Genomic DNA, 59,512 nt, shown 5'->3' with positions numbered 1-59,512 from the left:
TTGGTAATAAATTGATTTTGTTCTCTACTCTTGTCTTCTTTAAATAATCCATCGAAGCATACATAAAAAAAAGGTTCTCGTATATTTCAAATTCCTAAACAAATTTTAACCGTTATATATCACCCATTTACCAGATTTTGAAATCAAAGTGAGCTCATTTTGAAAGCATTAGTTTTTTCCATTCATCTGTTTTCTTGGAAAAGCCAGGAATTTGATAATTTTCTTTGTTTTGATATTTTATTGTATTTAAATATATTTTCATGTATTCCTATAAAAAGGTTTTCAAATTATTTGCAATCAACTTTTATATAATTTTTTTAAAAGGGTTTTCATGGAAATTAAATTTATTTCAGAGTTTTCTTAACCTTAATGTTTGTAACATATTTAAAAAAAAGACCCAATGCTATATATGATTCAAATTAAACTGGAGGTTAACAGATTAATATCTAACTGAAATTTAAAATATAACTTCAGAGAAAACCTTTAATTTGAATGAAACTTGAATTTAGGCATGAGCTAATCGTACTAATATTATCAGTTAAGTAATATCTATAATGAAAATCTTCTAGATTATATAACAGCCAACTTTAAAAATCATTAGTTTGAATAACAAAAATATAATGTAAAATTTATTTTTTACAAAACCTAAGAAGTTAAAATATTTCGGTTTTATGATAATGACAAAATCTCATTCAAATGTTCAGAGTTACTTTGAGAATTAGCTGCTTTTAAAATGAAAATTTTGGCATAAAAAAATAAAGAAAATCAATTAAATTTCTAATAAAATTCTTTATCTTCTTTTGAGATACAATTCTTTACAGATACTTTATTTTATGATGGCTTAATTTCCTTTCTTTATTTCATAAATGCAAGCAGTAACACTCAAATATTAGATTTTTAAGCTCCTAAGTTACTATCCATTAATTTAAAGAAAGACATTATGAATAGTTATAATAACTGGAAATGGTACTTATTGATTAAAAAATAGCTAGAGGAAATAATTTAATGAGTTCCAAGGTATTCTTTTGCTCATAAATGTATATCTTTAAACAATAAAACATTTTTTCGAGCACAATCAATAATATTAAAATAAAGTTATAGTTTTGAAAAATAAAAATTTAATTTCTTTAGCATTTAATTCTATGCGAAATTTAAAATCTTAAAGATTTGGTCTTTTTGCCATTTAAAATAGATTTTCATTACTTTAAGAGCTGTAAACATTTTTATTTCTTCATTTTAGAAAAAGTGAAGTTTTACTCCATCTCTATAAAAGGCCAGACGAAGAAGGGAGAGGATATAAGCTTGAATAGCGAAATGAAATTATATATTGTTATTAATTTTTTTCTTGCATATGAAATGTACAAAAAGAAAGTATTGTGCTAAAATCAAAAGATTCGCACTCGGTAATTTAATTAATTTCCTCCTTTAAAACCAATCTATACATTTTTCAGTTGGTTTATCCTAAAGTGACAGTTCAAAAACAGAATGAGTTAGAGAAATGAAATTTTATGCGATTTGTAGACAAAAATTATATATCTGTATCAAAATATTGTTATTAATTTTTTTCTTCCATATGAAATGTACAAAAAGAAAGTATTGTGTTAAAATCAAAAGATTCGCCCTCGGTAATTTAATTAATCTCCTCCTTTAAGACCACTCTATACATTTTTCAGTTGGTTTATCCTAAAGTGACAGTTCAAAAACAGAATGAGTTAGAGAAATGAAATTTTATGCGATTTGTAGACAAAAATTATATATCTGTATCAAAATATTGTTATTAATTTTTTTCTTCCATATGAAATGTACAAAAAGAAAGTATTGTGTTAAAATCAAAAGATTCGCCCTCGGTAATTTAATTAATCTCCTCCTTTAAGACCACTCTATACATTTTTCAGTTAGTTTATCCTAAAGTGACAGTTCAAAAACAGAATGAGTTAGAGAAATGAAATTTTTTGCCATTTGTAGACAAAAATTATATATCTGTATCAAAATTTGGATAAATTCCTCAAAGGGTTGACTGCCTGACTCTCTGTCTGTAAGTGAAAATATGAATGCGACAACGGAAGAATGCCACATGCTAAATGAATGAATTTCAATGTATTATCTTTATACCAAAATTCTAGATTTGCTTCAAATTTTGAACTTGTAGGCTGCGGTGGCCTAGTGGTAAGGTCTCGGCTTCGGAATCGGAGGGTTTCAAGTTCGTGACCCGATTCCACCGAAGAACCGTTGTGTAAGGGGGTCTGTTGCACGTTAAATCCGTGATGACCAAACGTCCTTCTGCTGGTGTGGTGTGGTGTGGTGTGGAGAGGGGGTGCCAGCTCAGGTGTCGTCCTCGTCATCTGACCGCGGTTCAAAATTACGAGGTCCGTCCCCAAATAGCCCTAGTGCTGCTTTAAACGGGACGTTAATATAACCAAACCAAACCAAACCAAAATCAAATTTTGAACTCAGGAGAACTTGTATAGACTTCGAAAATCAAATTGATCACGGACTTTTATAGACCTTGAACAAATAGATTTTTTTCAATATATATATATTGATTTTCTTGGCTATTCCACGAAACTAAACACAAAAATTGCCACATTATGTAAATAGAAATCCTAAAAGAGAATTCAGACTGACATTAACCCATTAGCTGCTTTACCTATCTGACTTTAACCCGTTAGCTTTCCTTATCCCCATTTTGGAATTTTACGCCTGGAATATATTTGATTTCTTTCTATATATATCAATGAATGCTGAATGGAGCAGAAAGTGTGTATTATGTGCTTCGTTTCTTTGTAAGAAGCGAACAAATTTAAAATTCATATGTAAGTGAACAGAGCAGATTTGTCATATTTGAAGCTCTATATTTTTGTGTTTATGTTATAATAATTATAATTTAAAAGTTATGGTAATGATCTGTTATTTATTCGGCCTATTTTTATTGATCATTTTATAACCATACCCTTTTTTAAAAATATCAAATACTTTCAAAACAAAACTTAATTGGAATATAATTATACTGTTACACGTCTTTTTGTGCATATATATAATTTAATCGCCCAAAAACACAAACAAAAGATTTTTTGTTAATGGGTTAAATAGCAATATGAAGAACTTATAAAAATATTTTTCTGAATTTAAATAAAAATGCAAAGAAAATGATCAAGATAAAAGTAAGCATGAAATATTAATAAAAATAAATTGCGCAATTTTGTGTGCATGCATATTACTTAATGGGCCAAAAACTTCAAATAAATTGGCACATAATGGGTTAATAGTTATTCTCATGCTCACAAAGTTAACTCTTTACTCTCGGAAAAGTAATCCGATGCATAATTATTCATCTAATACAAGGGCTTGTTTATTGCTCCGAAAAATAAATGTATATAATTAAGTTAAATTTCCCTGAAAAATTCATCTGCATTTTTTTTAACCTTTATGCAGGCGTTTATAACAACCAAAATTGAAAAATATATAAATAAAATATCAAAATGATGCACCGTCTTTAATGGTGAGCAAGAGGCACTATCACACTGCAAAGGGTTAATATGGAGAACTTTACGTAAAAGTTTTCGATCGTATTTACTACGCTCAGTAAGAATTTTTAAAATGTTGTCTTTTTATTTATAAGATTTTGATATTTTATTTATAAGATTTTGAATCCATGCAGATGATTATTTCAAAATGTTTTTATTCACGATGATTACTTTTGAAATGCTCCATGGAATATAGCACTTTCTCATGTTGAAAAGAAACATCGCCGATTTGGCGTTTAAAACAAATTTCCATTAATGCAGCATGAATTATTGACTCGTTCGATTAGGAAAACATTTCGTGAAGGAAAAGTCAATTTCGGTTGAAAGAATTCCACGCAGAGAAAAATTAAGATTGCTGTTTACATGGCAGAAAGGAATGACTTTCTTCCTCCCAAAAGATCGATAAATCAGTAAATGCAGCTCACAATACTTTTAATGTTTACTGTATATTCTTTTGATAAACAACAATAGATATTTTAAGACAGCATTTGTAGCTAGGCTATAATGTTATTTTTCGGTCAATATTTTATGAGCTAAGTTTTTCTATAAGATAATTACAATATAAATCCTGGAGTCTTTTGTTTTCAAAGATAATGACTCATAGAATTCAGTCTATTCATTCAATAATAGCAGAACTTAAGTTTTCAATAACACATTACTCTTGAAAATATTCTAACTTCAGGATTTTTTTTATATAATTACCTAGGAACATTTTTGTACATTAGTTATTATTAAAAAAATGGGCTGGAACATTTTGTAATAAAATGAACTGCTATTTATATACAAAGCAATAATGAAATAGAATAATTCTATTCTGTGATAATATAACAGTACCATTAACCAATACGGATAAGCTAAACAATTAAAAAGAAGATAAAGTAGAAATAGACAGTATTTACGTAAAAATAGCAATATCAGCATAAATCTCGGAAAAAGCAAATGGAATATTTGCATTTCGAAGTATATAAAAAGAAAATTTAATCGAGATTTTGATGAATCTACGGGTTTCTGAGAACTCTGAGTCCGGAATACATTTTAAAATGAATTATGTCTGTCTGGTTGTCTTTGAATACGATAACTAAATATATATATATATATATTCTGAGGGCCACGGTGGCCTAGTGGTAAGGTCTCGGCTCGGGAGGCGTAGGGTTTCAGGTTCGAGACCCGATTCCACCGAAGAACTGTCTTATAAGAGGGTCTGTTGCACGTTAAATCCGTCACGACCAAACGTCCTCCCGCTGGTGCGGGGATGTGGTGAGAGGGAGGTGCTAGCTCAGGTGTTGTCCTCGTCATCTGACCGCGGTTCAAAATTACGAGATCCGTCCCAAAATAGCCCTAGTGTTGCTTTACAACGGGATGTTAATATAACTAAACTAAACTAAACAAAAAATACTCTGAAATTTAGCATAACTCCAAATTTGTAGAGTTTTATGAAATTTTTAAATATATTCATTCTGATGAAGTTTATGTGTACGGCTGTACAAATACAAGGTAATGCCATAATTACGAAAACGAAAAGAGCTAGACAGATAAAATTTAGTTCTTAGGTTTAGCCTCTGATTTTTAGATCTGTATCAAATTTTGAATAGAATGACTCAAAGGGCTGACCATCTTTCTGTCTGCCCATTTGCACGCATGTAATTGCGATAACTCAAAGACTAATGACTTAAATTTGGTTATATGATCTGGTGATTATCGATTTGTAATTCTGAGTAAATTTTGGTTTGAATCCAGAAAAATCTGCAATCTCGGTTTGGTCTAGAAAAAGACATCCAAAATGCATATTCAGTTTTCTGGTACTTGTGTATTAACTGCCTCCCGACAATTAATTGCCAAAAAAATTCGCCAAAGATCGCATATTAACCGTATCTTTTATAACTATTGCATGCCATTGATTATAAAGATATGGTTAATAATACACAAGCACCGGTTTTTTTTTTTACTATAATACGAATCGCACAATATTCATGTGTGAGACAAAAACAATAAAAATCCTGGCCCTCATTGCACCCATGCCTTTGTCTAAGGTCAAAAATTTTATTTGGAGCTGGAAAAGAGATAACACATTTATTAGAATGCATGCGAGAAAATTTCAGGAAGACCACTCATTCTGGCTTCCTTTTATTTTGTGCCGTTAATCAGGGTGATTGGATATGTTTTTCAGCTTAACGTTTCTTAAAAAAATTATAACTGTCAATTTGTGACATTTTTTGAATCTAGAAATACAAGGGTTCATTCATTTGTTCCATTATATATTTCCAAAATAATTCATATATTAGCAGTTCAATCTATATACTTATAATAAAGCTCAAAGTGTGTGTGTGTGTGTGTGTTTGTGTGTGTGTTGGCGCTCTACAGGCCAGGTCATTTGACATATAGCTACCAAATTTGGTACATGTATACCTTAGAGGTCGGGAATGTGCACCTGGGGTTACTTTTTTTGAAATTTTAATTAGAATTTTAATTATTAATTAAAAACTAACTTTCCCGCCAAAAAAAATCTTCCATTTTCCCCACCGCCAAATGAGTAAGGCTTCAGTTTTTTTTTTCTCCCAACAACAATGAGGCTAGGGTTAATATTTTTCGGCGGATTATTTCAAACGATTCTGTTTATTTTCTTAATGTTTTATGCATTTAAAATTAAACACTGTTAATTAATCCATGTTTCAGATTCATTCTGAAGTACTTTTGAATTAAAATAACACAGAATAAAAGAAATTAAAAATGTATAATCTGCATAGCGTTACCCCAACTGGCGTAGAAAAATTCACGCATTTGCGTTACCTAACTGGCGAAAAAAATTCACGCATGCGCATTGTTCTGATTGTTGTCATGACAACCACTTCAACGGATGATTTAAATTATTTTTAGGTTAGTTGCATGCTCTTGTAAGTAAATTGTATTTATGTTAGTTATATATTTTTTGTATATGCTTATAGTTTTAAGTACATCGTTTTTTAAGAGTTTTTTTTAACCTGTTTTCAATGATTTAAATTATTTTTAGGTTAGTTGCATGCTTTTGTAATTAAATTGTATTTATGTTAGTTATATATTTTTTTGTATATGCTTATAGTTTTAAGTACATCGTTTTTTAAGTAGTTTTTTAAACCTGTTTTAGACCGATTATTTTAAACGATTCATTTTATTTTCTTAGTGTTTGATGCATTTAAAATTAAACATTGTTCATTAATCGATCTGTTCATGATGAATCTGAGAAATTTTGTTGACAAATTCTTGAGATATTACATAAATTAAGAAAGATATTCTTTAGTGCCCATAAAGTTTAAACGCTCAGTGACTCTATTATCAGTAATCATATTATTAAAAAAAGGCTTTGTTTCAGTAAAAAATATTATTGTATTAATTGCAGATTAATCATTTACACTTTAATTTAAAGAATAAATTCTACGAGGGGTAACAGAAAATGAGAGAGATACATATCACGTTATGACTGAAGGCCTTTATAATATTATGAGTGAATTATATGACTATCAAAATTTGAAGTTTTAAAATATTTTGCTGAAGAATCTATTAAAGTTGGAATTGCATAAAATATTTAATTATTAAAATTTTAACGAACATTAAGATTGGCGAACCGGCTAGTAGATAAATAAAAAAAGTGAAATCTTCTTTTTGTTCAGATTGACCTCGAAAAATTTTACGGGAGAATTGCAGCTTTTAATTCAAAAAAGATTTTAGATTTACTGATGTAGCATATCCTTATATCAATGCGTCTACAATGTAAAACAAAAACGCCATTATAGTATCCTTGGGTAATTTAGAGGAAAATATACATATTGCCTCAATTTCGTGATGACTTGATGGAGTAATGAACATAGGTAATGTATTCACTAAAAGATTTTAAAGAAAAATAATCACATTACCCTTGTAAATATACGAATTAATCATAAGAAAAGCACTCTAATTCTTATAGCTTACATGATATGCATTTTATTGAAGAATGATTGAATTTCATCTGAAATGAAGGTTTAGATGTTAATGTTATGGGTCAATACAAAATCAATTTTGGTGCAATTGTTTAACTTAGAGCGAAAAATAATTGCGTTATGTTTCTTCATGTTAAATCAATAGCTGTCTGTCTTTCTCTATTGCACTTTGATATGACAAACCAAAATTTCCCAAATTCATATCCTTTTAGCATTGATTTGTTTGTATAGCAATAATATGATATGCAATACTGATTAAAAAATGTTGCTTGCTTTATAATCTCAATCAACAAACGAGATGTTTTCTGCCTAATATAATTATTGAGTCTCTATATTGGCAATTCTTTTAAATTCATAATTTAATTTTCTTATCAAAATATACTAGTCAAGACTTGATGCATTCCTGCACAATTCACTCCTAGCTTCAAATTTGAAGCTGATATGGTAAGAAATTTTTGTATCAAAACATCACGACATATGAAATGATTTGATACTGTACTATTTTTAACATTCCTATTTTTATATTTCTATTATGTTGAAGTTACACTGATATATAACCTGTTCTATAAATAATATTGAAGACACAAGCGTCCTAAGTTACAAACTGTATAAACCCTTCAGTTTAATGGTATACACCAGTTGGTGTTGTGTGGAAGTTTGGAGAGGGGGGGGGTGTCAACTCAGGTGTCATCCTGAACATCTGACAGCTTTTCAAAAGTACGAGCTCCGTCGCATAGCAGCCCCAGTGTTGCTTTAAAACGGGACGTTAATATAACTAAACTAAGCGGTATGCAATTAATTAATTCTTTTAGTATAAAAAGGGTCATTTAAAATTTCTTCTCAGCCCTATTCCTTTTTCCATAACATTTGCTTCAAAATGGATCTGAAATTTAGTAAAAATAATTCATAATCAATTTTTTAAAAATTTTTTAACTCATTTATTTCTAATCCCATTTCAGCTATTTTATTTATATGTAATTTTGCGAGCCTGAACAGTGTACATACATTTCGACGGTTGTTGTAGCAAATATCAAAAATGCTTTTCAGTTTTTATATGAGTACATTTCCATTGAAGTATAAAATGGTTTTATGATGTTTTTTTTTTGGGCTGGAACTGAGAGGAAGTGATTGCAATTTTCTGTTTTTTTTCCGAGTATATATATATTTTCCAGCCGTCTTTGGCGACAAGCTTGTTCACCCAGTTTATTGAATTTTTTAGAAAATTATTAATATGGTGTGCATTTTTTTTAAAAAAAAGTCATCGTGTTATTTGATAAGATGGGAAAGCATTAATTTATTTGAATCAGTCTATTACAAATCTTTGCACTTTCAAATTAAAATACATATATACTTCAAAACAAAAACGGAAATAAAAATACAACCTGAGTTGTGTTAATCTCTGGAGAAAGCAGTTATTTTTTAAATCTTAATTTTAACACAAGCAAAAGCACGACAATGAATATTTTAATGGATGAGTTTGAAATTCATCACAATATTAAAAATATTGTTACAGATTGTGTATCAAAATAAATTTTTAAAAATTATTGAAAACAAAGAAAGGAATTGCATGGAAAGGATATTGATATGATTAAAAATGTAATTTCTTGAGTTTTAAGATAATGCAAAAATCATTTTGTGAGATAATACTTTTGAAAGGTATGAAACATAAATTTCCATTGGGTAATCATAATGATTAAATATTTGGTGGTGGTAAACACATCCATTTCCAAGGTTTCTTATTTTACTATTCTAACCATCTTTCTAATTAGATGACTTCTGCTCTGAGATAGGGTCAGCTAATTAAAAAGATGGTTCGGTACAATTAGATAGCAGATATTTATCGCAGATAAGTATGTTGCAGTCTACGTGTTAAGCCTATTTTCACACGATTAAAACTGCTGTTTGATTTTTTGCATTTTGATTTTTTTTAAAACATTTTCTTTCCTCTCAGTGAAATAAGTTTTCAGCAATCTATCTTCTAAGCATTTCTTATAATATTTTGCAGCTTCATTAATTAAGAAAAGCGTTGAATTAAGCATAGCTGTGAAAACGTTCAGTGAAACAGTCTGACACGTTCATGTAAGGATATATATAATGATATTTTAAACTCTCAATTTAAACCAAATTAATTTCCAAAACTTTATCTTAATTTCGCCCATAGTAAAATATTCTCTTATTTTCTGATCTCATTCCACGTATGAAGGTGTGTAAAAATTACTGCGCAATCAAATCTACGTATCAAATGAAAGTGAAACTTCCGTTGCCCTTCTCAAAGGTCAACACATGCATTCAGTCTACACGTGGCCGGAAATCCCATGTTATATAAGACAAGTAATCATTTGTTTCGGCCCTTTTGCCGAAGGCGTAGTTATTTACTTCTGCTTTTGTTTCGCGCTCTCGTGGACGTGCCTTGTCCGCGTCTCTGCTTGTAAATAATTATGCTTTCACGAAATGGATATTAAAATTAATTTAAAAACATAACATGTCTCTTCAACGTCTTCGAACCTGCATTCTGCATCAACCAAAATAATGGTACATTTACATTCAACCTGTTGCCCTTGAACAATAAATAATAATAACGATCCTTGCACCTTGTAAGTTAATAGTTACTGTTCAATGCCGAAACTCTCTGCGCTTTTGCACATACGTCAGGTGGAGTTTATTTCGTCAAAAGGGGGGGGGAGGGGAACGGATAGAAAACATTGAAGGAGATGTTTACATTTAGCAATAAGGTAAACACAGATTATTCGTGGAATTAAAAGGCGTAATAACCGTTCATCTTTCTGCGTATCTTCCCTTATCGAAGTACTAGTCTCAGGATCCTAAAACGAACAGTACATATATAGATTATGAGCACGGAAAGAAATACAGGGCGGCCAAAAAATAGCTTACCCTACTTGGATGCATCTATAACTTAATGAACTAACTCAAACCAAATTTCCTACACAGACTTTGGAAGGCATGAAAGCTGAATACAGAAAAAAAGCAACAAAAGTTATCGTAACAAAAACATATGACAATAAACGCATAAGTCATTTTGTAGTTACTCTATACAATGTATAAGTTACAAGATAATAAATATACAAAACAGAGCAAATGGCTTCACTGGAATTATGGTATTTAAGGCATACCACCATGCTCTAAAAAATGAAATTTCATTAATATAAGGTTCTAACTTAGGTTTAATTTAATTTATTTAAATGATAATCTGTAATCAATGAATACAATCAGTAATTTCCTTATTTTGAATTTAATTTAATTACTTTGTAATTAATTTCCTTTCAATATTTTGTAATTAATTTAATTACTTTGTAATTAATTTTCTTTTAATATTTTGTAATTAATTTAATTACTTTGTAATTAATTTCCTTTCAATATTTTGTAATTTAATTACTTTGTAATTAATTTCCTTTCAATATTTTGTAATTAATTTAATAAATTTTATTATTTGGTAATTGGTTTAAGTAATTTAGTAGGCTTTGTATTAAGTGCAATTAAATACTTATTTATGGGTTTACAATAGGGAATAGAGAAGTTTTTTGTTTGCTTGTATTTTTGGAAAAAAGGGAACATTTTATTATCATTTTTATTTGAATATCTATATTGTATATATTCTCATTTATATTATTATATAATGAAAAAAATCTTCTTTCTTGTTTAGAGAGAATTAATTGTGAGGTGAATTGATTATTAAGTATAATGTTAAATATAAAATTATTAAATTTTAAATTTAATTTAATTTAATTTTATACTTATTATTAAGTAAAAAAATACCGAAGACGCAGATTTTAGCAAAAGGAACAAAAAAAAACCCCACTTTAATTCAGATTTTGAAATCAATGAAATTTGTGCCTTTATTTCAGATCGGAAACGATCGATCTGTTTGATCTAAAAGCTTTATTTAATATTTGTATTTTTTTTTAAAAAAAGCTACTCTTTTCATCAAACACAAAAATACAATTAAAGTTCCTTTTCTAACTGGTAAACAAGTTGAGAAGTAAACTGTCGAAACTTCTTGGAAGTATAGAATTCTTTAGATAACATTTTTGAAAAGAAGGAAATGTTGTTTCAACCAAGTTTTTAATTTTGCTGCTCTTTAAAGATTTCTAATTTCGCACCTATATACCTTTTCGTAAGGATCAATTGATCGCTAGTAGCATTTAAAGGCTTTTTTTTTAGTGAAAAGTCAAATACTGGAAATAAGAAATGTTCAACGAAAAGAATTTCTGTATACTTAATGAAGTCATTTCTACCTTTTTTTCTCGTAGACTTAGCATAGAAACAGTATGTAATGAAAAATATCTGTTTAATCTTAAATCGTTCTTTTTCGTTTTTTTTTTTTTTTTTTTTTTTTTTTTGTGGAATGGAAAGATTAAATAGAGTTACTAGAATTTAAATCATTTTGCTTGTATACATGGAGTTAGACTCCTGACGATTTAATTGGCAAGTGTGCACTTTCTGCCTTCGACTTTTTTGCCTACTTGCACTACATGGGGCGTTTTTTACGTCATATAGCAAAGAAAAGCGACTTCTCATTTTGAGCTACTTCTCTTTAGTAAGTAATTTAGTCAGATCTCTATAAAGTTCAATTAGATATTTATTTATAGGTTACTGATAGGGAATTGAAAAGTTTTTTGTTTGTTTGTGTCTCTGTTATGTTTGAATATATACACATCATATATATTACCATCTATAATATTATGCAATGAAAAGTCATTTTATGTTAGAGATTTAAATGTGAAGTAAATTGATGAAAAAACTTATAAAATATAAAATTTTATAATGCAAATATTAGCAAAAGACAAAAAAATATATTTCAATTCACAATAAATATATAGATCTACTTAATTACATTAAATATACAGTTTGGTTTAATTTAGTTTAGTTATGTTAACGTCCCGTTTTAAAGCAACACTAGGGCCCTTTTGGGACGGACCTCGTAATTTTGAACCCCGGTCAGATGACGATGACGACACATGAGCTGGTACCCCCCTCTCCACACCACGCCACACCAGCGGGAGGACGTTTGACCCGAACGGTTTTAGCATTTACCAGACACGCTTACACGATGGCTCTTCGGTGGAATCGGGTTACGAACCTGAAACCCTCCGGTTCAGTGGCCGAGACCTTACCAGCAGGCCACCACGGCCCAATATATAATTTGGCTCAAAATTTAAAGCATATGTACAGTTTTGGTACCAATATTGTATACCAAATTCTATTTTTCTAGTTTCTTGCGCTTTTAAATTATCAGTTCATAGAAAGGAATAAAGACAGTAAAAAATAAGCTGAGTGGCATCCAACTCGTTGACGGATTTATTCTAAGCATTCAATTATTTATGCATTCGATTTATTTATACACTCGGTTCTAAAGATAAAGTCGTCTTGCTTATTATTAGTCGCCAAATTTCATCATATTTATTTCAATTTTGAGTTATTGTTTTTGCTGGGGCAGGTATACCGATTTTCGAAGTGCCTATTTGACTCAGAATATGATAGAAATCTACGATTTTGGTGTTAAAACCATTTCAAAATTTCATTTGTCCGGGACAGTTTGTTTATTAGTTATTTATAATCAGATAGGTAGAAATACAGGAATGCATTCTTGGAGACGGAGAAGTTTAAAACCAAGAAGTTTATCGAAATCTCAAAGTCCTATTTTTTAACAATTACAATATGTTCTTTTGTATATTTCATATACCAAAAATTAAATATTCAGAAATCCTTATCCTTCCAAAATGCCACTTATAGTTGATTGAATAAAGTTCTCAGAAAGTTTATTTAAGTTATTTCTCAACACTTAATTTTTATTGTTTGAATCATTAAAATAATATTTGATACCGACTCATTGTTTACTGAAATTTTTGTTTTTTAATAACTTATGGTTGCATTTAAGGAAAAGGAAAATATATTGTGATAAACTACTTCTTTCATATTTAACACAACGATTGATACAAATAATTAAGTAAAATTTTAATTCGAAAACTCAAAATTGGACTTGAAATAATTTATTTCAGTATTTGAAATGTTAACATTACGAGAACATTTGATGTTTCCTGTTTTCGCGAAAGCAATCACAGGATTTCAATTTCTAGCGCGTCGTGTTTTAAGTAATTGAAATTTCATTTACCATTATTTCAAAGGGAAGTTTAGCTAGAAAAGGGATTTCTACATAATTATGACAAATCAGTTAATGAAGGAAGGAAGACAACTTTTGATCATATTTCTGAGTTTATCTTTTTTTCTTTTGTTATTTTCGTCGTAGAATGTAATTATTTTTGTTTAATAATGTTGTCATTTGAATGAAGTTAATTTCAATCAAATTCCGATTAAAAAACAACAAACTTTTCGTTTTCGTTCACATTATGAACTTTTAGGTAGATAGACAGATTCCTATAGGAAGGCTACCTATAGGAATATCTACCAATCGTTCGCATGACAAGACTTAGGGAAAACTTCTTCATTTCTTCACCGATCATGGTTCCTAGAACTAAAAATGATCCTTCGTTCAAAAGTTTATATATATAAAGTATAACGCTTTACCAATATAACTAGAGTAATTTTGTTTGATTTTAACTGGCTTGAAATATATTGTTAGAAATGTGAAAATCTCGGATGAATTCATAAATGGCCCATCCAGCTAAAAGAGGGTGGAAATGGTAGAAGGTTGAGATTTTCATGTCGCTATAACTTTCTTAATGTTGAAGTTAGAAAACTAAATCTAAGTAGCCAAATTAGCTTCTTATTAAGGCGAACAACTTTTGTTTTTAAAGTTTTCTATAACTGCAATATCTTAGAAGGTAGGGTCTGAAAAGTGATTTCCACGCCCTAATTTTGACTGTTTGAACATCATCAATTTTTGTTACCAGATAGTAACTTAGATATAAAGGAATCTCCTTTTGCCTTTCAGCTTGCCGAGAGGAATTTTTAATACCTGATACTCAAATTTGTCTAATTTTTCAATACTGTTTATCCCTGAAACTCTTTGTTGGAAATTTCATTCGTAGTTTAATTTTTTTTCTTCAAAAATATTGTTACAAATCTGTAATTTTGCTATCCGGCACGGCGTGGTGAGCTTGGCGACCGTTTGGCGAGTTGGCGATGAATTTGGCGAGTTTTTCGACTGAATGGATAACACCAGAAAGTTCGAGAAGTTTCACGATCCATCCAGTAATAACAGAGATACACCCAGGTACGCCCTGATTGGTCTGAAGTTTCTAGTCCCGCCTCCCGGAGCTATAAAAGACAGACCTCTGAAGCTGGAGAAGAAGTGTTGTGTATCGTAAAAAGTTGTGTCTGTGTGAGAGGAGTCGGAGTCGCCGACAAATAAGAGGTCTTGGAGGATTAGACAGCAAGCAAGCTGCTAAACTTACAATTAAATGCGCTGAGTAATTACAATTGAGTGGCGGTATTTGTTGTAGAAGAAAAAATTTTGTAACAATATGCAGTATTTTTCAGAAATAGATATTCAAATTTTGGTATAGAGATAGACAGCAGTAAGAGTGCACGCTTTCGTACAGGAATGTAGAGTTAGATATGTATGCATGATTAAGTAGAAGGGCTCTCGCTTGCAAAATTATCCGACTACTACAGTCGGACATAGCCGAACAAGTTCACTCACAGAAGTAACACGAATAGGTATACGTTTCATAAATAATTGATATGCATTTGAACTACAATGGATACATGTTTAGGTTGGGAAGTTCTGTGATGGTACGAATCAAGCATAAACTTTATATTTATCTTCCATTAACATTTTTTCATTTTGGGTTTGGGTGGGAAATCATGAAAATCACAGTGACATGGATATTGTATTAAGAAAATTATTTATTAACCGTAGGAAATGTCAATAAAGTACCAAGCATTTTTGAAAGCGTAACACTTAATCCAATGGCATTCTGTCCTATATTTTGATACATATTCCCAACTTTCAGCATTCTTTACTTTTCACATTCCTAGCCCTTCTACATAATCTTTGCGACCATACTCAACCTGTGTGAAAATATATTCTCTAGCTATGGTTGGGAGAAAATCCTGAAAATACTTATGAAAGGCACTTCTGTTGGTAGTGACATTGATATTGTGTTATGAAATTTTTTTATTAACCTTCGGAAATGCCAATAAAATACTAGGCGTTTTTTTAAATGCTCAACAGTCAGTCCAGTGGTAATGTATCCTGTATTCTGACATACGGTCGCAAGTTTCAGTATCCTATCCTTTCGCCTTCCTGACTTATTTTACCCTTCTACATGACCTTTGCGACCATGCTTAATTTGTATGAAAAGCCGACCTTCTTAATCTGTATGCCTATATCTTCTCAAGCTATGGTTGGGAGATGATCATGAAAATATTAATGAAATGCACTCCTGTTGGTAGTGGCATGAATTTTGTATTATGAAAATTATTTATTAATCTTCGGAAATGTCAATAAAATACCAGAGTTTCTTAGAAAGCTTAACAGCCAATCCAATGATACTGTCTGTCCTGTATTTTAACACATGTTCGCAACTTTGAGCATCCTTTCCTTTTTACCTTCCTGGCTTATTTTACCCTTTTACATTTCTTTGCGGCCATAAATAATCTGTGTGAAAATATCTTTTCTAGCTATGCCCAAACTCCAAACAAAATTTGAACGATCAATTCAGAATGACTTTACTTAGATAAGAAGCACTCTGTTTTCTAGATAAATTGCTGCTTCTAAAATAACTGGTTCGTATACAGGGTGGTTATAATTAAACTTCCCCTATAAACAGCATCCTACAACGCAAACGGACGAAACGGTTGCAACGAAGTTTAGTATATAGGCTATACACTATATGCGCTCACGGAATTTCGGAAAAAAAATTTAGTTCCAAAATGTCCACCAGAGGGCGCCTTCCCTGGAAAAGCATTAATTTTAACACAATAAACGACCAAAACGAAATGTAGAAACAATATTAATATTCATCGACTTGTTTCTGATCACCTTGTCATCGAACCATATTAAATCAAGGTAAGGAAAAAATAAAGTATGCTGTTTGAGGGGGGAAAAAACATAGTTCAGTTTGCAGAAACAAGGACAGATTAGGATGCAATCACACATGAGGGGCAGTTGTAAATCGTGTCCAGGATGATGTAGGGAAATGACCACTCTCATTCACCAGTAAAGTTTCAAGTCGATGGACATTTGGTACGGCATTCCACCCCAACACCGTGCACGAAGCACATCGTTGGCCATCAAGTCGATGGACAGTGTGTTCAACAGCAGATCGTAACTGACCCGTTGTAATGCTTCGCACATGAAGCGTTATGGAGTTCTTTACGTCATTCAACGTCGCAACAAGATACCATTATTATTACAGCCGGAAATATCGACATAAAACATAACAACGAATCCAAACGTTTCTTATCCTAACCTGTTTTGCTTAAAGCTTTCTCTTCTTCGTAAGCATTGGAGTCTCGACATTCTTTTTCTAGAATTGACAGCTTTTCCTGATTTTTGCATTTTATTACTCATAATTCTTGTTATGAATTATGAGTAATATATATGAGTATTATGATAATATATATGAGATTGTTAATATTCTTTCTGTATTCCGTTTTGGACGTTTCTTCTGTCAAATTTAATGTTTTTCCGGAAAAAGCACCCTCTGGTGGACATTTTGGAACTAAATGTTTTTTTTCGGAATTCCGAGAGCGCATCTCTTATATAGCCTATATACTAAATTTCGCTGCAATCCGTTCATCCGTTTGCGTTGTAGGATGCTGTTTATAGGGGAAGTTTAATTTTTAACCACCCTGTATTTCATTTTATTGCACCAAACATAGTTGAGCTTATGATTACTTTCTCAAACAGCGTTGCTCATAAAAGTGCCTTTTCTTCATTCTGAGTGTATTTGCATATTTGAATATTGGTTCAGAACATTAATTGTAAAATTGAAGAAAGTTTTCTCGTAGTAGTAGGACTTGAAAACAATGTTATTATGATGTGTAAGACAGATCTATCTTTATCTCAATCAATAATCTTTAAAATTTTTAAAAAAATAAATCCGAATAAAATTAACTGTTTTATAAAACGCACTGTAGGATCTTTATAATCTAAAACTTCAAGCGCTGGAAAATTGAAAATTAAATTTACTGATTAAAATTGCTATGAATTAACAAATAACAGCAAAGCCTGAATTATCAGAATCAAGAATGCTTTTTTTAAGCTAAATAATGACAGAGGGTAATTTTTCATAAAAAATTATTTATATTCATAGAAATTTATTTAATCAATATTTTTAATGCTTCATGAAACGTTTCAAAACCTAGCCCCTGAAATTTAATTCTATAAAAATTGGTTTTATGACTTTGAGTATAATAAAGCGAATATTCAAATAAATGAGCAGGAACCCTTAAGGCTGTAGCTAGTATAATTCTATATTTATTACTTGCACTTAAATTTTGGTAGGATATAATTCAAGAGTAAACAAATTTACTCCATTTCGATTTTAAAGAATCATGAATTATTGTTCAGGTCTTTTAGCTAGAAGGAACAATGGATTAATTACTATACTCTAGAGTCAGTAAGATCAGATTAACCTAAACAACTGTTTGAAATACAATTTGGAAATACATGGCTCTTAGACCTCCGGTTAAAGATAAATGTGTTACTGTTGAGGGAAAATTTAGTTCATTCACAATCTAATAATGCTAAAGGAAAATTTGGATCAAATAAATCTTGTCGAATGCGTTTCCTATATTTCTTCTTTAAAAAGCACTTCCGAATCGACAACAAGAAAAAAACAAATAATTTACCTTATTTTTGTCTAATTTCATTATGATGGTTTTAATTGGTCAAGGATTTATGATAAAGAGTGAACATAGCCTCTTATGTTGATGAAAGGGACTTGGAGAAACAAAATAGCACCTGTTCAAGAAGTCTGATTTAACTCAGAATCATCCGGTAAGCTTCTGACTTAACTCAGAATCATTCGGTAAGCTTCTGACTTAACTCAGAATCATGCACAGAATTATAACTCAGAATCATGCTAAGAAGAAATCTGACTTAACTCAGAATCATGCTAAGAAGAAATCTGACTTAACTCAGAATCATGCTAAGAAGAAATCTGACTTAACTCAGAATTATGTGGAAAAAACTTCTTTCCCAGAAAACATTCAGTGGAAACTGATCAACATTTGTGTTTCAATTTAAGGAACCAGTAACCAGTCCAACTGCAGATTGCAATTTTATTTATTTTCATTTTTTTTTAAATTTATTTTTGCAAAAGTTCTTATCGGCATACCAATTTTTGAATAGCGCCTTTTAAGAGCCCAGACAAACTCATAATCTTCTTGGGCCGTGGTGGCCTGGTGGTATGGTCTCGGCTTTGGAACCGGAAGGTTTCAGGTTCGAGACCCTATTCCCCCGAAAAACATTCGTGTAAGGGGGTCTGTTGTACGCCAAATCCTTCAGGCCAAATGTCCTCCCGCTGGTGTGGTGTGGAGAGGGGGCTCCAGCTCAGGTGTCGTCCTCGTCATCTGACAGGGGTTCAAAATTACGAGGTCCTTCCCAAAATACCCCTAGTGTTGCCTTACAACGGGAAATTAATATAACTAAACTAAACTAAACATAATCTTTTTGTAATTCATTTTCTCACACATTGCCATACCTTAACTCTGTTGGTCCCTAATCATTTCTGTTTCAACCAACCAATTAAAGAATAAATTACTCATGCAATAAAGCGAAGTTTTTCCATATATGTAAATAACGTCTTTTGTTTTCAAGTTATTAAATAAGGCTTATTAATTATTTATAATTTTCATATTGTTTCTACATATTTATAACTAGCAGAAAAGCGTAAAAGGTAGTGCTTTTAATGAATATGCTGAGAAAGGTCCTCACAAGATACTCTCCAACGGAAAATATGATTAAACGCTTAAGCATTGTTATATCGGAAACAAGAAAACCTACCACATCCTTATCTAATTCTCTAAGGGAGCTTTGCTATCGTATTATTTATCAATTCTATATAATAATTTATGGATCGCAAAAGAAAACAAGATAGTACCATGTAAGGGATATATTAATAAAAATCAAAGAAAACTTTATCATAAGCAATTCTCCAGTGGAAAATATGATTTCGCACAGTCGCATAGTTATATCTTGGACGTCTAGAAAATATACCATATTTTTATCTGATTCACTTCTCTTAAGAAAGCAACGCTATCGCATTTCGGCAAAGTAACAGCTAATTTTGGGAAAATCTTGAAGACGAGTTAGTTAATGTGATGAGTAGGAAACCTTTTGTTCACAGTTGCAAGCCTTGTGTTTTCTCCCAGGGGTGCCAAATGTCCAACTCCACTAACATTTAATGAGCTCTTTTCGCGTAATGGTCTGCTGTCCCTTCTGGGTATTCACTGCAGACCGCCTTTATTAATCGCATTAGTTGCCCCCCCCCCGTTTCTTTTTCTTTTCTACAAAAGGCAAAGAAAAATGTCTGTTGTTTCCCCCAGTAATCTCGGCTCTTCATTGCTTATTTGTAAGAACCGTTCTTTATTCTGTCTTAATACGTGTGGGTTTCCTTGCTGAAACAGAGTTATGTCTGTCTTTGTTTTGACGTTTGGGGCATTTAATGGATGAATGTCTCTTGTTTCATCTGATTGTACTCGGCCTTCCTAATTCATTTTTGCCTTCTTACACTTTGGTCAACGCGTATTTTTGTTGTAGCTGATAAAAAATTTATATCTGTACGTAGAAAAAATAATTTGTTTTGCCTTGCATAAATTTGGCATCATGAAGAAAAAGACCAAATTTAAACATCCTGTAATTCTTAATCCCAAACTATTTTTTCATGTCATCTAAATCATTCAAAAACTATGCATAATGTTGGACAATTTAATATAGATATTTCATTTTAATTTGAGTTAAATAATACTTCTATTTTATATTGCTTTTTAGGATGGGTTGTAAGTGTTGGCTTCGGTTGAGTTATTACATTAAATGGACCTTCACTTAAATTAACTTTAAAACTAACTTAAATTAAAACTTTAACATTTACAAAAAGATTTGACTGGTCAACCAAAAGTGATGGTAAATAATAATAATTATCGTAAAAGGATGTAATTGTGAAGAGACTAGTAGCAAAATGGGTACAAATTTAACAAAAGCTGGTCTCTCTAATTTTTTAAAATTGCATGAAGATATTCAGTAACTAGAAAATCAGTCTGAAAAAAGGAGAAAGTGCAAAAGCACGTAATGATAGAATAACTGAAAAACTGTGCTTTAGTAACATGGGAATATCTTAGTATTTATAAAAAGAAATGGCGCAATGCGGTGTGAAGTTGAGAGAAAAGACTGTTCTTTACAGGTTCCAGGTATCCAGTCTGAGTTCTACATTTCTTTCTCTTGATATATTTTGAGGAAACTGTAACCTTGAAAGAAGTCCTGTCCTGATTAACAATACTGTTTCTATCAAAATAATTGATTCACGAAGACAGAGTATCAGCCCTGCGAATTTTGGCGATATTCTTTAATAGAATTTTACTGCTGTTTAAGAAATTTAAACATGAGAAACTCCTTCATATCTTCTAGATTAAAGGGCTCTTTTGAGTCTTAGGGAGCTAAGAAGTTATTCAGAAATGTTATTAAAATCAGTCTACCTGAATCATACCGCAAGAAAACTCTTTTAAGGAGTTCCTTTGATATTTTGCAAAATAGGGAGAACTTATTAGAAATGAACTGATTTTCAATTTGTAACTTAAATGAACCTAACTTGATTTTATAAAAAGAATCAATCAGTGCTTCAAAGGACATGAGTCTACTGTTTCACGTTTCCCCAGTTTTGGTTCATGTTCCTACAATTGAATATGCCGTCGGCGACGAAGTTATTATAAACGACTGTGTAACTTATCTTCCATGTCAACAGTCTTTCGCGTCACTAAGTCCAATGACAAATTCCTAACCACTTGGTGTGAAGATATTGCACAGAACGAAACATCTTTCACTCGAATAATCAACTTAATGAACTTCTGAATTAATAGAATCTTCATAACAAAGTAAACAAGAAATTAACTAGCAGTTCTAGCGACATTCTCTGAAAATAATTTATTTATTCTCCGCGTTAATTTACAATCGTATTTATCTTTGCTTCGACTATTTATTTTCCCTCCCATGATTTGCTTCGATACATTCACCATCCTTTTAGTTAAAAAAATTATGATAACCAAGCTCTTATTGTTCCAGAATTTCTCTAATTCTCAAACAGTCATAGAATTGTCATAGTTCACATGCAAAGAATATATACAAATTTGTTGCCAAAGTTACGGAAAACGTCTGAAAAAGGTACACTCCAAATGATAGTTCATGCCTCATTGCTTTCTGGGGATAATTACTGATTACATTGTACCAAGATGGCAACATAATGCTTTTTTAAATAAGTCTGCTTATTAGAGTGTTAATTAAAAGTGAAATAAATCATACAGACATGTTACTTTTGTGAAATTTCCTATTATGGCAATTAACTCTTAAGTTAGGTTCTGAGCTGTGCACTTTGATAACCTCAAGGTAACTTTTTTTTAATACATTTGCTACACGAAATGTATATTAAGCTACTACAGTAAAAATGCTTCCAAACCTTCGGAAATGTTATGGAAGGGAAGCAGCATTTCAGGCTTCAGTGTTTTATAACTATAATTTTGGATCTTTTTTTTTTCTCACTAAATCACTTAAATAAATATCAAAACTTCTGATATTATACAATTCTAGAACATAATTAATACTAATTAAAGGTTTTCGTGAGAAGAATGATTCAGTTAGAATTCTAATCTTCACTATATATCCTGAAGTATTACTTAAAAATCAATACTACATAGTAATATTATGATTTTATCACTCTAAATATCATTGTTTTATTGTACGACATGTATGTTAACATAATTCTATTCATTTTAATATTTTCGACTTTCACTTGAATTACAATATTTTTTTTTCTTGGAATTCTCGATCTCAAGCAAAATCTCTATTATCTACAACTACAAGCCCATGCATTCAACTTCACTGTGCATTATGTTAATCCGGAAATATATTAGATGAAGCGTTGCAATATCTTCTTTTACCATATGGGCACAGTTTCCAATTATTCTATTGTTACTTATTGTTGTAGACTTTTTCTTGTCTTCTTCTGGCATTTTCAGCAGTGATTGAATATCTTCATGCCAATTCAAATATTTAGAGATGTCACCTTTCACCAATTTGCAACCATTTTTATTTTGTTTGTCACCTTTCACCAATTTGCAACCATTTTTATCTTGTTTATATACTTTTATTCTTACTTTTTTTTATATTGCATGAATATTTTTGCTCGAATAGTAAAATATTGTTTATTACAAAAAAGCTATAAGTTTTGTAAATTTGTTAAAGGAAAAAAAGACCACAAAAAATTCAATACATTAATACCATACCTATAATAATTGGGAAATATCCAGGTTCAGCGTTTTAACATATGGCATCAACAGATGAATTCTGTATTAGATTCCCCTTATTTGTAGAATATAAGATTTACATTCTAAACACACATGCTCGATGTCTATATGAAAAATGAAGGAAAGTGATTCGTAACATCTCAAGAAAGCTGTACTTTCTGTTTATTTAATTATAAAGTTTAAAAAGTTTTATAAAACTGAAAACTCTAAAACATTAAATGAAATATATGTGGTACTATGACTCATTATACATTTCCCAATATATTATCAGAGAGAATATTCAGATAACTAAGAATCAGATAACTATATCATTTTTGGCAAATATTGAAGAGATTGTTAAAAATTACAAGATGTGCATGTACATATTAACTTTTTACTTTAAAATGATTTCGGTATAAATTTTTTTTCAATAATATATACATTTTTATACCATAAAATAAAAGCCCCTTTAACTAAAATGATAAATTTATTCTGTTTTATTTTTACATCTTTTTTATAATAGTTCTCCAATCTGTTAGAAATGTTGCATTTTTTCATCTGTATCGGATATAATTATCTGCCGAGCTACCAAATAGCCCTATTTTCATTTTCCCGCCGAGTTTAATAAAAATTTATTTGACAAAGACAAGCTATGACACTAATTGAGTTTGGTTTCTGATACCAAAATGCTTTTTTTTTAGTTTTTAACTAAATCTAAATAACAATTTATGTAAAATCTTAGTTATTTTAACAGAATGTATATAAAATAATCTGCCTTAAAGAATTTGGGAAATTTACGTACCTATATTTCATATGTATTATTTTAATATTAAAATAGGCATCAAAAAAATTTTTTAATAAAAAATATAAATAGTAATGATTTATTTTTCTTCTGTGAGAAATTAATTACTTCTTTCAGCAATTTTTACCTTTTGGGTGTGTTATAGTTTTGCATTCTAATATTCCAAAGAATGGGTAACAAGCAATAAATAGTATTTTATTGAAAATGAAAAATCTAATACTTCGAATATATTTTTTCGCCAGTAATTAATTTGCCAGCAATCATAGCTTTCAGAATCCTCTTTCTTGGCGCCAGATGTACAAATCCAGGAGATACATTTTATGGAAAGAAGAAAAATGTTTGATTTCTTAATTCTCAAGTACAGAAAGTCAAGCGTTTAGTAAATTATTTACTAGGATCTCAATATCTATTACAAACTTTAGAGTAAATTCAATAAATAAATAAATATATTATATTAGATGTAAGAAGGATGGTTTTTATCTTTAAAAAATGACAACTGAAATAATAAACTTAATTTATAAAAAATATTTTGGTTTAAATTTGTTTTCGATATTTTTCTACAAAATAATTACCAGGGAGGATATGCTTTAAAAATGAACTATCTATAAGAGATTTTAACATTTGACACAAATATCAAATCTCCTCGTATTTTTTGGTATATTTCAAAGCTACATCTTTCATATTAAACCAGAATATGAAAGATGTAATAAATAATAATAGATAGATAATATGTAATATAATGTTGATAAAATAGAAATTTCATCAAAAGAGAAGGAAAACTAAATTAAGGATGTTCTTAGAGAGTAATTTAGATAGCTAATTGCAATAAAATGTTTTTAATGGATAATATTAAAAAAAAAATTCAGATAAAAATAATCTTACAATTCGATAAAGAATTCATTTTACTGGAATATTCATTGAAATTATATAAATATTTTAATTTTTATAAAAAAATCCTTGTAATTAAAACATAATTAAGGAATTATATAAAAAGAACTAGTAAATACTGTATTAAAATTTGCTTTCACCGCAGACTTTTTTTTCCCTTATCTCAATTTCTCAAGTTGACCTTGAAAATAGTAAGGTTTTGTCACTTAAAAGTTTGGAAGAAAAATTGGAGCGATGTTCAAATTGCATTTTTTTTTCTTTTGTCATTTCATGAGATCCCCTTCATTTTCAGTGAAAATGTTAGTTTGAATCCCCTATGTAATTACGTTTTATTCATGTTTAATCGTGAAATGGATTATATTAGTGGATATTATTTTCTAACAGTAGTAACAAAAAACATTGAAGAGTTTTATCATGATTTAGCTATCATATGGAAAAATATATTTTATTGTTCTGGATTTGCCAAAACATGCTTAGCTTCAATCACATGGTATTATAATTTTGTTTAATACAAAATATCTTCTAATAAGATGAAATTCTAACGATTAATGATGGTGTGCGAAATAATGCAAAATCAATGCTAATAATAAATTATAGTGTGTGTGTTGTGTTAATAAATATTTTCTGAATCATAGAAAAACTAATGCGAGAAATTCTAATGAATTCGTTATTTGTATATAACTAGCCACAAATTAGCATAATACAATAAGAAAGAAATTGTTGTAACCAACATGCATAGATTCAATATTTTCTGATTTAGAAAAATATAAATTTGAATACACACTGCTTAGTTTATTGTTTAACAAATAGTAACAAATTGAATTCCTATTTCAAAAACATAAACTAAAGCAATGATAGGTTTTACTAAGTTTAAAGAAACTATTACTACTTTTTTTTAAATTTAAAGCTGCTACAAACTACATATTTTCATATAAATACTGCTTAAGTAAAATTTAATATTTAATTTTGTTAATATTTTGAATTAAAATAGAATAATATATGACGCATAATCCAATATTTTCGTTTAAATAAGAGAAGTAAAATTTGAAGGAGTAACTTTTAGCATTTTAAATGTAAATGAAATTATATAAGCCACAGAAATCAATATTTTTATATATATCAAAGTAATAATAAATGTTTCTTCAAACAGCTTTCTCTAAAATACATTCAGAATTACAAAAATTTAAGACTAAGACATATAATAGCCAAAAGCTGTATTATCTTATTTTTTAATGAAGATTAGCGAGGAACGTATATGATAAAATAAATTTTTTTGCGTATTTAAATTATAAATTCATTCATATTTAATTCAAATTCAAAATTAATTTAATTCAAAATTTTAAAAAAATTGAGAGGTTTTCATAAGTCGCGGAAAAGGTCCCTTATTATAATCTTCAATATGAATGACGACTGATGTTTAGAATAGAATAATTAGAATTTGAATTATATTAATAAATAAAGACAATAAAGAAAAAATTAGAATTTTAATTATAACTATGATATATTTTGTGAATCTCTTGTATTTTTTCGTATAGACTTACGACAAAAAATCTTTAAAAGCTTTTACTTCTAATAGAATTCAGCGAAATACAGAATGAATTGTGTAATCTTTACTGTACTAATTATGAAAATTCTGATTTATAATATATATACATATAATTTTGAAAATATTAACTTTTGAAATAATTTTTCGAAATGCAAAACTTTCTCTTTCAATCTTTTACGTCTTTGGCACAATATCGATTCTGTGATCCTTATGGTATATTAAGATAAATGAGAAAAATGTTTCATGTAAAACTACTTTGTTTTATTTATAAATAGGGAGAAGCATTTTCTTCATTTAGAATATATCTTTCAATAAATAAATAAGCGTTTCAAAGTATTTCGAAATAAATAGATTTCATATACCATTCAAGCCTTACTTTTAGCTGCCATATTTACTCAGACCAATACGAAGCGAAAACATTTCTGCTATTCATAAATATAATAGTAATAAATACACTTATAAGCCACAACTACAAAGAATTATTGCAGAAAATAAACAGAACCAATATAAAAATAATAATGTTATTTAAAAATAAACTATAAAGTAATATTTGTTTCCTGACTTAATGTTAAATGTTTCCTAAACAGTAGAATTCGAAAATGAGTGCAAAAATAATCATTTGTTGAAAGTAATTTTTTCAAGACGAGAACAACTGAAATATATATATTTAACCATAAAAAAAATAAGTAATCTTAAAATTAATGGTAATTCATTTCGACAATAATCTACCATATATATCTACCAATTATACCAATAAAACTGCTGACAATACCTAAATCTTGTAATTCTACTTAAAATATAACTAAAATTATAAGAAAATGTTGGAAATTATGTCTGAATTTTTAAATTAGAAACAAACATGAAAGTCATTTATAAACATATTGTCAATACCAATATCTCCATACGAAACGGTTATCTTACACATAAGCTGACTGGACTCAACTATAAAAATGCAGAGAAATTTTGCAGTTCAGGAAACATAATTATTCCACATATAATAAACAACGTGCATTTGAATTTTTTACATAAAAAAGGAAACATTATTTTGTTAACAACTTTCCATTCCATAATAACGTGTATTACTATTTCATATATAAATACTTCCATAAAAATTTTGTCTATTTAACATGGTGACAATAAGCGGATTTTCTTCTTTTTGTCTTGCTAAATGTTTGTTTCATCAGTAATATAAAAAGTTCTTCTTTGACTTTGACAATGCCACTTCTATGCGGCTGGTAAACAAAGTTTTCGCTTTCAAGCTCTTATCTCAAATAAAGAGAATATAGTGCACTGGAAAGTGTCCAAGTCTCTCTCTCGCTGTCTCTTTTTGAAAAGTCCTTTTGTCACTTTGTATTTGAAGATGCATGTAGAATAAAGTATGAAAAATGTTTATGAGCCAAACATTTTATTCTGAAGTGGAATATGGTTCCAAAAGCTGCGCTTGAGTCAGTACTCCAGGATGAGTCAGATAGTACTTGGGACTGTGACCAGCCTAGAAAAAAAATCATAGAATTAATATTAAAAAAATTGAAAAAAATTATAAAATCTGATAAAATGTGCACTACAAAAGATAAAATAATCGCTCTTTGGCTACTGTGACCAACCACTAAGGCACACAGAAAAATCTGAATGACAGGACCCCATCGCGATAGTATTGGCGGGAACTAAGGTTGGGTTCTAAGGGCTATCACCAGCCACAGTATAATCCCTCCCGTGGGAGGCACGTCCCGTCATTGGTAAGGAGTAACCAATCCCATACCATTTATGTACCCACCTGGTTGGCAAGAATCAATTACCATACCGGAAATTTTTCAACCTCAGGTCTGTGGTGCCCCCCTTGTGGGAGAAAAAGATAAGATAACCAAATATAGTATGATATGATAGCAATGATAGTATAGAAGCGATAGTATGTAGCAAACATATGTTGCATTTGTTTAAAATTACAATTTTGCTGCTAAATATAATGATTCTGGAAATCAAAAAACTAAACGATTTATAATGATAATGAAATTACGAACGTATTTCATTAAATAATTTTTAAAATATTTTATAATAACTGAATAAAAGTTGAATTCTTAGATTTATTCCTAAATCTTCGTTGTAAATTTTATTTTTTAAAAATAAAATGTAATTACAAATTTAAGAAATTAATTTTAAATTACTAAAATAAACAGATAGAAAATTAACTGATAGATACTAGAGTTTGTATAGTTCTCTCTAATGTGGTCGTTAATACACAAATTCTGCAGTTTTATTTTGTTTCCCATTTTCGGACCCCTTCATAGCTAAAAGAATCTGAAAACCTGTTTACAAATAATTTCAGTTCTTTTAATTTATTGTCTTTAAGGATTAAAACAGGCAGAAGGTACTTTTTCCATGTTTTTAATTCAAGCTCAAAGCTTTGAATGCTTTGAGTCCAATGCTTTGATTCAATACGCTTTAGAACAACATCGTCCATGTTATCTTAACATTACTTCATTTTATAATATAACATGATCTAGTGTCCCTTTTGTTAATAGTCACACTCTTCTCATAGCAATATTGTATTGCCGTTATTTGCTGCTAATATCAATAGTTTAGGCCATGATTCTAAACATAATCAAAATTGTTGACTTTGTATAACGTATCCTAAGGTTAAGGTGTTCCTAAGGCTAGAAAGATGTCAACATTGACGAGCAAAGACTCATTATCTCAAAGGGTGTGAAATCTCAAACATGAAAGCCAGACAGCAGAAGACTTGGAACACAACCTTTAGATTGATCGAAAGTTATGTTCTGAGTCTTCTGCTCTCTGATTAAGTTTCTGTTAATTCTAAGATTAGATAGGAATCTTATAATCTTTTTTCATGATTTTTAAGGTATTTCCTGAATATTATGATAATATATTCTGGATTAATAATTTTAGCCAAACTTGAGATAGTCATGTCATAGTCGATAAAATACTTAATGGATATTATTTTATATTTCGTTTAACATTAATTTACTATTCGGATGACTTATTATAGAATTAAAAGATTCATTTGGTGTTTGCTTTGAGTTCTAAGTAATCTTATTAAAATTATTGAAGTGCATTTTTATTTCTTTCGGGCATTGTAAATTTTTTGCAATTTGTTAAGTAACGTTTTTTAGTATTTCCAAGAATATTAATCAGCAGGGTGATAAGCCTATAATTGCTAGGGAATATCTTTTCCAGTATACGCTGACTTCACATATAAGATACGTAACTATGCTCGGAATGTAATTCTTAAAAAACACTCTAATATATATATATTGCATACAAAAGTGATAAAAATGCGAATCATACAAAAAAAAAAGTGTTGCGATCATCAAACATTTCGAAATCCAGATTTTTAGGAATTTCGATGCTTGAGGCTTCTCCGAGACGAGAAATGTAATTTCCGAAATGTTGTCTATCTGTCAGTCTGTTTGGCTGTGTGTAAAATGATTTACACACGCAATGAGTTAGAACGATGAAATTTAGTATCATACGTCAAAACTATGGATTTCTGTAAAGGTTTGGATGAAATATATTGAAATTTTGGCAATCTGTCTGGCTGTGTGTAAAATGATTTACACACGCAATGAGTTAGAACGATGAAAGTTAGTATCATACGTCAAACCTATGGATTTCTGTAAAGGTTTGGATGAAATATATTGAAATTTTGGCAATCTGTCTGGCTGTGTGTAAAATGATTTACACACGCAATGAGTTAGAACGATGAAATTTAGTATCATACGTCAAAACTATGGATTTCTGTAAAGGTTTGGATGAAATATATTGAAATTTTGGCAATCTGTCTGGCTGTGTGTAAAATGATTTACACACGCAATGAGTTAGAACGATGAAATTTAGTATCATACGTCAAAACTATGGATTTCTGTAAAGGTTTGGATGAAATATATTGAAATTTTGGCAATCTGTCTGGCTGTGTGTAAAATGATTTACACACGCAATGAGTTAGAACGATGAAATTCAGTGTCATACGTCAAAACTATGGATTTCTGTAAAGGTTTGGATGAAATATATTGAAATTTTGACAATCTGTCTGGCTGTGTGTAAAATGATTTACACACGCAATGAGTTAGAACGATGAAATTCAGTGTCATATGTCAAAACTATGGATTTCTGTAAAGGTTTGGATGAAATATATTGAAATTTTGGCAATCTGTCTGGCTGTGTGTAAAATGATTTACACACGCAATGAGTTAGAACGATGAAATTCAGTGTCATACGTCAAAATTATGGATTTCTGTAAAGGTTTGGATGAAATGTATTGAAATTTTGGCAATCTGATGGCTGTGTGTAAATGATTTACACACGCAATGAGTTAGAACGATGAAATTCAGTGTCATACGTCAAAACTATGGATTTCTGTAAAGGTTTGGATGAAATATATTGAAATTTTGGCAATCTGTCTGGCTGTGTGTAAAATGATTTACACACGCAATGAGTTAGAACGATGAAATTCAGTGTCATACGTCAAAACTATGGATTTCTGTAAAAGTTTGGATGAAATCTATTAAGAGGAAATCTGTTCTTCAATGTGCATGTGCACCCAATAACTCAAACACTCAATAAACTAGATAAAAGGAACTTGAAATTTCGTTTTCTTATCGAAATTGCATATCTGCATCAAATTTTTGAAAAAAAAATAAATTATCGCTAGTTTAATCGCATTTTCGTCCATATATTCTTAAATCCATGAGCATCGTAAATCTAAAACAAAGTAACTTGGTATATTAGTGACATACTTGAAATTTAGTATTTAATCTTTTCGTAAAAAAATAAAATCGTAAATCTGAGTCAAATCTTGGTTTCTGCCTAAAGAAAGAAAACGTCCAAAATGAATTTTCAGTTTTCTTCATAACACTATGCTGCACGAAAGTGTCATTTTGTTTTAGTATAATATTAAAATATAGTAGAGAAAACTTCCGCAGGTTGCATGAATTGATTAATTTATCAATTAAATTCATAATTACAAATGAATTCATTTGTTGCAAAATCTTACCTTATCACCAAAGTTTTCATCAGCTCCAACTGATTTAAATAACCCATAAAGACTATCGTTGTCTTGCAAAACATACAGCATTCATTCATTTATTTATCAATTAAATTAATATTAAAAATAAATTATTTGTTGAAAAATCTTACCTTATCTTCAATGCTTCCATCAGCTCCAGTTGATTTAAGTAAACAATAAAGAGTATCGTTTGTCTTGCCAAACATGCAATATTAATTCATTTTATCAATGAAATAGATAATATTCTAATGAATTAATTTGTTGCAAACTCTTACCTTATCTTCAATGCTTTCATCAGTTCCAGATGTTTTAAGTAGCCTGATAAATTGTATCGTTGTCTTGCAAAACATTCAGAACTAATTTTTTTTATCAATTAAATAGATAATATTCAAATTATTTTTTGTTCTAAACTCTTACCTTATCTTCAATGTTTTCATCAGCCCCAGCTGATTTGAGTAATCTATAAAGAGTACCATTGTCTTGCAAAACAGTTGCATAATGAAGAGGCGTCCTTCCTTCCTGCAAGAGAATGTATATCCAATTCTATTATTTGTATATATTCAAGGAATGACAAGTAGTGTAAATAAAACGACTTTAAACATCAATTTTCAATCCGTATCGTTAACGCAGATGCTTTAATTATTATTACACGTCATGAAATTTTGGATTGTTATTCTCATATTTTTCAAGTATTAATCAGAAACTGATTGCTCCGACCCGCCAGAAAGTACACGGAAAAACTTGAATGACCGGACAGCTGCAACAGCAACGCTGGCGAGAACTGTGGTTGAGTTCTAAGGTCCATCAGGACCCACGGTACAAACCTTCCCTAAAGATGTTCATACCATCATCGATGGAAGGAGCCAGACCCCCACTTTTTCGTGTACCCACGAGGGTGGCGAGATCCAAACACCATGCCGGAAGCTTCTCATCCTCAATTACGAGTTGCCCCCCCTGTTGGATTTTCAAATATTAAATAGAAAGATAATTTGGTATAAATCTTGAATTTCAACTTAAAGTTCAAAATTTCTCCAAATATGCTTCAATGAACTATTTTTCTCGCAAACGTTTTAATAAAAGATGCGCCGAGATATCATTTTTGAAAAGAATTTCGATGAAAAATGTATTCATTTTATGTTTATTTCTGCTTAATACCCGATGCTAAAACCCGAAGATCTTATTGTTTTTCAACAGTTAAATTTCTTTCTTGCAAATGTAGTAATAAACGTTTTTATAGAAAACTGCAAAAAAAAGTTATTACCTTCGTTTACTTATTTTTGATATTTTAAATTAGAAAAACTGAGCTCATTTTTTCTATCAATTATGCAGTAGTAAATGATTTTCAGAAAGAAGTAAAGAAAAGAAATCCATAGTCAAATAACTATACTCATAGTTAAATTCATACATTTCAAAGAAATACGTATCAGATACTATCTTAATCAATTTAAGATTTTTATTTTAATTAGTAGCTGTATGATGATTCTCTTGTTCTAATTTAAACGGGGAACACAAATTCATAATAGATAGTTTTTGTAATTTGAATTATTAAAATACGCTTTGTTATATCATTATAATTCCTTGAAGCATTTAAATAATCTTTTTGATTGCATGGAAACATTATCTGCCTTCAGTCGTGGATCTATAATTAGCGTTATTAAACCAATTTATCTATGTTTCGTGTTTTAAACTTGGTTCATACAATTTTATGAAATTTGTTTTGTGAATATTTCGAATCGGTATCAACATTCACTTCTAAAATTATTCAATTATTTTTAGCATGAATATTGATTTGAATGAAATTTTCAGCATTGCAATTAATATTGGTGTGAGGTAAAAGTTCTTAAATTCTAATTGAATCAAATAACATCCAAATTAAATTTAAGGTCAATGTATATAAAGACATTCTGCTTTTCTGTTGTAATGAGCTAAACTTTTGTAGAAAAGCATGCAAAATGTCTTAAAAAGTTGAAGCAAATTTCAAAAATAAATTTAGTAGGAATAATTTATTTATCTTGATTTCACAGCAACATAAGTAAATTACTCATCTCAAAATGGGTACCTTATTCACAAGTTATTTATTACAGAGACTAATTCAGTAGAAATTCAGTAGGAATAATTTATTGATCTTGATTTCACAGTAACATAAGTAAATTACTCATCTCAAAATGGGTACCTTATTCACAAGTTATTTATTACAGAGACTAATTCAGTAGAAATTCAGTAGGAATAATTTATTGATCTTGATTTCACAGTAACATAAGTAAATTACTCATCTCCAAATGGGTACCTTATTCACAAGTTATTTATTACAGAGACTAATTCAGTAGAAATTCAGTAGGAATAATTTATTGATCTTGATTTCACAGTAACATAAGTAAATTACTCATCTCCAAATGGGTACCTTATTCACAAGTTATTTATTACAGAGACTAATTCAGTAGAAATTCAGTAGGAATAATTTATTGATCTTGATTTCACAGTAACATAAGTAAATTACTCATCTCAAAATGGGTACCTTATTCACAAGTTATTTATTACAGAGACTACAAAAAAAGAGGGTAATGTCACCCAAAGAAAAGTCTCTTTTCACAAATACAATATGCTCCTCATCGATTATCTGGCCAAAGAGTTCAGAGTACTAGACCTGTCAGATTCGATCTGTTCTTTTTTTTTGTCCACCTCAGAAGACTAAGAGGAACCTCTGGTGTGTGCATAGGACTTCACAGGAGTAAGTATAGCTACTACAATCAAATAACTGTTGTGATATAATGGATTTTACTTTCCTCATCATTCACTTTTGGAGAAAGTGTTTCACCAAAATAACTCTACACACCATCTGCTTTCAAGAAAAATGTGCTTTACTAGAGACTTTATTTAGGTACAATATATATATCTAACTTAGATCTCATACAGAATGACGATCAATAAGGACAGGATATTTTTTCTTTAATTTGCATCAGTATCTCAGTCTTGAGCCAAAATGTTAAAGAGATAAGGATGATTCAAAAAGAATAAAATTTGAAAATTATCTTTTCATTTACCTTATAGGATAGGAATTCATTATATATATTAAGAGTTTTTATTCTCATTATATTTTTGATGTATATGTAGCCAGTATTAGCAAAATTACAATTTACGAGCCTGTATCGTAATCCAGAAAATAATAAGGTGCAATAGATTTAAAAGAATAAATGGTACTTAAGAATAAATAATTTATTCTGTTACTGATTCTATACAGACTGAAGTAATTTGTTATTAAATGCCAAAATGTTATAGTGATATACAAAAAGTATAAGATTTAAACGTTACCTTTTCGTTTACTTTCTCGGATATGAATTACTTAGTATATATCAGGATTTTTTTTATTCTTATTGTAATTTTGATATAAATGTAGCTCATAGCAGCAAAATTACAGTTTCACACCTAATTATTTTCTTGATACAGAAAATAATAAGGTGCAATAGATTTATAAGAATAAATAATACTTAAGAATAAATAATTTACTGTTACTGATTCTAAACAGACTGAATTAATTTGTTATAAACTGTCAAAATGCTATAAGGATAATACAAAATGTATAAGATTTAAATATTATCTTTTCGCTTAGCTTATAGGATAGGAATTAAATTATATATATTAGGAGTTTTTATCCTTATTGTATTTTTGATGAAAATGTGATCCTTATCACAAAAAGTACAATCAACATATTTTATTTTAATCCAGAAAATATTAAGGTACGATAGATTTAAAAGATAAATAAGAATAAATAATTTATTCAGTTACCGATTGTAAACAAACGGAAATAATTTGTCGTAAAAAGTAAAAGAAGTGTAACTTTCTAATTCATAAATCAGGCGTTTTATAAATAGAGTAGCCGGTATCACGATTTAAATAAAATTAGCTTAAAAATAAGCAACTCTTTAATGCCCTTTATTCATGAAACCTTTTTATATAAGAAGCCATAAAATACCATTTATATAAGAAGTGGATGTAATGGAGTGTAGTGAATAGCTTATAAGCCAGTTAACCGCTACGCTACCCGAGCAATTGCTTTTGTATCGTGGTCATGTTACTGGGCTGCGAACCACAATGTTCCAGGTTTTATCATCGCTCATCACAATCCGCTACAGGAGTTACGAAAATAATTGCTTCCTTCTTTTCTACCAATGCAGAATAAACATGCAACCTTCTAATCGCCTTCTAATATTTTTTTTCACTTTTCAACTAAACACATGGACACGAAAATGTTAGAAACAATTTAATTTTTTACATTAGGATTATTATTGAATAGATTCCTACTCGTATGTCAAATACATTTACAATTTTAAACTGAAACCCATTGTGCAACTTGCAAGTGGTAAAATTATTCTTAACACAATATAAGACAATTTGTTACCAAATGGGCCCTATAACAGATATACCAAATGGTATATCTGTTATGCGACTGTAATATTGTTTTAACTGGTATCTTTATATAAAAGTGAAAATATTTTGTTTGAAATTTATACAAAAGAAAATATTGATTACAATAATTGATATTGAAATTATTAATCTCATCAGTCCTGAAATCAAATCTGAGCTATCAGTTTTGGTGTAATCAAAACGAATTTGATACTTAAAATACGACAAAACAAATTTGATAAAATTACCTTAATGTTTTTATTTTTTGAGAAAATTAATGTTTCCTATTAAAAATACTAATTTATGTAGTTTTTAGTTACTATTAGCATAGTTAAATCTAAATTATTTAACAATATTTAAGAAATGAAACTTTTCAATTTGATGGCAGTTTCTAAAAGGTGTTGTTTATTTTCCCCAAAGACAAAACCTTACCAGAGGATGATAAAAATAATAATTATATTAAACTGATAGGAAAATCTTACTTTGTATTCATAAGATGAATTGATGAAATAACGTTTTAATATAATTGCTTAGTGATCTTAGATTACTTCAAATTACTAAGTAAGATCACTAACTTACATTATCCTACCATAGTGCGAATGTTTAAGACAATTTCATCGAATATTTTAGCAATTACACTTAATTCAACGCTTTGGGTAATAGAGAGGCAAAATTGTATTATTAACTTACGTTATAGGGCCATCCATGACCCAATATTGAAATTTAACTTACTTATCAGGAATTTGAACTTACATTATCGGGCCCATCCATGGTTTCCGGAAAATGAGAAATAATGTATGTCGAAACATCGGTATGTCCATGCAAAACAGCTAAATGCAAAGGACTCGCTCCAACATGATCCCTGCTGAGTGCAAACCGCTTTCTGGTAAGGATCGATCTTACTTCTCGTAATTGTCCTTTCGCAACGGCTTCATGGACAGCACGGATCTTTGCCTGAAAAGCATTGCATGCAGTTTTCATTACATATATTAAATTCTTAAATTTTAATTTTATATCTAATTTCAATACTCTGATGAAATTTGTATACAAATTTTCTCCGACAAAGTTTCTCAAACCAAAAGAAAAAAAAAAAAACATAAGTCAGTAAAATAGCAACATGTTAAAAAAAGTAATACAAATCTGTGAATTTTGGGTGAGTATATCATTTTATTCATATATAGTGTTTAAATATCATAATTACATTTATATAATATAAAATACGTGGCACAGAGATCGGCCTTATTACTTATTGTAGAATGGCAGCAATCAGATGAGAACAAACCATCGTACGAATGTTTCAGATAATTTCATTGAATACTTTAGCAATTGCACTTAATTCAAAGCTTCGTAGAATGGAGTTGCAAAATTTCATTACAAATGCTCAGAAATGGGTTCGCCATGTCACCGAAACCTCCATTCAGTAAAAAGAAAGAAATGTAAAGGAAACCAATAGTCTGGCGTCAAACAGAAAGTTTAACATAGTACGGAACTGCCGTCAGACAGATAATGGCTATAATTTGCAGCGTCAAAACATGGAAATCGTTATTTCACACAATTTGATGTCATTTTGTGAAATAAATAGAAATTCTATGAAATAACTGATCATTGTATGAAATAACTGCATTACATACTTTAATACAATATATATATATATTAATTTGCCCTAGCAGTACTATTTTATAACAAGATTCAATTTATTAATAGTTTTACAACCAGAAAAGGCAATATTTTGATCGAATAAGCTGATCACCAAAGGTAGCTAGTTTGAAATTAAATGTATTTCATAATTTACTGTGGCATTTACAAATATTTGCTTAATTAAAAAGCAACTTATTTAAATTTTCCTTCATCGGTGACTTTTAATGATAAAGCATTGATTTGAATAAATCAACATATATAAGATTGTCATAATATTGCTTTATAATATCCATAACCATAAAAGCATGCGAATAAAATTCGAGATGAAGATATTTCAAAATATTTGTTGGAAAGTAAAAACAAAAATAAAACTCTCATTGTTACCGTTTCAGAATCAAAATTAAAATAAAAATTACATGCAACTTTCAGTTTTATGCGCTGTCAATAGATTAAAGCAGTGACATACCGTGAAGAGCTTGCCAATGATACCTGCAGCATGGAAAACACGGCGTAAGATAGTGAAAAATAATGTGGAACATAATGTGCAAACTCCATAAAGTTTGCACATAGTTTCAGAAATGCTCGATGAGCCTACTAACACATGTAGTGACATTTTGCATGTAGGAGATATTGAGGACAATGAGATTAATACTGATAGACGAACATGAGTTGCTTAAATTGTAACTGGTTTCAAAATTCCATCAAACATAAAGTTCATTCGATTCCGTTTCCTATGACGTTTGTTGTTCATCATCTCCCACATGCAAAATGATCGTCTGGGAAAATTGGCACATAGAGCGCTATTAAAACCAAACATAATATTTCGCTTTTATGGAGTTTTATAGCATTTATTGGCTGTGCTTCCGTGATGTTTTTCCGTGTATAACCCTGTTATTTTCTTGCTGCAAGTACCGTTCAACTGACATTCATAGTCCTATGCAGCACTATTTTATTAGCAATGCATAACAGTCAATGCTATTATTTTTATTTTTCTAAATTTTATTTTTGCAACCGAAACCAAGAAATCTCAGTTTATGCTCTTCTTACTTTAGACCGCATATTTTGAAATATTTATATATTGAATTTCATTTCTACTCGTTTCTTATGGCCGCTAGGCTTTTGCATATAGGCTAAGCCATAGGCAATTAAAAATGGAGTTCTCATAAAATGTTACAATTCGGTTTTTTAATTTTTTTTTTAACTTTCGATATTAAACTCGTAGCTATTCATTATTTCAGATTAAAAAAATTAATCAAATTTATGTACTGCCAAAAATAGCTTTTTATGTGCTTAGTTAGTAAAATAAAATTTTTCAGTGCTGTCTGGTAATAAAAGTTACAACGCAGAGCATAAGCACACATTTTGAAAATTTATATACCTTCAAATATTTATATTATTAGAAAAATAACTATGTTTTGCCTAAAGAATTTTGTTTAACGATGTATAAATGATTAAAAACTTTTAAGTTTTACATTTATATGCCGTAACACAATTTTATTCTTTTAACATAAGAGATTTAGGCATCCTTTGTTAAGTTCTGTTTCAAACATTCGAATCTACAAGAGATTACCTGCTTCTTTTTATGAAATACCGTGGTGCTAAAGATTTCTTGAACACGGTGCTAAAATATGATAAAACATGCTGTATCTGTTGTCAAATTAGCTATTTAGGGTGATATTGCTTGTCATTAAAAATTCTTCATCTACTTTAATAGCAAGTGTACACAATTGTCGGGATTTTCTGAAAAGATTTTCTCCAAGCCATAAGCCATATTGTTGATGTCATACATGCAGGAAAATCCGCCTGTCGTGAAAGAACTTTTGAAAGAGGCAACGACGTAAAGTGTCTTCTATTTAGAAACTTAATATATTATTACGCACATTAAGCCAGAAAGATATTCAACCTTAGGTACTTAAGGGGGAAATGACTTTAACTCCCTCGTAGCTTTTATAGTACGTTGAGAAAAGCACGTTACCTGACACCATTGAAGCTTCGTAGATCCGTTTCTTAAGAAAAGACGCTTTAAAATGTTTGAATGCAAAAATGTAATTCTATCAAGAAACTTGTCTTTAACAAAAAAAAAAAAAAAAAAAAAAAAAAAAAAAATCCATGTTTCGCATTTGAATGAGCAAACTTTCTGTAGCTAGAAATATGCTATTTTTTGCTGGTGTATGTCTATGAAAGTTGAATTTAAATAGTATTAAAACGATACGAAGTCCATTTGTGTAAAAATTAAATTTAGCAAATTATCAGAGTATGTGGTTCTATTTCTTTTAGATAGAGAATAATTAGTTAAATTTTTAAAAATACAGAGCCAAATAATTCGATCAAACATTTTCACAAGCAATATACATTTAAAATCGCCTGTTTAAAATTTCTAAATTTAACTTAGTACTGAAATTCGTGAATCTGTTTCTAAGAAAGGGTCCTTAAAATGTCTTAATTGAGATATATAATTATTCCAAGAAACTTCGGTTAAATAAGAAAAAAAATTATCAGTTTCAACTTCGGTTAAATAAGAAAAAAAATTATCAGTTTCAACTTCGCCTTCAAAATTACCAGTTTAATCATGAATAAATTAAATGATTTGTTGTAATCGGCAATTATAGAAGTAAATTGCATATATACCACTTCATTGTGATTTGATTGGATGGGGCTACTGAAGTTGATTTTAAATAATTTTTTAACGAAAGAGATTCACTTAAATAATCCTGAAATAATAATAAATTATCAATCGATATTTTTCCGTCTTAGAGAAATAAATTTGGCTGATTTCCATAACTAAAAATTTGAAATTGTTAGTTTTTAAATTTTGATTTTAAAATTATACTACACGAATTTCTATTTTCTTAAATTATGTAAATATGTTTAGATTTAAATCTAAAAAAAATTAATTTTGAGCATACTTTTTAATTTTTATTAATTAATTCAAAACATTTATTATTAATATTATTCTAAAAAATTTCCTAATACTATTAAAAAATGCACTAATTTTATTCGTCAATTATTAAATTATTCTTAATTAATGAAAAACAGGCGATATATAATGAATGAATTAAATCATATTCGTCTCGTATTAGCATAAATGTGGTAAAATTAGTGCTTAATAAAGTTCGTTTTCAAAGAACAAAATTTATTGGGAAATCTTATAATGTTACCGACCAGCTGTGCCGTTGAACTAATTAGTTATAATAATATAGTTATAATGATAAAATTTGAAATTGTTTAAATTAGTTGTTATTTTTGCATCTTATAATAACGATTTAGAACTAAAATTATCCAATTATCCAGTGTAATTTCCACCAGAAGTTACCAGACATAACAAATTGGTAGTTTCGAAACATGATAAATTTTGTAAAAGTTTTTAGCAACCGACGATTGTTAGCCACGTAAGATGTTTGAAGTCGTGAGTTTTTAGATACTTTTAGTGGAAATAATTAGTTACGAAATCAAAAATGCATCCATATTCAAATTGTAAAAGTAGATTATCTTCAAGAATATTAATTCAAAGTTTGTCATTAAGTAAGTTAAATCCAATGTTTGCAGAATTGTAAATGCTTGTAGCTATTCGTTTCCACTTCTAAAATACTGTTTTGTAGTTTTTGTCGTATTATAATAACAATTATAAATGAATTTTAGTTTCAAATAAATATGACATAAAGACAGAAGAGGATACTATTCAAAATAAAAAATGCAATAATCCTTATAACTCAATATTCAAAATATAATTATGCATTATTATTATTATAAAAAGCATTTTCCATGGAATCATCTATTTAGATGTTACCAAATAGAAAAGGAATGCAAAATGAATATCTGAAACGCTTTGCAGCTATTTAAATACAAATTTATGGCTAAGTCTGGAAAAGAAGTTTTAAGTACTGTAGCAGTGATATAATCTAAATATAGATGCTTCTTTTTATTTTCTCGCGTGCCTATAGAATACGGCGCATTTTATGCTTACTTCATATTAATAATTTTTGCATTTTGGGTTGCCTTATTTTAGATATCGCTTTATTATACATGGGGAAAAAAACAGATTATTGACAAATTGTCAACATTCAATAGAAATTTACTACAGATATACAGGCCATAAAATAATGTTCCCTATTAAGAGGCATCTATTGAACAGAATGAAACCATATTTCATATGCTGACTGAAAAGGTACTGGGAGATATATTTGGTAAAAAATAGTACCCAAAATTTTCAATGCAATATTTTCTATATATGAAAAGGCATCAGTGAAACATTAAGGTGAAATTTTGCAAAGAGGTTAGATCTTACTTTTGATAAATAATGGAATTTATCAACGAGTTTCATTATGCTGACTGTCAAAGGCAAGGGAAAAAGTAGTAACAGAAATTGTCAAGGCAATATTTTGTATATAGAAAAGATCATTATAGGAATCTTTTAAAGATTAAAATGAAATTTTGCACAGGACCCAGGGTATCCTAATGTTGATAAATAAGGTGTTGTAATTAGGTTTGGGGGTATTTTGTTGTGACTCCAATTATTGCAACGTTTTCGAAAAATAATTTTCTTCACAATTTAACTAAAGAACTTAAACATTTGATTTTTACTACGAGCTTCACCGAGGCAGTGCGCGCGAGAGCGTTCCAAAGAGAAGGGAAGAACATGGCTTTTTTAGAAGCATACCCGGATGATGAGCGGCGCGGCAATTACATCCCACACAGCCTTGTCGGAGCCTGTAGTTTACAGATATTTGATATGATTTATATGATTTTTGATAGGCATTCACTACAAAGGGACTCGCTGAAAACAGAGAGTTTCATTATTTATGACTTTTATTTTTATATGCACATTTTTTCAACTGGATCATTAAAGAAATTTTGCGTCATGAATTTTGTGTTTTTGAGTATGATCCGTTGCCATTCCGAACAAGCCAAAATATCTCATCTTGGTGCATTTTGTTACAAAATATTTTATGAATGTCATTTTCCTTGGCCTTCTACAGATGGTATATAGAATTACGTTTCATTACAATCATTAATTTTCATTGTAGATGCCTCTACAAACAGAAAATCATTTTACGGCCACCCTATACATTACAGTGATTAAACTGTATGCCAAATGCCAGTTTGTATGCCAAAATCCATGTTTCTATCTTGTATCATATGTGTGCATATAGATGGAGTAGCGAACAAAGAGATTTCCTTTCCTTTGATGGATTTCGTCCAATATCTGAGACAGATGTCCAGTTTGGGTTTAACCCTTTATTTACTGACTTATTTTACCATCAATTTTTCAAATTTATTTTTGAACCATTAGTTAAAGTTTTGATACAGAATAAAGCCAGAGAGAAGAAAAAAGCCTTTTTTAATTAATTAAAGTAGTTTAATTAATTAAATTATTAATAAATATTTTTAATGTCAGTTTTAGTTGATATCTATTGCTTCCTATTGGAAATACGTTCTCCGTGTTTTTTTTTTTAAATATTGTTAGAAAATATAATCATATTTTGAAGATATCAATCGGATTTAAACGGTACTTTAAAGTACAGTCGGTAAATAAAAAGACCACATAGCAAATTTCATATATCTAGCATATTCTATTTTCGAGTTGTCGTGGTCATTGAGGGAACGCGATTTTTAATATAGTTTTTTCGGATTCAGGGTGGTCTTGGATTCATTTGGTCAAATATGAAGAATCATTAAAATCTCGAGATCAAATTTCTTAGAGATTAGAATATTTACTTTTTGTATGATTCTTATATGATAAAGAAAAAAGTGAAGGAAAGAATTATTCTATTATGATATATTTTTTTAAGAAATGAATTTAAAGAGAAAGTCAACAATATTCGCGTTGATAAATAATTATTTACTTTCAAAAAATAAATTTCTACATAATTTTTGCGATGAAAAATTTTATTAAAATCTATCTTATAAAATAAATTCAACAAAAACAATACATTTTGAATAAATTTTAAAAACAAATTTGAAAAGATGTGAAGATTACCATGAAATAACTCAATTAATTTTTTTACATCTAAAAAAAAATTCTAAGATAATATTCGTTGAACACAAATCAGTATGGACGGCAAATGTCAAATAATAAATTAATGCTTTGAAAGCAAACTTAGCAAGTAGATATTTTCAGCTATCAACCAATAGAAAAAGAAATTAGCTTTGTTCAGTCTCAAAAGCATTCGGTTTGATATTTAACTTAAATCTAAATTCCCCAAACACTTGCATAATCCTCTTAAAATTCATTCTTCAACTTTTTCCTCGAATTTTCATTCACTTTAATTACTCGTTTCATGAATATTTTTGAAATATTTTAGTTTTAATTTTGCCATTCCTTGCCAACTATTTAAAGCGGGTCCCCAAGGGAATAGAAGAACTGCTCCCCCGTATATAGAAAATAGCAAATCATTATCAGCAACAACAAAAAAATAACCACTTAATGCCGCGTGGGATTGCCGATCATATTGTTGCTGTAATTGCTACTTCCGTGGATTTCCGAAAAGTTTCAGAGGTCGAAGAAGATTAAATAATGCGCGACAGCATGATATCTGCAATGTTACGCCTCTTTTAGATACAAAATGACAGAAAAGTGAATAGGACGCTGAAATAAAATTACCGAAGTTTTCCCCTGGTAATTGCTTTATAGCGTGCTCTATCTATTTACGATAACATTAAAGTGATAAAGGAATATTTGCTGTGATATGTTTCCGTCACGAAAGCAAGATTCTTTTTATAGATTTTTCCGAAAATATATGAAATATTGCTGTCCATGTTTTGGTTATAGGGATTTTTCATGATTAAACATATGATGACCAATGTCCAAGACAAAATATTTCATAATTTTAATTTGTTTACAGTATAATTGTAGAAAAATCATCGTTTCTTCCTTAAAAAAAAATAGAAATTTGATGATAATACAAACTCAAGATTTCTTCAGTTAAAAATTAGATATCTGATGCTTATAAATGCTCTTTCTTTTACTGAAATTTATCTATTAGCCTGCCTTTAATTTATCTCCATACATCTGTGGGGTTAATAAAAGCCATCAGTTCTAAAGAAATGTTTATTTTTTTCAAGTTAAAATCCTCCATACTCGTGTAATATTTAATGGTATTTATCTATATTTCGAAAATAATTTCATTCATTTTTTAGAGACAAGTTACAGACATTAAAATTTTATGACATATTTTTGTTACAATTTCTGTTACCTTAATAAAAATGAGAAAAAAATAATTCAGAAGGCGAGCCTATAGAAGATATATGATACTGTAAAACGACAAGATCTTGTTACAGGCAACATCTCTTACAAAATAAATGTATGTGTTAAAGATATTCAAATAATTTATGTAAGAAATGAATTATCTGAGCAAAATTAATCTTTGGCTTTATCATATGCCTGTGTGCACGTGTGATGAAATGACGTAAAACATTACATAAAGGAATTGCTCGATATATTTTAGTGTTTTCTGCAGATAACAACCATATACATATTTAAAATATTTATTACGAGTAATAAAATTTATTCAGAGTATTCTAATGGACATGGATTAGTTTCTACGTTTTACTTTGATATGATTAAAAATACAAAAATAAGTGATAGAAACTAATTTAAAGTAAAGTTTTACTTCGGTATGATTAAAAATACAAAAATAAGTTATTGTTCAAATTTAATAAACAAACTTTAAAAACTGAGAGTCTAGAATTCAATATTTTACTAAATTTAGGAAGCTACTGGTTTGAATCGGAAGCATTTCAGCTATTTAAATAGCTGGAACAAATATTCAATTATATATATTTAAGAAACATTATTATAATATGATTTCTGATACATTTAGCACTCCACATGACTGATTATATCCCTTCTCGTTAAATTTCTTTCTGTCGCATGCGCTCTCGGTTTCTTTCTTTGGAGATTATAATTTGGTGTCTTTGAAAGATATTTTATTGCAGTGCAGCCATTAAATGCCGTATGATTTATGACTAGTATAGATAATAATGACTATAATAAACTAGATAATCTATGTCTTTGTAGTAAGAACAAATGCTGGGTACAATGAATTATTAAAAGTCACAAAATTATCAATAAATTATTATTTTCATGAGGAATGTTAAAAAAGAAGTTGTGCAAAGTGGCGGTCATCAAATGATAAAAGCATATACCAGAATTTCCAAAGAATTGACTTCCTTTCTGTAGCAAGGATATTTTTTTCTGATATATTAACAAAAATTTAGTACAATAACAATGGTAATCGCTAGTTAAAATGCCCAATTCAGTTCCATTATGAATGAAATTATATGCTTCTACAGTATAAAGATTAATGTTTAAACAGAAGATATCAACTTTCAGGTAATTTTACAAGATGTAAAGGTAGGTATCATAAAATGTAAAAGATTGTGTGGAAGTAATTATTTTGATTAAATAATTATGAATTTTGGTTCAGAAAATTTGTGGAAGTAATTATGAATTTTGATTAAAAATAGCTTATCGCACACTGTTCTTTAGGATTACATTATGATTTTATTTCGATAACATTTTGTCATTATCTCACATGCTCAAACCTATTTTTAAACTTTTGCGAAATCCAGTCAAATCTTACTCTAAACTTTCAATCGAAAAGATAAGAGCCTTTTATTTTTCATGCAACATTTTTTTAACCTTTTATTTATCTTTTTTGGTTATGAAAGATAGTTTAAGATTTCATGTAAGAACTTTCCTAAAAACACTATTTGAAGAGAGAAAAAAAAAAAAAAAAAGATTATCAAAATGTCACTCAGCTTGCTCAAGGAATGATTAGAATCGATATCTGATCATAATGTTATGTGAGACTGGAAGAGATGATGGTATAAATTATGAGCCGTGATCAGAATACTTGGATAACGCTGAAGCAGACCATCTATATCTCTACATCATTTGAAGGCAGGGTGTTTCGCCTACGAAGAATAGTTGGTACTCTCATTGGATTTCTTTGTCTCACAGACCTTCACCGAAATCTATTATATCTATATTACAATAATTTAATTCAAATCGTATCTGTATTAGAATTAGATATCATTTGAATCAATTTATAAGATTTTGAAGTGAAGACAGACCATTCAAGGAGTGCGTATCATAAATTTTAAGCCATGATAATTGTACATGGATGACATCGAATCGAAAGTCCATATTCCCAGACTATTTCAAGGTCAACATATATTGCTGATGGAGAATGGCTGATAACGCAATTCAGACTCATTTGCATGACAGATCTTTGAAATCAGTTTCAAATAACGAGTTCGTCTCGCTTGCTCTTAAAAATATTTTAATACTGAAGGAAATTGAATGATTCAGACATGCCAAGTAGCATTGAATTTAGCCTCCCATTTCAGGTCCATTTCATTAATTGATAATCTAAAGCCTCCTCAAATACAGAGAATAACCGTAAAATGTAGGTAGAGTAGCAGAAGCATCAGTATGGGCAAGAAATCATCAGGAAATGTTATCTTAAAGTGATATGAAAAAGAAATGCTTTTTCATAATTTTTTTTGCAATTTTTTACCATTTTAATATTCAACTTTCAAACAAAATGTTAATTTTCAAATTATTTATCGTCTAATTGCTTCTGCCCCACCGTTTCTGTTGTTCATCTTCCAAGCATAGCATAATATCTAAATTAGAAAGATACACAAGAAAGATATAAATTGAAAAAAGATAAATTTCTGATAACGAAAAGCGTGATTAACTGGAATATCAAAGAATAACAATATTTAACTTGCAACAGATATTTGAAATGCCATTCGCCAGAAACAAGCTTCAAAGTTCAACAGCTGACTTTTATTGTTCATTAAAGCCGGTGGTAGTTCTACTTAGATCAGTATATTGCGCCAAGTCCATAAATCAAAGAGTAATGATAAAAGGAAAGTATGACAACTATTATTTGATAAAAGCAATCTTGGAGAACATGAAGAAACAGCCTAGATGTACTTGATCATAGGTGGATAGATTAAGATTTTGTAAGACATTCAGAGGACAATTTTTATTCTCTTAGAGTACATCAAGACAAAGATCCAGCCTAACCATAGCAAAATTTCATTGTTAATGTTGTTAAGGTAAGGTTGTGTTGTTATAATTCAATTGAAAAAGTATTGCAACTTCTATTGATGAAAATAGTCTTGGAGAACATGTAATAAAAGTTAGGCTGAACTTGAACATATGTGTTTAGATTGATTTCTTGTAAATTAAATAAATCAAGACAAGGAACCAACCTAACTGTAGCGAAGTTTCATAGTTAAGGCACACAGAAGTCTATTAGGAAAGTATGGCAACTTCTATTGATAAAAATCATCTTGAAGAACCTGAAGTAAAAGTCTGGTCAAGTCTGAACATATGTGGGTAGGCTGCCTTCTTGTAAAACATTTAGAGAACATTTTTTGTTCACTTAGAGTAAATCAAGACAAGGAGCGAACCTAGCCGTAGAAAAATTTCATTATTAAAGCTCACACATTCATATTAGCTTTTAATTGATGTACATTAATAATACAGACTGATGATATAAACCATAATCAGCAAGAAAATAGTAGAACCAATATCATTCTTCCTACGATTCATATTCCTGAGCCATGCTAAAAGCCATTAAAGTGAATAATATGGATTTTTCTTTGTTTATTCATATTCCCGAGCCATGCTAAAAGTCATCAAAGTGAATAGTATGATTTTTCTTTGTTTATTCATATTCCCGAGCCATGCTGAAAGCCATCAAAGTGAATAGTATGATTTTTCTTTGTTTATTCATATTCCCAAGCCATGCTAAAAGCCATCAAAGTGAATAGTATGATTTTTCTTTGTTTATTCATATTCCTGAGCCATGCTAAAAGCCATCAAAGTGAATAATATGGATTTTTCCTTGTTTATTCATATTCCTGAACCATGATAAAAGGCATCAAAACGAATTTTTCTTTGTTCACGACTCATTAATCGTATAATGGTTTTGTACTAAAAGTATATAATGCAAGGCAAGGGATTATAATTAAAATAATATATTAAATCTTAGATTCACAGTATTTTTTGTTATTATTTATCAAAATAAAGCAACAATGTCTTAGACTTTATCAATTCTCCATTAAAGCATTTTTTTTATTTTCCTTTCTATACTTAATTAGAGTTTTTCAGAATTCATGGTTGATGTCTTACCATATATATAGGAACTAAATCCAAAAAATCTTGAACTTGTTTATCATCTGATGTTCTTTCAATGAGTCTGTCTCCTTGACCAGCCAGTACAACGTGTTCCAACCTTAAGAGGTCTCCTTCCTTTATCCAATGTTCAATTAGTTCATCTAAATGATCCTCTGAAATGAAAAAGATAATTAGTCTCTTACTTTCATCAATTTTCCAGCAAGAATATTTTTTGCAAAGATCTTTAATTTTCATTAAAGAATGCCCTTGAATATAAATTCCATTTTCTCGAAAATTTCATGGTGTTTTAAAATTTGGACTTTAACAGATATATAGATTTTAATATTAATTAGTAATTTGTTTATGTTTTAAAACGTCATTAGATAATATTTTATTATTAACTGTCAATTTTTGGCACATAATGTATTTGGGGGTATGTATTTCGTTTCACATACATATCAAATCAAGGTAACACGAATTTTATGTATAATTTCATAACAGTTTTCAAAATCAATACTTTAGAAAAAAATCCTTTTCAAATTTAGTAAATCTGTGAAATCGAAAAATATAATAAATATTTTATTTTTCCTTAAATTAACATTTTATGATATTTTAACTAAAGTTTCTTCGATATGATTCATTGAAAAAAACTTTCTGATAATTTTTATAGCGGGATTTTTGTCAAGAATAATGAAAAAAAATTGATTGCTATGTTTAACATTATCTCTTAAAAAAATTTGATCGCATAAAAATATAAATAATTTTCTAAAAAAATCTGCCACATATATCAAATATCTCTAAAAATTGTGAGTCACTTGTAAAAAATTGAACCATCAATTTTCACAAATATATCTATCCTCTTTTCATACTCTTTTATTTTACATGACTGGTTTCATGTTTGTAAAGAGGACATTTTGTTATGGACTTTTTACTTTCGTCCTGATAGACTAGAATTTCGAAATATCATATTCTTGTATGTTCTCAGTGTTAATATACTATTTTAGCACTCTTAGAAATTGATTATCAGTCAATAGATTAATTTAGATTAATAATGATTATTGATTTGATTATGTTGAATTTAGTAAAAAGGGAATTCAGGATGTTCATTATGAATACTAATTTTCTGTCATTCCCTAATTTTCTGTCATTACGTATAAACATCCAATTATTTAACAAGGGAGAGCTGAAGTATTTAAAAATGAGTACACTTTAAAATATTTTACTATTGCTTGATTGTATAGTTAAACCTTAATTGTGAGTGGAACAAAATTTCAAAATTTTTATTAACTTGTCTTATACTGAAACCTACATAAAATGGAAAAAGTAACCTGAATCTTTATATCTTTACCATCAACAATTGGGAAAAGCCAGGAAGAAATATTAACATCAATGATGAAAACAATTCAATAACGAGATATATTATAATAAAATACTTTTAAAGTATTTTTTTAAATGATTAAACCAGAATAAATTATACAGCAAAAAATTGGCGTCATTGAATATATATAATGTGCTGTAATATTTTCAAAAGTTCTACAGAAATGCCATTTTTTACTTAATTTTTAATTAATTTAAGTTTTAATTAAAAATATTACAAAAAAATTGCTTCAAGAAGCACGTTTCCACCCTTCAGAGTACCAAGTTTTCTAACTCTCGGCCAGACGGTCTGGCTTGTAGGACATCAACACCCCTACATACATACATCTTTATAGAGACAATGAATTATACATTAAAAGCTAAAATATAAATAGAATTTTTTTTTAAAAATCACTTTTTCGAACAGCAATTAAAATGCTTCATAAAACTTTTTTTTTATTTTTGAATACATAAAAGTTATTAGACTAATAATTTCTTTATCCTTTTAAAAAGTAACTTTAAGCGAGCTTTTGAAAACAAACTAAATATAATTATTTGAATACAAAAGCTGAAAGCGAAATACTAAATTTAATGCATAAATTAAAATTTGATAATCAATACTTTTTTATGCGTCCAGTCACATGAGTTTACTGTCTGGCAATTTAAAAAAAAATAATAACTGTATTTTTTCCAGTTTATCATGATATTTAGAATGTAATTGCTAGAAAATAATTATAAATTGATAAAGAAAAATTTTGAGATAAAGAAAATGTTTTCACTTTCACTTATTTCAATTAAAATGTAATACGAATATATTTTAGATTTCTCAAATCATTTTGTAGAAATGATTAAAACTTTTTTGTTTTTTCCAATTAACATGTTTAATTGTTGTTCTTGATGAATATCACTGCAAATGGTTTTTGATATGCCCCCCCCCCCTTTTTTATTATGGAATCTAATAAAAGTCGAATATGTTTTAATACTTTGAAAGGAAGTATCTACTTTCACAGAATTTAATTTAAAAATTGATAACATACTGAGTAATAATAATTAGTTTTTATACTATGTACTAGTCTTGATTTATATAAGTATTTTTCTTAGCTATTTCTCTTTAGATATTCGTTTTCGAAAAATAAATCCGATCTGGAATTAACTGAATATATAAAATTTTTTAAATATTTTGGAAAATATTAGAAAATAGCGGCTGAATTTGGATCATAAAATATTTTAATATATAGAAGGATCGAGATGTAATTTTAATAAAAAGAAATATATTTCTTTTGTAATTTATTAATTATTAAAATAATGCAATCAGCTTTTAAAAAATACATTTTAAACCACACATTGTCTACTCCAATCCGCCTTTAAGGCACACGGATAACTCTGAATGATCGGACCACCATGAAAGCTTTGGCTGGAACTAAAGTTGAGTTCTAAAAACCATCACCGGTCACGGTACAACCTTTCCAATAGGAGGCACGTCCTGGAATGACCTGGGAGTAGCCGAAGCCACACCATTTCTGTACCCACCTTGGTGGCGAGAACCAACCACCATATCGGAAGCTCGTATTTGAAGTACCTCCCCAGGTGGGATAAATGGATTTTAATATCGGTTAAATAGCCTATTAAAATCACGACGTCGAAAATTGTTTTCAAATTAAAATAACTGTTTTCACAAATTTGTCCATTAATTTTTTAAGCGCAAATAATATAAAAGTATTTTTGGTTTAATTGAGTTAAATTAAAATCAGAATAATATGTATGAACTTAGGTATATTTTATGTCTTCTTCCTTGATTTCCTCAAAGATCATGCAAAATCATGTAGCCTGTTCTTTTCAACCAATATTTGAAATCCATAACGTCCCTTTATTTGATATTTTTTAGCCTTTGTCTCTTTCACTTTCGTTGTATAAGAACAACCTAGTTATCATAGCTGCTTTATGGGCTGTTCCTCTAGTGTGACTTCTCTTAATTTAATTTTTCCAATTAAGGCAGGGTTTAAGGTGTCTGTGGTGCAGTCTGGGTAACTTTTAGTCAAAATTAATAACAGTAAAAATTCGTCTATCTTTAAACTATTTTAACAAAGTTATTATAGTAATTGCACTCAAACAAGTTTCCAATCTGAAGATAATATAACGTATTTTGCTACTTAATTTAAAGTAGCCTGAGGAATATTTTTATAAAATATTTCATTGAATAATATCTAAGTATAACCACCTGTTTTTCAAATATAACCATGTGCTATGAATCCTATTTACATAATGGTAAGGTGCATTTCCTATTATACGGCCTGAATCTGTAAACAGAATTGAGACGGCATTCCAAATCTGCACTCTCTCCTTTGTTGTTTCAAAAGTAATTTTTATGGTTTTAGAAAATTATACATTTTCTGTATCTACATCTGTATTGATATTTTATTTAAATCTATAGATGCTGCCAGGGAAAATGTTTATAGATTTCATATAGAATATAAAATATCCAATTTTCTGGGATTTAAAATCATCTCCCAGAAATACCATCAAAATTCAACCCTACACTATAGTAACAAATCCTGTCGATACTGTTACGTTCAGTGGTGGCGATGAGGTGGGGGTGTACACAAGAAGAACCCTACACTGTGAAATTATGTTTATTTGAATCCCTTATGATATATATATCATATTTTTAGCAGAGACGTGGGCAAACAGAAGATACTTTTGAATTTTTTTAAACTCGATTAAATTTGGAAATTAAATAAGATTTAGATTAGATTTAAAAATATCATTATATAAATTTTTGATGTATTTTGAATAATTTAAAAAATTTACATTTGATATATTTGTTTTGAAGTAAAAAAAAAAAACTTTTAAACGAGCAAATTTAACAAAAAATGATTTCATTAAATAATTCATTTTAATCTAAACTTTAAGTGCAAAATAAATTTAATTATTTTGCCAACCTATCCCCATGTCTGCCATATCAATTTGTACAGTTGCGATTAGAATATGAAAAACAAAGTAGAGCTAAAGCTGATAATCAAAAATTTCTAAATCTGTTTAGATGAATGTGTGTTTTTTTTCAGAGATGCGTGATGAATGTTTTTTTTTCAGAGATGCGTCCTAAACTAAATTGTCTACTCTAAAGTAAAAAAAGCATCGCGTAAAATGTAAAAGAAAACAACAAAAATTAAAGAAACATTAAAATTAAAGTATCGCAATGAAACTCATCACTTCAGTTCAGAAGTAAAAGACGAGTTATAAACGTAACATTCTAAATAACTTTTCCCGCTTTGAATTTCAAAACTTTAAAATGATATATCTAATTACTTTTGCTAAAATCTTCCATCGATCGCCCAACCAGCCCTTGTTGTTCCGTTGCCATGGCCCGTTGTTAGGGGGTCAGTGACGTAATGCCTTTCCCCTTTCTTTCTGAAACTGTAGTTGGAAGCCAAAAGTGCACAAACGAAGATGGGGCATAAAAAGTATATGTCGTCTTGTTTACGACGCTTCTTTTAAACAACAAGAAACAGATTAAGTTACATTATTAAGGATTAATATTGGTTAATGGTCCTTAAGAAATAATGTAAACTTTTGTTCAGAATGCTCCCGAAATTTTAAATGTCAATGAAATTTGTATTTAAAAGTTTGATTAGTTGCATTTTTAAATAATTTAATTTAAAAAAAGCAAAACCTCAAATATCAAACTTACGTAAGTTATTTATTTCAGTCCATCAAAATTTACATAAAATAACTCTACACATATATTCTAATAAATTTTCACTATCTTCTATATAAAACAGCAGTATAAATAGTTTATCTTTTCATCAATATTTAATAATAGATTAAAAAAAATGATGTAAACTTTTGTTCAGAATACTCTCGAAATTTTTAAATGTCGATGAAATTTGTATTTAAAAGTTTGATTAGTTACATTTTTAAATAATTTAATAAGAAAAAGCAAAAGCTTCAAATATCTTATGTAAGTTACTTATTTCAGTCCATCAAAATTTACATAAAATAATTCTACACATATATTCTAATAAATTTTCACTATTTTCTATACAAAACTGCAGTATAAATAGTTTATCTTTTCATCAATATTTAATAATAGATAAAAAAAATGATGTAAACTTTTGTTCAGAATACTCTCGAAATTTTTAAATGTCGATGAAATTTGTATTTAAAAGTTTGATTAGTTGTATTTTTAAGCAATTTAATAATTAAAAAAACATCAAACCTTTCATAAGATATTTATTTCAGTTTGTTAAAATTTACTTAAAATAGCTCTGCAATACATTCTAATACTTTTTCACTACTTTCTATAAAAAAAAACTGCAGTATAAATAGTTTGTCTTTTCAGTAACATTTAATAGTAAATTGCTTTGATGCATTAATGATTAATTTGTTATACAACCAAATGGACCAATGGTTCTGAGAATAATTATGTAACTTTTTTATAGAGTGCTTTCAAAAAATTAAAAAAAAAAGGAATTTAAGTAAGAAAAATTTTAATAATAATAAGTTAAATTAGAAGTTGAAGTTTCGTAATCCAGAACTTCTATCTCCGCATATTTAAACAATTTAAAAACTGTAATCTCAGATCCAATAATTCCTTTTAGAAATTAGCTTCCTCCTGTAAAATTCTGTTTGGAGTAGATTTGATTATATGTTTTGATCATATTTTTTTTATTAATTTTCATAACATGGACAGTCTAATATAGAAAACATATCAGTGGGAAACGTGAAATTATAGTTTTTCTATGTATATTAATTCACTATGTATTATGAATATGTAATTACAAACTATAAGAAAGAACCACACTAATTATTTCTTCTAGTTTGCAGTTATTATGTTTCCTCATAAAAGTATTTCTTAAAATTTTAATTATTTCCGTTTAATGTGTGATTTTTCTAAATGTCAAAATACTACCTAAAGAAAACTCTTTGTCATACAATATGAATATATCAAAATCAATTTTCTAAAAATCAAGAAGTCCATTCTTTTTTATTCGTTAATAAGCCATATCCACTATTTTCGATTAGTTTTGAAAAGTTGTCGATTAAGGTCACAGAATTTGATTTGCATGAAAACTTGAATATGATATTCATTTTCAACAAAAATAATAATATTTCAGCCAATAATTGTTAACCTTTCTAAATGTTTTTGTTACGCGAAGCTACCTCAAAGAATTTAATTATGTAGGCGAAAGAATAGATTAGAAATCAAAGAATATATCGCATAAATTTGAATAAATTGTCGTTTATGACAAAAGGGCAAAAAGATATTTGAAACAGGAATGAGCTAAATGTCCGTAAAATATTTTCTTACTTGTTTGATGAGGTGGTTGATCTGCATCGCTGCCTTTGTTTTCCTCATTGTTTTCTGAACTCTCAGCTGTAGGTTCATTTTTGTCTTGCTCTTCTTCATTTTTATCCACGGATTCTTCTTGTTGTTCTTCCTCTTTTGGTTCCTCCCCATTTTCTTCCCCCACTTCGTGACTAGTATCTTCATTTTTATTATCATTGTCATTTTCCTCCACTTTTTCATCTGCTTCTTTTTCTTCATTGGCTGGATCACTTGGTTCATCGACCTTTTCCTCACTCTCATTTTCAGCCGTTTCATCAGGGTTTTCATTTTCTTTGTTTTCTTCATCGTTTGCGGGGATTTCTTCCTCTTCTGTGGGTGCACTTTGTTCTTCTGATTCATTATCTGGTTTATTTTCCTCCTTAGTATCTTCCGAAGTATTGGCTTCACCTTCTTCCTGTTCATTACCTTCTTCCTTGTTTTCTTCTCCATTAATTTTACCACTGTCTTCCTCTTGTGCGTTTTCTGTGGGTTGCTCATCATTTAATTCCTCATTGTCAGCATTTTCTGCATTGCCACTTCCAACTTCTGCCACAGTTTTTCCTTCTGAATTTTGCATCTTACCAAGATCATCATTCGTATCTTCAGTAAGATTTTCATTGGTTTCATTTGCTGTGCTATCTTCATCATCGGATTTTGTATTATCGATTGAATCGTCAGCATCTTCTGTAGCTTTGTGACTGTTCGTTGCTTCAATCACAGTCGCACTTGATTCTTCGGATTGAGAAGGATCTGCTTCTTCTGCTGAATCCTCATTTTTTTCCTCATTAGCCTCAGTGTTTTTGTCATCAGTTGCATTTTCTTCAGCCAACTCCTCATCAGCACCCTCTTTTGTGTTAGTCTCAGTTTCTTCTTCATTTTTATCTTCTTCTGTTTCTTCATTTGGTGGGTCAATTTGAATTTCATCCTCTTGATGTTCGGTTTCATCGTTAGTATTTGCTTCTTGGCTATCTTCTGTTTCAGGCTCCTCCTTGTTCTCTTCCGTTTTACTGTCATCCTTATCCTCATCATTAGCAACTTCTTGCTCTGCAGTTCTGGCAGTATCTTCGTTTTCTTCATTTACATTTTCCGTTTCTGCACTATCTGGAGTATTTTCGTCTTCTTTATCTGAGCCTGGACTATCTTCAGGTTCCTCTGAAGGTGCGTCTGTGGTTTCCTCTTGAGTGGGATTCTCGGTTTCATCAGCTTTTGTAGTTGGATCAGCCATTTCTTCACCCTCTACCTTTTGCTCTTCTTCATTTTCTTCATTATTTTCATCTGGAAGTTTTTCTTCCTCCCCATCTTCTGCGATGCTTTCTCGGGATGCCACATTTTTGTCCTCTTCCGCATTCGCTTCTGACTCAATTTCAGGTGTTTCTTTATCCTGATTATCGGTATCTTCTTTTTCATCTTCATGATCAGAAGAATTTATATCATTATTTTCCGATTCTTGCAATGTTTCTTCTGTATTTTCTCTTATAACGTTTTCAGCTTCAGAAGCTTTTCTCGAATTCGTGATTATGGAAGGTTTTCGTCTGCTAACACCATTCTCAAGTTTGGATAACTCCTCTTTGCTCGAATTAGAATACATGCTGTCGGAACTAGTATTTGGAGATATTTTAGCGAAACTGCCATTCCGTTTTATAGATGAATGATCTGCCTTTGCACTTTGAAGGTAAAAGTCCGCCGTTCTCCCTTTCTGAAAGAAAAATGTAATAAAAGACTTCAGCAATGTTTTATAAAGTGGAGGATTTTCTAAAACTAAATAAATTATTTTAAGTATATAATGAGTTTTAGTAAAAATGAACACATGAATTCAGAAGAAAAGACTCTTCATTAGAAACATCGCAATGCAAATAAAAGAAAGATAACAATAAAGAATGTGTTATAAGTCTCCATAAAATTGTGATAATGCGAGAACGATAATAATACAGAGTGAGTCATAAGTCTCCATAAAATTGTGATAATAGGAGAACGATAATAATACAAAGTGGGTCATAAGTCTCCATAAAATTGTGATAATGCAAGAATGATAATAATAGAGTGTGTCATAAGTCTCCATAAAATTGGTGATGATGTTTACTAATTTCTCATTCGTTTTCAGAACCAATATCAAAAAGATGTCACTAATGAAGGAAGAATGCATTGAAATTATTCTGTATATCAGGATAATCAGGACAGTGCTTTTAACAATTACTCCTAATTGGGCACTGCTCCTCTAGGCTTCAGTGGCATGATAAGTTGAGTCAGACATGGCATATCCAACATTAAAAGAGGTTCGAGATTATTAAAAATTTAAGAAAGCTGTCTTTGTCCCCCTATCTCAGTGTCCCTAAAATTGTTTTACAAAATAGTTCCAATCAATTCTGGTAACTGATGCATACAATCTTTTTTTGCAATCTGAGATTGTGTCCTTGCTAGATTAAACTTCTAGAAAAAAAAAAACTTTTCAGTTTAACATTATTTCCGGGGCCTTGATAGAAAAAGTCAAAATTCTACTCAGAAAAATTGCATTAAAAATAAAAGAATAAAAATAAAATCTCACATTATTAAAAAAATTATAAAAATTAATGCGTCAAAAAGATTTTTAATCAGTATTATTTTTTTCAAGACTGCGGTGGGGGTTTTAAAAATTCAATCCGATTTGAAAGACTCGAAAAGAAGGGTAGAAAGACCCCTTTCGATGCAAATTTATTGGAAATCAGCGGCCACTAAATGATATTGTTTTTTATATGGGTCCCACTTGTCTTAAGACAGATACTGGGAGTTTTAACATGTACCATACAGAGTTTACTTTAGATTAAATACACAACAGGTATATAATCCCAAGTGATTCATCACTTTCAAATGAAATGTTAGGCGTGAAATTTAACATTTTTGATTAGCTATGCAACTAACCTACAGCCCTTTGACGTTGCGGAAAAATTTATTTAAAAGATCAAGACAGGGACGGTTTTAGATTTTCTGGATGCGTTTTGGAAGAGTGTTATGAATTATCTGCATTTTGTGCATTGCAAAATATGCGCTATATGACGGTCGGCACTACGACCAGCCATATTAGTCACTGCTTTCATCATTTGTATGAAGACTTAAATTTCGCTCTGTATATTCCTTTTAAAATGGAAAATAAAATTTTAATGGGAAAAAATGTGGATCCTTTGTAATTAAATGTTATAAACTGAAAGCAATATGTCTGTCTTTGGAAATTTAAAACCATTATTCTTCTATTTATGCATCTAATTTTTATAGTAAAATAAAAACGTTCTTTAAAAAATGATTTTATTAGTATATTCAAAATCAGTCATTTTAATCAATCATTTCCTTTTTCACCATTTTTAAATCAAAAATGTGGACATCTAAACGAAGTTGTGAAAGCGGGAGGGGGGGGGGGGTTGAAATAAAAATTCGTATAAAGTAAAATTTTATGAGATGTAGAATGTAATTTAAGTTTTATTGAATATTTTTGAATTTTCTTTCATATGATAATCATCGTGGCTTAATTTCTTTATAGTACAGTTTTCAACACTTCAAGATTTCACGATTTTATTTTAACGCACATATTTGGGATTAAAATATCATTTTTTGCTTTTTAGCGCCTAAATAAAAGCGTATTTTTAAAAGTCTTTTCGTTATAAATTATTTCCCACTCAGTAGCTTTTAATTTATTATTCATTTTTACATACATTAGAGATCTTCAAATCACTTTTTTCTAAAATCAGCTGCCGCACCGCACCACTCTTAAAAATTCAAATTATGTTTATTAATTTAATTATGTTAAGCAATGATAAGAAAGTAAATATCATAAAAAATTGATATAATAAAATCATAAAATATCATAATAATCATGATATCATATAATCATAAAATATCATAATAATCATGATATCATATAATCATAAAATATCATAATAATCATGATATCATATAATCATAAAACATCATATAATCATAAAATATCATAATAATCATGATATCATATAATCATAAAATATCATAATAATCATGATATCATATAATCATAAAATATCATAATAATCATGATATCATATAATCATAAAATATCATAATAATCATGATATAAGAAAGAAAATCCTAAAATATTCAATAAGTTTTTAAATACACCGTACATCTGATTAAAATTGAAGAATAAATCGATTCGATTATACGATAAGAAATTTCCGAGAAATGTCGTAAGAAACATAAGTGCATGATTTTAGAAGTGAAATGCACCAAGAAGTAAAGAAACAATCGATGATGAAATTCCACCACAAAAATCAGTATTATTTTCATAATTCCCTAAAAATGTCAAGCTGATTAACTGCTATATGCCTTTAATTGTGTTAATGATCCTTGAAGTAAAAAAATAGTTAACAAAACAGACCACAAGACTTTAAAAAAACAATTCAATTATGAGTGTCGATCTGCATGCTTTAAAGCTGAATAGTCTCTCATTTTGCATCATGTTAATCACTCAAGGGGAAGATGATATTTGTTGTTCAACTAC

At 29.3% G+C, this 59,512-nt stretch overlaps 1 protein-coding gene across 1 annotated transcript; it reads right to left on the bottom strand.

The window, feature by feature from the left end:
- Nucleotides 1-27,239: 27,239 nt before the first annotated feature.
- Nucleotides 27,240-56,644, bottom strand: LOC129960659 (uncharacterized protein DDB_G0290685-like). Its single transcript, XM_056074210.1, has 5 exons — nt 54,994-56,644; nt 48,345-48,502; nt 36,308-36,508; nt 31,571-31,672; nt 27,240-27,625 (listed from the first exon to the last, which is right to left on the bottom strand). Exons 1-5 carry the CDS (start codon nt 56,597-56,599, stop codon nt 27,539-27,541), a joined length of 2,154 nt encoding a protein of 717 aa, XP_055930185.1. The 5' UTR covers nt 56,600-56,644; the 3' UTR covers nt 27,240-27,538.
- Between the last annotated feature and the right edge of the window lie 2,868 nt (nt 56,645-59,512).

Source organism: Argiope bruennichi, chromosome X2, assembly GCF_947563725.1.
Source record: "Argiope bruennichi chromosome X2, qqArgBrue1.1, whole genome shotgun sequence".
NCBI classification, from domain to species: domain Eukaryota; kingdom Metazoa; phylum Arthropoda; class Arachnida; order Araneae; family Araneidae; genus Argiope; species Argiope bruennichi.
This window is presented reverse-complemented; position numbering and strand designations above follow the sequence as displayed.

What these genes read in the sequence shown, in the direction of transcription:
- LOC129960659 (XM_056074210.1), bottom strand. Translation starts at nt 56,599, where the DNA reads ATGTATTCTAATTCGAGCAAAGAGGAGTTATCCAAACTTGAGAATGGT. An exon ending in ATTTAGTTCCTATATATATG is followed by an intron (nt 36,509 to 48,344) that starts GTAAGACATCAA and finishes AATGCTTTTCAG; the next exon opens with GCAAAGATCCGTGCTGTCCA. An exon ending in CCATGGATGGGCCCGATAAT is followed by an intron (nt 31,673 to 36,307) that starts GTAAGTTCAAAT and finishes ATTCTCTTGCAG; the next exon opens with GAAGGAAGGACGCCTCTTCA.